We start from the raw sequence: 64,171 nt of genomic DNA on the forward strand, positions 1-64,171 counted from the left end.
TGAGAAACCCACCGGCCCTGAATACTAGGGTAAATGGGACTCTATCTTTATCTATATTGTTTGTCCCGCCCCGGGTTGGGGCGGGGTTGGTAGGGGATCGGAAGGGTAGGGGAGACATCACACATCCGCCATCCTCCTGCAAACATGTTTGTCCGCCTTGTTGGGGGTGTGGTGGGTACGGATTAGAAGGGTAGGAGAGACATGACACATCCATCCTCATGCAAACTTGTTTGTCCACCCTGTTGGGGGTGTGGATAGGGGATCAGGAGGGTAGGGGAGACATAACACATCCAGCCCATGCCTCGTACCCAAATACAAGGAAAAGTCTCTCGTAAAGGGTATCTGAAAAGAAAGGATGACGGTCCCCAAGTCCAGAGAAACCATTCATGGAGAATGCAAAGAGTCGAGGGAAAAGGACAGAGAATTCCTTTGCCCTTCTCCGGCTCCGTGAGTGATCTCTGTCTTTGCAGCCTAATTGGAAGGAACTAAAAAAGAAAAAAAAAACGAAAACTGAGATAGGAGTGTTCGAGCGAATATAGCTTTGGTGGAGAGAGTTGGAGAAATGAAAGAGAGAGGGAGGGTTATATGATCACAAACACAAACACAGACACACACATATAAATATACATACATACATACATACATATATATATATATATATATATATATATATATATATATATATATATATATATGTATATATATATATATATATATATATCATATATATATATATATATATATATATATATATATATATATATGTTGCTGGGTTACTGACAATATTAGATTTTTTCAGTATTTGGCTTCACAACCTGTCACGTCAGTCAATGGAATATGACATACTGCATTCAGGTAAGGACATTTTTTTTTATATAAACACATTACAAATTTGTTTCAAGTGATGCCAAGTCATCTCTCTCTCTCTCTCTCTCTCTCTCTCTCTCTCTCTCTCTCTCTCTCTCTCTCTCGCATGCCTCGCTATCACGATGTCCTCTCGGATGGACTAAACAGGTCTTGAGTTTCCTAATCCTTGCAACTCCCTTGTAATCCTTAGACTCCTTGTATGTTTTCACCTACTTTACACTACTGCTTTCAGTTATATGTCTAATCCTGACATTGGTAGGCATATTCTATAGGGGGCTGAAATTCACCTCCTGTTAGCCAATCACGTCTCATGGGTATCGGGTATTTGGAGATGAAATCATATAATCTTTAATTTTTTATTTCATAGCTGTAACTGGAATACCAGTGTTCGATTGGCTGTTATTGTGTATTGTAATAGTTATATATTTCTTGACATCGAGTGGTGTTCCTAATAGTGGGGAGGTCTCCAGAAAAGAGGCGAAAAAGCGTTCACTGGCACATTGAAGTTTAAATTGCTGAATCGCAGATGAAACCCTCTTGCAAAGAACTTCCAAACATAAAACGGTTCATACACCTTCACATTCATCATGAACAGAGGTCAGTCATACATTGTTTCGGTTGTATTATTCATTTTTTTTTACACGTATTTACTAGTGGCGCTTAATTTCGTTATCTCTCGTAAACGAATGAACGTACTCTTAGGATAGACGGACCATGGAAAAAACTAACTTCATTCCCTGCCCTGTAGGATACAAGCTCCTGGGGAAAGGACCGTTCCTTTGGATCCCCCCCCCAAAAAAAAACCCACCCACCCACCTCCCGACTGGTCCTAGAAATGAAATGGGAACTCTTGAAAGGTGACAGAATTACCCTGACCTGGCGAAGTAATGCCCCGTAAGGGAATGTGTCAGACTCAGGAGAGCCATCTGTTGCCCAGAGCTGCAGTTAGGATATGTTTTCGCTGCTGTTTTATATCCTTTTTTATGGCCTCGTGATTCCGAAGGACGCTACGAAAGGAGAGAGAGAGAGGGCGAACGTTATGTTATTGTGGTTTAGTTGGTCTTTTCCCGATTTTTTATTTTTGTCAGAAAATATAGCAATAAAGTAATACGTATTTTCGCTTGCTTGGGGAGTAAGCCACAAACTACTCTGTTGTTGTTCTTCTTCTTGCTTGGCTGCAAATTGGTACGTTGATCATCCAACCTCCGATCATCAAACATACCAAATCGCAGTCCTTCAAACAACCTCAGTAGTTTTCATTTTATTTAAGACCTAAATTTAGCCATGATCGTGCGTCTGGCATCGCAACAAACACAGACCACCAAGGACGGCTGAGAGTTTCATGAACGTAGCTGAGAGCTTCATACATTATATACAGAAAAACTCGACTGCGCCAAAGACACTTATGAGCATTTTTGACTTGTTTCTATATGCAATCAATGGCAGGTAGCAGTTTTTCCCTCACCACAAATGAATAGAAAAACCTTGCTGATACGGCATGAAGTATACTTTCTTTTACATCACATTTCATTTTCTTACATCCCACAGAAGGCTGCACCTACCTCCTCGTGCTTTGACAGAGAACAGCAGCAGGGAATCACTCTGATGTCATTAAAAAGCGAACCTTCCTAGGTAGTGACACCCTAAAGGGTTCTGACCGGTATACGTAACCACCTTTGCAGAGGCGTGTTTAGTACAACCCCGTTGGGGGTGACCGAAAAGAAAAAAAAAAATACACAAAAGACCATGATAATGACCCCTGGGAATATAAAGTCTAAGATAACGAACCCCCCGAAAACCCTCAAGGGTCACTATCTACGAACGATCTCGCAAATAGTTAAGGATGACCTTTCGTGATAATGACCCGTGACCCCTGAGAATATCAAGTCTAAGATAAACGACCGCCGAAAAACCCTCTGGGGGTGTAGTCACTATCTAAAGAAAGACTCCGCAAACAGTAAGGATGACCTGTCCACATATTAATTAATATCTTCTTGGGCCATCTCCACTTGATCATCTGAATGTCACGCACCGAATGAAAAAAATTTATATATATATATATATATATATATATATATATATATATATATATATATATATATAATATATATCTCGAAATAAAAATGCCAAGGGAAGGGGGAAGGCTACGTGTATTCGTTCTGGAGAATCCAATTATTTTCCTTTCAAAGCTGGACACCTATACAAGACTAGTAGTGTGTGTGTGTGTGTGTGTGTGTGTGTGTGTGTTTGTGTGTTTGTTTGTGAAACAGTGACGAGAGAGAGAGAAGAGAGAGAGAGAGAGAGAGAGAGAGAGAGAGAGAGAGAGAGAGAGAGAGGGTGGGGGCTGGGGTCGATCTTGAGAACAATGTAGATATATGAAACTTGATCATATGAAAAGGCTATGCAACAAAACCGTTATCAACTGTGGTAATTCATTGCAATAAGTGTTGCAAGTATCAGTTCATCTTACAATGATAGCAATTAGCGTGCTTTGATAAAACTGGCACGCAACACTACAATGAGCATATCAGTTGATGGTTCATTATACTGAAACGGATTGAATGTGGAGAATGAGTGCGGTAAATGACCCACGACTGAATTTCACATTTGGCAAATCTCTTTCACAGCGTCTTAAGCAACATCAATATTCTGTGAGAACTGGGCAAATATCGAATGCATTATTTGTACATATGAGAGATTTAGACCATCCTATTAACTGGAGTCAAGCAAGAGCCTTAGTCCCATGTAATGACACAGTTAAAAGGAATATCATTGAATCTTGTTTTATCAAGTCAAATAATAGAAATGTTCTAAATTTAAGTCTTGGTTTATTTAAACTTGATGCTTTCATAATGAAAAAAGTTGTAGATAAATATAAGCAACAAAATTAATATATTCAGTTTTTACATGTTTTGGACTGTAAAGATACTTGTAATTTCGGTTAGGGTCAGAATCTGTTTAAGTTTGTGACCGTGTGATATCCGATAATCCTGGATTATCCCTTTTAATTTTTACCCTTTTGATAATTAACCATCTGGTATTCCTGATCTTGTTTGTACCTGAGGCCTTCCTCTCCGATTGTACTTTAGTAGATCTGACGATGTCTGAATAAAGACGAAAGCGCTTGGATTCCTGTCTATCATTTCCCGTGGTATTCGCTTACTATGTATATGCATATATGTATATAGTTATGTTATATGTATATATGTGTATATTATATATATAATATATATATATATATATTATATATATATATATATATATATATATATATAAAGGTTTTGCCACGAAGGAAAATTAAAAGCGAGATAGGCTATCTCGCTTTTCAATTTTCCTTCGTGGCAAAAACCTTTATTTATACATAGCATCACGTTTTATATACTTCGTGATCAAGTCAAATAAGGGAAATGTTCTACATTTAAGTCTTGGTTTATTTAAACTTGATGCCTTCATAATGAAAAAAGTTGTAGATAAATATAAGCAACAAAATTAATATATTCAGTTTTTACATGTTTTGAAACTGTAGGATACTTCGTAGTTTCTGTTAGGGTTAAATCTATGTTTAGGTTTGTGACCGTGTGATATCCGATAATCCTGGATTATCTCTTTAACTTTTACCCTTTTGACAATTAACCATCTGGTATTTTTGATCTTTTTTTACCTGATAACTTTCTCTCCAATTGTATATATATATATATATATACTATATATATATATATATATATATATATATATATATAGATATACGTATATATATATATATATATATATATATATATATATATATATATATATATGCGAATACCAGGATGGATAGTCAGAAATCCAAGAGCTTTCTCTTTACTAAAACATTGTCAAGGAACGAATGAAATACAATTGGAGAGAAAGTTATCAGGTAACAAGATATAAAAACAAAAAAAATACCAGATGGTTAATTGTCAAAAGGGTAAAAGTTAAAGAGATAATCCAGGATTATCGGATATCACACGGTCACAAACCTAAACAGATTTAACCCAAACAGAAACTACAAAGTATCCTACAGTTCAAAACATGTAAAAACTGAATATATTAATTTTGTTGCTGATATTTATCTACAACTTTTTTTCATTATGAAGGCATCAAGTTTAGATAAACCAAGACTTAAATTTAGAACATTTCCCTTATTGACTTGATGAAACAAGATTCAATTATATTCCTTTTAACTGTGTCATTACATGGGATTAAGGCTCTTGCTTGACTCCACTTAATAGGATGATCTAAATCTCTCATATGTACGAATAATGCATTCGATATTTGCCCAGTTCTCACAGAATATTGGTGCTGTTTGAGACGTTGTGAAAGAGATTTACCGGTCTGTCCATAATAGACTAACCAACTTTTTGCAAGGAATTTCATATATGCAGCCTGGACGATCTTTAGGAGAATTTTTTTATTACTAAACTCTTGACATTAATATTACTGAAAACAGCATTTGTGTTAAGAAGCTTTAAAAATTCTAGGAATATCTAAAAACCTTTCATCATAGGGTAATTTTAAAATGTTATGCTTACTAAATTCAAGTTTGTCATTAGTTAAATAAAATGTTTTTCTAGCTCTTTTCCATGCCACATCTACAAAAGTTCTTGGGTGTTTAAGTTTCAATGCAATTAAATCATTAATAGTTTTAATCTCAGCGTCAATAAACTGCGGGCTACAGACACACAAAGCCCTTAGGAACATCCCAGAAAAAAATGAGAGTTTAACATTTTGATGGTGATTGTAGTAATGAACAAAAGAGGCAATGTTAGTTGATTTCCGAAAGACTGAAAAGGTGAAATTTCTATAAATATAAGCAACAAAATTAATATATTCAGTTTTAATTGTTTTGAAACTGTACGGATACTTTGTAGTTTCTGTTAGGGTTAAATCTATGTTTAGGTTTGTGACCGTGTGATATCCAATAATCCTGGATTATCTCTTTAACTTTTAACCTTTGACAATTAACCATCTGGTATTTTTGATCTTGTTTACCTAACTTTCTCTCCAATTGTATTTCATTCGTTCCTTGACAATGTACTAGTAAAGACGAAGCGCCTGGACTTCTGACTATCATTTTCCTGTACTCGCTTATTTCATGAAGTCATGTGTATCTACTGTGATTATATATATATATAATATATATATATATATATATATATTATATATATTATATATATATATATATATATATATATATATAAACGCACACATGCATAATTTTCCGTGTAAATAACTAAACTCCAGTGCACAGAGATTATGCAAATTAAAATGTAGTCGTTAGCATTTATAATAAATACCACAATAAGAAGGTATACTTGGATAAAGGCTAGGCCTACCTGCTGTCAACAATAGCTTTCATGTAAACAGTTACGACACTTAGTATACATATTCCCAGAATGATCATACAAAGGCGCCAAATATTTTGTAGCTTTGCTAATGTGTCAAGCCAAAATGGCTCTGAAAATTAATCAAAATAATAAATAACAGCTTTTTGTTGTGATAACTAATATGAGAGCTTTTGTTTTTTATAACAAATGAGAGCTTTTGTTAGTGATAACTAATGAAAGCTTTTGGTTGCGTAACTAATGGAAGCTATTGTTTGTGAAGTCTAATTGAAAAGCTTTAGGCTGTACTAACTAACGAAAGCTTTGGGTTCTGATAACTAATAAAAGCTTTTCGTTAAGGTAAATAATAAGTCCTTTAGTTGTGATGACTAATAAAGATTTTGGTTGTGCTGTGACAAGTAATAAAAGCTTTTCGTGGCGATAAAAGGAAAAATGAACCAAAAAGGGAGGAAAAGGAGTGCCGTTGTGAAGGCTTCTTCCTGTAGACTTAAAAGAAGAAGAAACGTAAACAAACATTAGCGTAGCATCAAGGTTGTGGAAATTCCTGTCCCCAGTCTTCCCTGTTTCCTATTTGTGTGTATTTCAAAGTCAAATAAACTTTCTTGTGTAAGAAAGCAATTAACATGGTTCTATTAATGTGAAAATCACTGCGGTTTCTTACGTAAGCCTAATTACTAGGTTTAGGTTAGGTTAGATCGAAGGTGATATTGTCACAGTTACGTTTTCCTTTATGAATTTATCACCTACCTAATATAGGCTAAGAACCTAGGTATTCTGTGTTTCTTTACCTACACGAATCTGGGTAAAACTGTCACCGAAAAAGTCACATTACAAATGTCACGGGGAAAAATGTCTCGAGGAAAAAGGTCACCGAAAAAGGAAAAAAAGTCACAGGAATAGGTCTAAGAAGTTTAGCTACGAGATAAAAATTCCACGGGGAAAAGGTCACCCCCCCCGTGTCAAACAAAAAGTCACGGAGGAGGCTAAGAAGTTAGCTACAGATAAAAATTCCACGGGGAAAAGAACACGTAAAAGTGTCACGAAAAATAAAGTCAGAAAAAAGTCGCAGGCTAATTGCCACGGGAATAAAGTCACAGGAAAAATACAACAGTAAAAAAGTCACCAGAAGAAAAATCAGAGAAGAAAAATCAGAGAAAAAGTCTCAGAAAAAAAGTTACAGAAAAAAATCACAACGCCTAGGTACTAGGCCTAGGGGGAAACACCACAGTGGACCCAACGTCATCGTGTGGATCATCCCTATTCACTCTATATTTAATTGGTGAAACAAGAATACAATTACATCTTTAAGCAAAAGATTGAAGTTTCATCAACATAATATGATATATGAAAGCTGCCATACAAACTAAAATAAGCATGTGAGGTCTTCGTAAAATATGTTTTCAAGGCAGTTTCGAAATCCAATGGCAGCACCCGCGTGAGGTGCCGTTCATAAGCTCAGCGGAGCTACCATCTTTCCCAGCCTTCCAGCACTCATTTGAACAATGTTAGAATATATATGTAACCTTTATTGATCATACTCAAGATTGCAGTTGTAATCAGCAAAATAAAACAACATTTTGTTGCCTATATTAGTGAAAGTATGAAACTTCTTATTCCCAGGGTCATGGCTTGAACTGAAATTCATTTTTACCTTGTAATCAGTGGTTTGTTCATGAAACTTACCTGGCAGATATATATATAGCTGTATTTTCTGACGTCCGACAGAATTTCAAAACTCGCGGCACACGCAGTGGGCGGCCAGGTGGTAGTACCCATTCCCGCCGCTGGGAGGCGGATATCAGGAAACCATTCCCATTTTCTATTCATATTTTTTCTGTCGCCGGTGCTGTAAACAACTGTTTGCAGTACCTCCGTCTAGGATTTTTGGATTATCTCGCTTCTAAGTATCTGGATTGACTTTTGGTTATCGACTCTGGATTGTTGGATTGGCACGCGTAATAGTGGACTGTTTTTTTAATTTGGATTGGCTTTTCTGTGTACATGATGTCAGGATCAAGTACAGGGAGTTTCAGAGTGTGTGTGAGGAGTGAATGTAAGGTGAGGCTTCTTAAACCTTCAGTTGATCCTCACACAGTTTGTATGGAATGCAGGGGGCATGTTTGTTTGGTTGATGATCGGTGCAATGAATGCAAGGATTTGACCGATGATGGATGGAAGATGTATGAGACCTATCGGCGTAAATTGGAGCGTGATAGAGTCAGGAGGGCTTCCTCCAGGAGCAGTTCTACAAAAGGTAAGGAATGTAACATTTCTCCTCCTCTAACACCGGTAGATTTTGTTTCACCTAAACCTGTGATGTTGCCTCCGGGCCCTGTTTCTTTGTCTGGAGAAGGTAATGCCCTTTCTCTGATTCTCGAGTCTCTGCTCACTCTGAATCTAAAGTGTTGGCCTTGGAAACTGGCCCTGTGAAAGTTTGTGATCGTGCCCTAGTGTTTGTGGAGGGGGCGTCAGATCTGCCCCATAATGCCTCTAGGCTGAGACCTCTATTCGGACATCCAGGACTCAGGGAGAGGGTATGTCGAAAGCCGCAGAGGGATTACGGGGGCTCCCCACCGATCTGGCGTCCCTTCTGGCAGGCCTTGTTGCAAAGTCCCAGGCTGTCAAGGAGCGCGCACGGCCGCGCATCCTTAAGGAATTGTTTTTCGTACCTCCGAAGGCGTCATTCCTCCCCGCGCAAGGGGTGGAGCGCTCGGAGAGGACTCTCGTCCAGCTGAAAAGGACGTTTCGTGTTGAGGACGCTTCACGTCCTGCATCGCCGCTTTCTTCGGAGGACGCTTATGACGCTTTTCCTCCTCAGAAGAGAGGTAAGATCTCTTCCGACGAGGACACTGGGTTGCGCGCACAGGCGCGTATCCCTGATAAGCAGGTAGCTGTACCTGTGAGAAGGAAGGAGGCGTCCCCTCGCCCCTCTCCTTCTCGCAGGTTCAGTCCTGCCCCTTCTAGTTCGTCACCTACGAAGAATATTCTTTTGTCCCCTTCAGGACCAGATTTCTACCTTTAAGGCTCAGAGGACTCGCCCCAGCAGCAGTCGAGCCTAAGCGGAGAAAGGACGTCAGGCTGCCCGTCAAGAGGACGAAGCAGTCTCCTTCTCTCTCTCCTCGTTCGTCTCTTTCCCCGCCTTCGGATCATCGCCGATCTCGTTCTCCTAATATAGCTTGCGCTCAGCAGGATGCTTTGCGCTTTCGTCAGGACGCTTTCTACGGGAAGCAGGACGCTTTTGAGGACGCTTTCTACTGGGAAGCAGGACGCTCAGCAGGACGCTTTCCGTTCTAAGCAGGACGCTTTTCGAACAAGGCAGGACGCTTTCGAGGACGCTCAGCAGGACGCTTTCCATGCTAAGCAGGACGCTTTTCACGAGAAGCGGGACGCTTTTGAGGCCTCTCGTCAGGACGCTTGTGTGGACGCTCGAGAGACGTTGGCTCCCCATAAGAGTTCTTAGAAGTATTGCTATCAAGAAAAGCATAAGTTATCTTCAGTTAGAAGTAAGGCAGCCTCCGTCGTTTCACAGGACGCTCGACGCACCCAAGACGTTCTTCCTTCTGCAAGTGTTAAGGATCATCGTAAGGACGAGTCCGTGCCTGAAGCGTCAACTTCTAAGCAGCGGAAGTCTTTGTTTAAGCCTAGACCTGCTGGACGTACTCCCTCTCCAGGATGGACGATCACTGGTTCCTCTTAGAGAAGAAGGGGAACATAGTAGTCCAGCGAGCTCATTGGAAGAGGAACCTCCTTTGGTTTCGTCTGTCTCGGACTATAAGGTTCTTGTGCGGCTGTTACGTTCGTCCTTCGGGGACAAGTTTCAGCCGGCAGCTCCTAGGTCTCCTCCCTCGCAGCTTTCGTCTTCCAAGTCATTCAAGACACCGGAGTTTGTTGAAATGAAGACTTCTCTTTCAACCAAGAGGGCTTTCAAGAAGCTCCAGGACTTCATGACTCGAAGGAAGGATCAGGGCAAGACGACTTTCGCCCTTCCTCCCTCTAGACACGCCGGGAAAGGAGGCGTTTGATATGAGACCAAGGAAGACGTGTGTAAGGTTCCTTCGTCTGCACTTGGGGACTTCTCCAGCTTAGTGGACGCCCAGAGGAGGTCCCTCTTATCAGCTGCAAAGGTGTCCTGGACTCCTTCGGAGACGGACCACCACTTGAAAGGACTGCTGTGCACGCTGGGAGTCTTCAACTTCTTGGACTGGTGCTTGGGAGTTCTGGACCTTCAATCTAGAAGCCCTGACTCTCTCAGTCTGGGGGAGCTGTCCAGTGTGTTGTCATGTATGGACAAGGCCGTCAGGGATGGTTTGGAAGAGCTAGTTTCGCACTTTGGAAACAACGTTTTCCTTAAGAAAAGAGCTCTTCTTTGTAATTTCACCGCAAAGTCGGTTACTCCCGCTCAGAAAGCGGAATTGCTCTTTTCTCCTCTTTCGGACCATCTCTTCCCCCAGACGATGGTAAAAGATCTAGGACTGATTTTGCAGGAGAAGGCGACCCAGGACCTTTTAGCACAGTCCTCGAGGCGTCCAGCAGTTCCTTCTACATCATCGTTTGTGAGACCTCCGAAGAAAGTTAAACCCTTTCGCGGAGCTCCTCCCTCGAGAGCAGCTCCTCGAGGGAGAGGATCTTTCAAGAGGAAGAGCTTCCTTTAAACCTAAGTCAACCAAATGAAGAACATGTCCTTCAAACGCCAGTCGGGGCCAGACTGAAGTTTTTTGCGGATAGCATGGAGACAGAGAGGGGCGTGACCCTTGGACTCTCAAGATCGTAGAGCAAGGGTACAAGATCCCCTTTTTGCATCCTCCTCCTCTAACATCAACTCCCAGAGACATTTCCCCGTCTTATCAGGGAGAGAAGAAACGCATCCTTTTCGATCTTTTAGATCAGATGATCGAAAAAGAGCGGTGGAGCAAGTCGTGGACCTGGGTCACCAGGCTTCTACAACAGGATTTTCCTGGTACCGAAGCAGTCGTCGGAGTTGGCGCCCAGTCCTGGATGTAAGCAGGCTCAATCTTTTTGTAGAAAAAAAGCAAGTTCAAGATGGAGACGTCTCAGTCAGTGCTAGGAGTCCTTGAGACCTGGCGAACTGGATGTGTCCCTAGACCTGCAAGACGCGTACTTTCACGTCCCCGTCCACCCTCTTTCAAGGAAGTACCTGAGATTCGTCTTAGGAAACAGAGTATGGCAATTCAGAGCCCTTTGTTTCGGTCTCAGCTTGGCCCCGATGGTCTTTACCGTAATAATGAAGAATGTAGCGAGGTGGTTACATTCTTCAGGGATCAGAATATCCCTATACCTCGACGATTGGTTTGGTCAGAGCGTCGTCGTCCGAAAGGGAAAAGTCTGAAGGAAACCTTCAGTCAACTTTAGCTTTAGCAAAGTCCCTGGGACTTTTAGTCAACTCCGAAAAGTCACATCTGACCCCGACACAGTCCATCGTGTATCTGGGGATTCAAATGGATTCAGTGGCTTTTCGGGCGTTTCCGTCCCAGGAACGTCAGCGTCTAGGCTTAGAGAAAGTCTCAGCCTTCCTAGGGAGAGAGACTTGCTCGGCGAGGGAATGGATGAGTCTGCTGGGCACCATTTCCTTGCTGGAAAAGTTTGGCTCCTTGGGAAGACTGCACCTCAGGCCTCTTCAATTTTTCCTAGCGGAAGAATGGAAAGCCAAGGAGGATCTGAATGCGATCTTGAAGATTTCAAATACAGTGAAAGGCCACTTAAGATGGTGGCTCGACCTCAGAGGTGCGAGAGGGCTTATCCCTAAATCTTCTGAGCCCCGACCTAGTGTTGTTTACAGACGCTTCCATTTCCGGTTGGGAGCAACACTAGAGGAGGGGAGGAAGTGTCAGGCTCCTGGAGAGGGGAACAGGTTAGCCTGGCACATCAATGTGAAAGAACTAGCAGCGATCTTCCTGTCGCTGCAGTTCTTCGAAGACAAAGTGACAGGCAAGGTCATCCAAGTCAACTCGGACAGCACACCCCCAGCCCTTGCATATCTGAAGAATCAGGGAGGAACTCACTCCCGATCCCTTTTTCACCTGGCAAGGGAAGTTCTGCTATGGGCAGATGTGAAGCAGATCAAGATTCTGACGAGATTCGTCGCAGGGGTACAGAACGTCAGGGCGGACCTTCTCAGTCGACAAGATAAATCCTGCCAACAGAGTGGACCTTACACAACCAAATGTGTCAACAACTATGGAAGTTTGTGGGGACGTCCTCATAGTAGACCTGTTCGCGACGTCGAGGACGAAGAGGCTTCCTCTGTATTGCTCCCTGGTCCTGGATCCAGGAGCAATTGTGGTGGATGCATTGCTCTGGAGTTGGACAGGCTTAGACCTTTACGCTTTTCCTCCATTCAAGATCATGGGGGAAGTCATGAGGAAGTTCGCAGCTTCAGAAGGGACAAGGTTGACCTGATCGCCCCGATGTGGCCAGCAAGAGAATGGTTCACAGAGGTCATGACATTCCTTGTGGACTTCCCAAGGACGTTGCCCTGGAGGAGAGATCTACTCAAACAGCCTCACTTCGAAAAGGTATCACCAAAACCTCTCCGCTCTGGATCTGACTGCGTTCAGACTATCGAAAAGTTGGCCAGAGCGAGAGGTTTTTCGAAAGCAGCTGCGAGAGCAATCGCTAATGCTAGAAGAGCCTCTTCAAGAGCTGTTTACCAATCAAAGTGGGCCTCCTTCAGGGCATGGTGCAGAAAGGAAGGAATTTCCTCTTCCACGACCTCTGTGAACCAGATAGCCGATTTTTTGCCCTTTCCTACGAAATGTGCAAAAATTGGCAGTCCCGACCATTAAGGGATATAAAAGTATGTTGTCTGCCATTTTTCGACACAGAGGACTGGACCTCTCTGACAACAAGGATCTCCACGACCTCTTGAGATCATTTGAAACCACCAAGATTTCCACAAGCGAGACCGCCTTCTTGGAACCTCGATGTGGTACTTAAACATTTAATGTCAAGTCCTTTTGAGCTCTCCACGAAGCGTCTCTACGGAACTTGACGAAGAAAGCGCTTTTTCTAACTTCTCTGGCGACGGCGAGAGAGTTAGTGAAATCCAAGCGTTCAGTAGCCAAGTGGGCTTCAAGGGGGACAACGCTGTCTGCTCGTTAGTCCAACTTTCTTGGCTAAGAATGAGAACCCGTCTAACCCTTGGCCCAAGAGCTTTGAGATCAAAGGTATGTCGAGTCTCGTGGGTCAAGAACCAGAGAGAGCCCTGTTCCCTGTCAGGGCTCTCAAGTTCTATATTCACAGAACTAAAGAGGTAAGAGGTCCCTCAGGTAATCTCTGGTGCTCGGTGAAAAGACCAGAATTGCCTTTGTCAAAGAATGCTGTGGCTTTCTTCTGAAGGACGTCATTAAAGAGGCTCATTCATCTTGCCAGAAGACTGATTTGAGCCTCTTACAAGTGAAAGCTCACAAAGTCAGAAGCCGTCAGCTACCTCTCTTGCCTTCCAAAGGAATATGTCTATCAAGGATATCTTGATAGCACCTTTTGGAGGAGCAATTCCGTATTCGCCTCACATTACCTTCGGGATGTGAGAACGATTTACAAGAACTGTAGTTCTTTGGGGCCATACATTTCTGCGGACACATTTTTGGGGGCTGAAGGTAGCTCTCTCCCTATCCCTTAGCTTAGAATAGGTTAGTTTTATTGTTGTGATTTTGGTTGATGGTGAGATCTTCTGTGAAAATCTCCCATTCTTTAGATTAACTGTCAGGGGTTTTTTGGTTAGTTGGTCAGGTGGTGGTCAGTTGCTTCGTAGCCCTCATATGTTTGGCTCGATGGTCTTGTCACGTTGAGGTCACGTCCCCGTTGACAGAGCATCCAGAGCGCACCAGCACTACAGGTCTCCACCTGGCTGGCAACTCTGATTAAAGCAGAAGCAGGCTTAAGTGACAGTAATCACAGAGTCTACTTTGCTAACAGGTAGGAACCAAGATGTACATCATCTACTTAATTTAAGTTTCCTAAAAATCCTATTCTGTCTCTTCCCACCATCCGAAGGTGGGATTCAGCTATATATATATTGACAGGTAAGTTTCATGAACAAAATGTTATTGTTATAATACAATTAAGTTTGTTCATACTTACCTGGCAGATATATATAATTAGAGTGCCCACCCTCCTCCCCTCAGGAGACAGTGGCATGGATAAAATATGAATAGAAAATGGGAATGGTTCCTGATATCCGCCTCCTAGCGGCGGGAATGGGTACTACCACCTGGCCGCCCACTACGTGTGCCGCGAGTTTTGAAATTCTGTCGGACGTCAGAAAATACAGCTATATATATATCTGCCAGGTAAGTATGAACAAACTTAATTGTATTATCTCCACAGTGCTTATTTGATTGTAATTATACATGTTTTGGTTTTAATTCACTCCAAATTGCACTTGAACTATGTTGAGGTTCCTGGTTCCTAAGCGCTCACTCCACAAACACAGTTGCGGGCAGCACACAAGTACACGGTTTATGAAGTGCAAAGCTTTATTCCTTTAATTGTTTGCTTTACTCATTATTTAGTTTAACTTTACTTTGTTACTTCAAAATGTTTATTTAATTCATGTCTATTAACCCTTTTTTGCAACCAAATTAACCCCGAAAAATTACAGATATTTCTAAAGTAGATACGAGCAGACGGCAAAATGACTCATCATTGCCAATCTAGTGGAGCTTCATACATACGCCGATGCATTTACAAACTGTTTCCATGAATTCTAATTGTCATAGTAATGCAAAAATGATAAAATTACTCTAATATGTATATATACTAAAAAAAAGATACGCTAATTTCACTTATTTCCCTGGTTTTGTGTAAGTCTTATGCCCAGTTTGAAGGGTAAACACATACCAATTGGCAACACTGAACAATAGAAGAGCGCGAAGAATGCCGTAGGTACTGCTCACAAGCAAAACTCTTGATATTTGAGTCAGGAATCTAGTTACTTTTTCAACAATGAATATTTACAAATTAATTATCTTGAATATCTAAATAATTTATGCAATTCATGACCTTATACTGCCGTTTAACTATTTATTTAAATAATTATCTAGTGCACGCTTCTTCTACCAAAAATCGTAGTTCCCTTGGATAAGTCGTAGGTGAAAGTCATTGTTTACGATTTTTGTGAAGAAAGTGCCCCAGCGTCTATGGGTGTGCGGATTTAGCACATGGAATGGCAAGTTTATTGACACAAGCGATTCCGCAAACATTGAGATGGCGTCAATCTTCTAAATATTCGGAGTTGTTAGTAAAAATTTTGAAAGCGTCATGGAGAGTAGAGGTCTCAAGGTGTTGCTCTCACCACCAACAACACATGACTGATGCCCATCTCCAGTGTCAGGACGTGTTAAAGTACTTTTTAGGAGGGTGGCTTCACACACGGTGGAAACTGGATCCGCTAGTCCAGTCGGTTGTTTCCCCTATTCTTTCTTAGATAGTGACCCTCGAGGGTACCGATTAACCCTGTATGTAGTATATCCACCTTTGCGGTGTGTTTAGTACAATCCCATTGGGGTTTTATAGATATAAACAAAAGACTGTACCTAAATATAAAAAAGATAAAGACCCCCAAGAAATATGAATTTTTCCCCGTGACTTTAATATTGGACACCATAAATTAGGGTGACTTGCTTTACTGTGACTTTTTCCTTGCCAAAATTGTAATTTTTCTTTCCAGTGACTTTATTACCAGCCACCACCTACACGTAGGGTCGTCTATAGGCTATACCAAACAATTATGCTTTGGTAGTAGCCTATAGGCTATGGGGACAAAAACATCGTAGAACTAAGCAAGAGCTCTGCATTGCGTATTACTGCGGAAATTGATTTTGTTCCGACACGGCATACAAACCTTAGGTCCTTTTACAATAGGAAGGTTACTAGCGGCAGCTGGATAGGTCGTAAGCTTTCGAACAAGGGGTTTGGTAGTTAACCCTCTTACGCGATTGGACGTATTAAACGTCGAGTCAAAATGTCTCCCTAGTGCCGATTGGACGTATCATACTTCGGCTCGAAAAAAGTTTTTTTAAAAATTCGCGGAAAAATACTTATAGGCCTACCAGCCGAAAACTTTTGTATCACGCGCCTTGGGGATGCTGGAGTTCACGGATCAAGGCGTTGTTTTGTTTACAATCGCTACGCAGGCGCGCAAGCGCGAATTTCTTTCTTATCGCACTAAAAAGTATGTGACACATCTCGGAAATTATTTCGTCACTTTGACATAATTATTGCACCATTTTAAATTATCCTTTACATGAAGTATTATATATGAAAATGTGCGCAATTTCATGCACAATACAACTAAAAATACTCATGATTGTAGCTTTTATCAATTTTGAAATATTTTCATATAAATAACGATAAGTGCAAAAATTTCAACCTTCGGTCAACTTTGACTCTACAGAAAAGGTCGAGAAACGCAATTGTAAGCTAAAATTCTTATATTATAGTAATATTCAATCATTTGCCTTCATTTTGCAACAAATTGGAGTCTCTAGCACAATATTTCGATTTATGGTGAATTTATGAAAAAACTTTTTCCTTACGTTCGTGCGATAACTCTTCCGATAAATTTTTTCGTGCGATTGTCCTAATGTTTGCACCCTTTTAAATTTGCCGTTACATAAAGTTTTATATATGGAAATGTGCGCAATTTCATGCACAATACAACAAAAAAACAACCCATGGTTGTAGCTTTTATCAGTTTTGAAATATTTTCATATAAAATAACGTTAAGTGCAAAAATTTCAACTTTCGGTCAACTTTGACTCTACCGAAATGGTCGAAAAACGCAATTGTAAGCTAAAACTCTTATATTCTAGTAATATTCAATCATTTACCTTTCATTTTGCAACGACTTGGAAGTCTCTAGCACAATATTTCGATTTATGGTGAATTTATGAAAAAAAAAAAAATTACGTTCGCGCGGTAACTCTTCCGAAAAAATCAGAATTTTTTTGTGCGATTGTTGAAATGTTTGCACCATTTAAAATTAGCTGTTACATAAAGTTTTTATATATGAAAATGTGCGCAATTCATGTAGAATACAACTAAAAATGATTGAAGGTTGTAGCTTTCTCTTTTTTCGAAATATTGCATATAAATCACGATAATAGAAAAAAAAAAAACCAAAAAAAAACCCGTTCGGTCAAATTTGACTCTACCGAAATAGTTGAAAAAACGCAATTGTAAGCTAAAACTCTTACGGCCTAGTAATATTCCGTCATTTTTCTTCATTTTGAAACAAATTTGAAATCTCTAAAACAATATTGTGATATATGGTGAATTTTTGAAAATATATTTACCTTCACTCCGCGCGCCGATTCGCGGCCGTCCGCAAGTCTCCGAAATACGTACAAATGGCATTATCCTAATATTTGCTCCTTTCATATTAGCCTTTTTATAGAGTTTCTCATATCAAAATGTGCGCAAATTCATGAAGAATACAATAAAAAAAATAATGAAGGTTGTAGCTTTTTCCATCTTCGAAATATGTGCATATGAAAAAATATATATATTAAAATTTCGACATTCGGTCAAATTTAACTCGTCCGAAATGGTCGAAATCTGCAATTCTAATCTAAAACTCTTACAGTATCGTAATATTCAATCATTTGGTCCTTAATTTTGAAACAAACTCTTCGGAAGTCTCCTAGAACAAATAATTTTGTGTAGTTTACGGTGAATTTTTGAAAAAAACTTATTTTTTTGCGTCAGCGCGTTACGAATTCGTACATCATTTTGTGATAATATTTTTCGGTGTTGCTCTTTTATTGTTTTACAATGTATTATATATCAAAATGATCGCAACAATTTAGTGTACAATACAACGCAAAAAAAAGTAACTCGTTAGCTTTGACCGTTTTCTGTACAGCGTGATTTGAATACAATTATGTATGAATTTTTTTTTCGCTACCATATATCGCATTATTTACATATGATAATGATATTATTTTTCATTTCTGATGGTTGCATTCTAAACTTCAGGCAATGACAAAAAAGGAGTCAAAAATGACTCTTAATCTTCAAAAGTACGCGCGCTGTAATTTTTTGAAAAAATTATTTTTTCCACTTCTGCGCTCACTCCAAACCAGGCCCGGCATACGGGAGACGTTTGATTTTTAGGGCTCCGGCGTAAGAGGGTTAACTGCTTGTCCGACAGGCGCGCGCGCGCGACTGGGAGGTAAACAATCACTTTTGCTTTCAGCCTCACAACGAGTGGACGTGTGTGTTCTACGCTCTCTGCCCGCTTCTCGTCGTTTGCTTTCTTTCGTTTGTATGGTTGTGTTTTCTCTTTCTGTGAAGAATCATTGTAAGTACAATCATTTCTTTATTATTATTCATTATTCAAGTGAATTTCTGATCGATTATGGAGTCTCCACGCCCCGCTACCATCCGGCGATTGTGCCGGGAACCGCAAGGGCGTAAATGCGGAAAAATTCCACTCATTCCCAGAAATCGATCCTCATTCTGTGTGCTCGGTTCTGTGGCGGGGGCGTGAGTGTACCCGCGCCGAGCCCTGTGATGTTTGTGTCATGGTTGGAGGTGCAGTGGGGCTTGTACGAGGGTAGGAAGAAGCGAAGGCCGACAAAGGAGTCGTCGGAGAGCTCTCCCGCGACTCCTTTGGTTACGGACACTTCGTCTTCTTTCCTGCCCCCTGCTCAGCTCCCACGGTTGGCGCCTTCCCCTGCGGGGGGGGTTTCCAGGTCCTTCTCCTCAACCAACCTGTCGAGTGTGGAGGAGGGCGCTAGATACCCTGACGTTGAGTTGTACTCTGGGTCCTCTATCCGTCGTCTACACCGCGCGGACGGGTAGAGGCCCCTGCTAATCACCCGACCTTTGCTTCCTCAGGTTGCTGTTGCTGTGAAGGACGACCTTGGACAGGTGTGGCATCGTTGGGTTTGCAGGGCGTGCCGAGTGTCCAGGGGCTGCTCTACCATCTAGCTGGCTCGGTTGCGGTCACGCATGCCACGGATGACCACCACTACCACGACTCCTTGTCGGACACCCTGGCTATGCATTCGACCCCCTCATATGGTGTATTCCCCGCACGCGGTGCAGGGGCCGATCGCCGTACCACGGGGGGTAGTGTGATGCCGATGCCGCCGCCGCCTGGGGTTTGCCGTGCTGCCTCGACCGCAACTTCGTGTGCCCGAAGAGCTCGCCCCTGGACCTCCCGCCGGTGCCTAGGATGTCGGTGCCGCTGGTCCGTCCTCCTGGCCTGCCTGTACCTCCTGCCGTACCTGCCCAGCCGCTGATGAGTGATGTGATGTTGCCGACCACCGCTGCCGTTCCTGTACCCGTTCCTGCCGTCTCCGTTCCTGCTGTCCTGTGATGGCCTGCACCTGCTGATGTCGTTCTGTTCGTGGCGCCGCTGCTCCCGATGTCGGTCTGTCTGGACAGGTGCGTCCGGGCCCTGTTGCTTCGGCAACAGCAGCCCCGGCTCCGCCCTGGATGGCTGACTTGACATCAGTCCTGAGGAAGCTGACGAAGAAGAAGAGGAAAAGGAGGAAGTCGTCGTCATCTTCGTCGTCTTCTTCGTCGTCGTCGTCTTCTGCCGCCTCTCCCCCTTCATCTTCTAAGGCTTCACAGCCTAAGAAGAAGAAGGTCGCCTCCTCCCCCCCTAAGAAGTCTCCTTCGGGAACTTCTAAGGGCCCGTCTCGCTCCGGTGAGACGGGGGGTTCTTCCGCTGGTCATCCTGCTCCTTCGGGAGCAGGGCCTGTCTCTTCTTCCGAAGGAAGAAGACTACGGGGGCCAGAGGGGTGTCGGCTAACACCGGCACCTCCTCGCCTGCTCGTAAGTGGTTCTGCCACTGCATCAGGGTCTGTCTTGGCCTCTCGTTCGCGGGAGGTACCGAGTGTAAGGTCGCCTACCAGCGACCGTGCGGCCAGGAACCAGACCTCTGAGCCCGCTCGCGTCAGGTTCACGGCACGGAGCCCACCAGACGGTAAACCTGTGGGCCAACCTGGTTCTCCGACGTAGGGACGCTGTCCTTACTCGAGTATCCAGGGCGGCTGGGCGTGAAGCGGCATTGGGGCTTCGTAATGGACCGTTACGGAGTTCCTCATCTCTCTTCCCAGGAGAGATGGTGGACGCTGCGGTGGACAGACGGCGCACTGATGACAGTGACCGTCTGGTACACCAGGCAGTTTCGAAGGCTTCTGGGCAGCCTCGAACTGCGGCCAAGCCAAAGAGCTCGGCTAGCGCTTCCACGGTGGCTAAGACGGTAGTCGCGTCGAAGCCCCGTGGAAAGACTCTGTCTTCTTCGTCTTCTGCAAAGGGGGGCCGTAACCAGCCCTCCTCCCAGCCCTCCTTCTCGCAAGGAGCTCAAAAAGGGAAGAAGTTGAAGAAAGGGGGGAAACGCTAGGGACGGCGTTCCCCCTCACCTGCTGCCGGAAGTGGGGGGGTGCCTGGCCAGCCATTGGGCAACTTGGCAGCGCTACGGCGCCGAGACCTGGATAGTAGATGTCCTTCGGGAGGGATATCTATTACCCTTCGAATCTCAGCCACCCCTCACCTCCAACCCGGTCCAACAGCAGTCGTACGTTCCAGGATCTTCGAAGGACGTAGCATTGAGACAGGAGATCAAGACCATGCTGAGGCAAACGAGCTGTATAGAGATCGTCACGGATCAGTCACCGGGCTTCTACAGTCGACTTTTCCTGGTGGAAAAGTCTACGGGGGGCTGGCGCCCGGTGATAGATCTCTCTCCCCTGAACCGGTTCGTTCGCCAGACCCGGTTCACGATGGAGACGGCACGCTCCGTGCTCGACTCCATCAGGGAGAACGATTTCATGCTTTCAGTGGACTTGAAGGATGCGTATTTCCAAATACCCATTCATCAGTCTTCCAGAAAGTACCTCCGCTTCATCCTCAACGGGACGGTGTACCAATTCAGGGCACATTTTGATTCGGTCTCTCAACCGCCCCACAGGTGTTCACAGCCGAGTGTTCACTCTGGTTGTCTGCTGGGCCCATTCGCACGGGATACGTCTGATGAGGTATCTCGACGATTGGCTAGTCCTGGCGAGCTCCCGCTCGCAGTTGCTGCAGGACAGGGATCGGCTACTCGAGTTCTGTCGCGATCTGGGGATCGTTGTGAACTTCGAGAAGTCCGATCTCGAGCCCAAGCAGAGGATGAAGTACCTGGGTATGCTGATCGACACGGTAGCAGGGCGAGTCTTCCCCGCAGACTCGCGGATCAGCAGATTCAGGGAGGCAGCCGGCCAGTTCCTGTCTCGGCAGGAACAGGCAGCTCAGCGATGGCAAGTCGTGATCGGACACCTGTCGTCACTCGAGAAGTTAGTCCCTCACAGGGCGTCTTCACCTGCGGTCTCTTCAGTGGAGACTAAAGGAGAGTTGGTCACAGGCAACGGATACCCCGAGCTTTCCAGTGTCGCTGACACCGGAGGTAAGGCAGGACCTAGCCTGGTGGGCTGGACGACAGGAACCTCTTAAAGGGAGTGCCTCTACGCACTACCCCCCCGGAGATGGCAGCTGTTCTCAGACACATCGACCGAGGGGTGGGGCGCACACCTGGAGGAGTTGCTGACTTCAGGAGTGTGGGACGAGCACGACAAGCACCTTCACATCAATGTACTGGAACTCAAGGCAGCGTTTCTCGCGCTCCAAGAGTTTCAGGACCGCTTGATGGGACACTCAGTGGTGTTGATGTGCGACAACACGGTGGTGGCTTACGTCAACAAACAGGGGGGCCTAGTGTCTCTCCCGTTGTACCAGTTGACTCGGCAGGTGCACGAGTGGGCCGAGGCTCACTCAATAGAGCTGTCGGCAACGCTACATTTCCAGGGAAGATGAATGTAGTAGCAGACACAAAAGCTCAGCCGTCGGGACAGGTGATAGGGACCGAATGGTCTCTACACCAGGACGTGGTGGAAAGGCTCTTCGACCTGTGGGGGCGACCAGTCGTGGATCTGTTCGCCACCCGGCACAACAGGAAACTTCAGGTTTTCTTTTCAGCCGTGCCGGACCCATGGGCAGCTGCAGAGGACGCTCTTCAACACCCGTGGGACAACCTTTTCGCTTACGCCTTTCCCCCGTTCAGCCTGATTCGCAAGGTGATCAGTCGAGCACTGGTAAACCACCCCGAATCTCAGGATGATCCTGATGGCTCCCAAATGGCCCCAGGCCATTTGGTATCCGGACCTGCTGGCTCTTCTCGCAGGAGAACCAAGAGAGATTCCCCCTTGGCACAACCTTCTCGTCCAGCCACACGTAGAGCGGTACCACCAAACAGTCCCAGTCCTTCGTTTCACGGCTGGCTGTTATCCACCATCTCTTGCGAACGAGAGGCTTTTCTCGTAGCGCAGCAACAGAGATGGCTGGAAACGTCCGTCAGTCCTATGCAGCTGTGTACCAGGGAAAGTGGCCGTCTTCTGTAGTTGGTGTCGTAGACGGGGTATATCCTCTCAGAGCCACTCTTCAGCAGGTAGCGGATTTCCTAGTTTTTCTTCGCCGAGAGAAGCTCCTCTCAGTCCCCACAGTCAAGGATACGAGAGCCGCCCTGGCACTAGTCTTGAAACTGAGGGGATTGGACATCTCGAACTTGTTCGAGATCTCCTTGCTCATGAGGAGCTTCGAAAGGTCTTGCCCACCCACAGGGAACTCAGGCCCATGCGTGGGATGTGGACTCTCGTCCTTAGGAGTTTGACTCAAACAAAACACCCTTTCGAGCCACTCATAGAGTCGTCAGACAGGGATCTGACCCTCAAGACCCTCTTCTTGCTGGCCCTGGCATCGGCGAAGAAAGTAGGGGAACTTCATGGTCTTTCCTTCGATGTACGACACTCCAGGGGATGGGGATCTGTGACGCTCGATTTCGTCCCGAACTTCGTTGCGAAGATCAGAAACCTTCGGTCCCTGACGACAGGTTCGAGTCTTTTCACGATTCCCTCCCAAATGGACTTCACCGATAATGATGCTTTGTCCTGTGAGGGCGCTACGGCGCTATCTGAAGAGAACTCGGCACCTCAGGCCTGAGTGTCGCACTCCTTCGTTTTAGCACCAGGGTAACCAAGAAAGAAGTATCCAAGAACACTCTTTCGTTCTGGCTGCGTGAGGTCATCAGGAGGGCGTATGAGGCTGATGGTAGTGACGACATCGTACGTCCCGTCCGAGAGCTCACGAAGTCAGAAATATTGGCCCCTCGTTGGCGTTTCGTAAGAACGTTCTCCGTGGCGCAGGTCCTGAAGGCAGGGGTCTGGTCTAACCAGACTACCTTCACCTCCTTCTACCTTCGGGATATTGCCCACAGGTCCTTGGATACCTTTTCCTTGGGACCCGTGGTGGCTGCTCAACAAGTTGTGTAGCTAACCAGACCCTCGCAGGCTGAAACAGCATTGAGTCCTGGTGTGACTGTGCGGATGGATGTGTGAATGAGTGAGTGACTGGCTTCTCTTCCCATCTTTTCCTCCTCCTCTACCTGTGGGCAGAGGGTCAACGGTAGTCGCTACGCTGGATGAGGACGAGATGCAGGTGAGCTATATGACAGAGCCCCATTCTATCCCTTTCACTAGGGATAGAAGCAAATATCCACCTTTCCTCCTACAAGGGGGGGGAAGTGGATGCCAACAAGAGACAAACCCATGACTTTATATTTGCTCCTGTACAGAAACAAGTTCTTACATTGCTGGTATGAAGAGACACGCTTGCCTCTCTCTTAGTACTTGGTCCAGAGGTCTGACCATTGATCCTGCGGTGCACACCCCGATCAATCGGACAGAGGCTTGGATCCCTCCCTCGCTCTTACGACCAGGGAGGCATTCCAAGGTTGGGCGAACACCAGTCTGTTCACAAAATACTCAGATTCCTCCCACCAAGAAGTGAGTACTTACCTATTGTAAAAGGACCGAAGGTTTTAGGTAATGCCATTTCGGAACAAATGACAATTTGTCCAAAATTGCATTTTTCCTAACTATACAAACCTGAGGTCCTTTTACACATAGTCCCACCTCATGCCACCCCTCACTCTGCAGTTTTTTGCTTGGGCCAAAAGCAAAAGTGATTGTTTACCTCCCAGTCGCGCGCGCACCTGTCGGACAAGCAGTTAACTACCGAACCCCTTGTTCGAAAGCTTACGACCTATCCAGCTGCCGCTAGTAACCTTCCTATTGTAAAAGGACCTCAGGTTTGTATAGTTAGGAAAAATGCAATTTTGGACAAATTGTCATTTTATACATGCAACTTACCCGGCAGATATATACTTAGCTATAGACTCCGTCGTCCCCGACAGAATTCAAAACTCGCAGCACATGCTACAGGTAGGTCAGGTGATCTACCATTCCCGCCACTGGGTGGCGGTATCCGGAACCATTCCCGTTTTCAGACAGATTTTCTCTGTCGCCGGGAAAGACAACAACTGTTGTGTTTCCCTCCTGCATGGAATTCTGCTCGTTTGCCGAGAATTTGTTGGATTGATTTTGGTGAAGTACTTTTTTTTTTTTTTTTTTTTTTTTTTTTTTTTTTTTTTTTCCCTCTCTGGCTTGGCATACGCTTGTTGTGGACTGTTTTAGGATTGGATTAGGTATTTTCTCTCACGATGGCTGACGTTAAGGTAACACCTAAGTTTAGGGTGTGTGCAAGGGACGAATGTAGAACTAGACTTCTGAAAGCAGAGATAGATCCCCATACAATTTGTGTGAAATGTAGAGGTCTGAATGTTCTTTTGATAAGACTTGTACTGAATGTGAGGGACTGACAGAACAAGAATGGAAGGATTTATCTTATATCAAGAAAAGAGAGAAAGATAGAGCTAGGAAAGCTTCCGCAAGAAGCTCTAGTAGATCTTGTTCATTTGAGCCCAAGTTAGAAACTAACAAGGTAGACGATAACGTTTCTCCCATAACCTCAGCCCCTTCTCCCTGTATTGAATCTAAGGATTCGTTTTCAGAGATGGAAATCATGAGATCCTCGATCAGGGAGCTTCAGGAACAGCTAAAAGCTATGGAGGCAAAAGGTAAGAGTGTCAGTGAGTACAGTGACCCCAGTCTGATCGGCTCCGCATTGCTCCTAGGCCTAGACCTCTTTCAAACTCCCAGGACCAGGGGAGGAGGAATGTCAAAAGCCGCAGGGAGGATGTGGAGCATCCCAACAATCAGGCGTCCCTTCGGCAGATCCTGAAGTAGCGACCCAGGCTGCCCTGGATAACCGTAGAAAAGGCATCCTGGAAGAGTGCTTTTCTGCGTCGGACTCCTCCTCGTCTAGGTGTGGATGGAGCTCTGCCTCGAAGTCTCGTCCTTTGAAGAGATCGTGGGTTTCGCCGAAAGGAGACGCTCTTGATTCGAGCCCCGAGCTCTTCCCTGAGGATTTTCCTTCTGGTAGTAAGAAGTCGAGAGGACCGTCTCCAGCTCCTCAAGATCCTACTAAGCTCTTCCTGCTTAACCTGCAGGAACAGTTGTCCTCCCTGGTAGGCGCTCTCCATAAGGATTCGTCGCGAAGGAAAGACGCCTCCCTTCCAGTGAAGAGATCGAAGTTTTCATCTCCTAGTAAGCGCTCTTCGCCTTGTAGAGGAGACGTATCTCAGTCGAGCAGGCGCTCGTCTCCCGAGAGACTCTCTCGATCTCCCTTTAGGCGCTCCTCACCTCCGTACAAGAATGAGCCGCGCAGACAGCTCGAACCCTGTAGGGGCTCTTCTCTTCGCAGTGTAGTTCCCAGTAGTAGCTGCTCTCAGAGGAGACGCTCAGCTACTTTTTTACGAAGAGAACAGGAGTCGGACTTCTCTCTTGAGGATTATGGCAGGCGTCAAGAGCCTATCAAGAGCCAGAATCTTGTCAGGTGCCGGGAGTTGAGTGAGCCACAGGAGCCTTTAAGGCGTCAAGAACACCTCAGGCGTCAGGAGACTAGTAGGCGCCAGGAACCTAGTAGGCGTCAGGAACCTAGTAGGCGTCAAGAGCCTGCCAGGCGCCAGGAGTCGAGTGAGAGGCGTCAAGAGCTTGTCAGGAGCCAGGAGTCAAGCAGGCGCCAGGAGTCAAGCAAGCGCCAGGAGTCAAGCAGGCGCCAGGAGTCAAACAGGCGTCAGGAGTCAAGCAAGCGCCAGGAACCAGGTTTGAATAGAACCCCTTCGCACTTTATGAGCTCTTCAGAGAGTAGGAGCCCTTCACCTTGTGAGAAACAGGTTATGGAGAAGAGATCTTCTACCTTTAGGAGCTCCCTCGCGCCTTGCAGTAGCAAGCATAGGTCGCATGGAAGGCGATCTCCTTCTTATGACAGAAGTCCCGCTACTAAAAGCCGCTCCCCTTCGAAGGGCTCTCCTGCAGCCGGAGGGTTATAGGAAGTCTCGGATGAGGAATTCCCCGTTGTCGCAGTAGTCTCTGACTATAAGAGACTGTCTTTGCTTTTGTTGAAGGAGTTTGGTGAGACGCTTCAACCAGCTGATCCGCCCTCTCCAGGTTCTTTGCTTTCAAGTACGAAGTCTCCGAAAGCCTCCTCTTTCGTCAAAATGCGTCCTACCTTAAGCATGAAGAAGGCTTTCAAAGGATTTGGAGAGTGGCTTCGCTCTAAAAGAGAAGCAGGCAAGACTGTTTTTTCATGCCCTCCTTCCAGGCTGACGGGAAAACCTGGAAGATGGTATGATACCAAGGAGCCTATGGGCTTAGGGCTTCCTTCGTCTGCAGATGCAGACTACACTTCATTGGTCGATTCGTCAAGGAGGCGCGCTCTTCTCTCAGCTAAAGCTACGTGGGGGATGTGCGAGCTAGATCATCTCCTAAAGGGCCTCTTCAGGACACTGGAGGTGTTCAATTTTATGGACTGGTCTCTGGGAGCCCTTGCGAAGAGAGCCCAAGATCCCGAATTCGTCAGCATGGAGGAGCTCTTTAGCGTTTTAGCTTGTTTAGATAGAGCGGTGATGGACGGTTCGGTTGAAGTTGCTTCCCTTTTTGGCTCGGGAGTATTAAAGAAGAGGTCAGTGTATAGTTCTTTCCTGACCAAGTCAGTCTCTCCTCTTCAGAGGTCGGCCTTGTTATTTTCACCACTCTCTAGCCACCTCTTCCCACAGGATACGGTGAGGGATATAGCGAAATCCTTAGCTGGCAAGGCTACTCAGGGGACTGGATGGTATCCCTGGACCTTCAAGATGCATATTTCCATGTGCCAATTCACCCGGCATCAAGGAAATATCTCAGATTCATGTCACAGGGAAGAGTCTTCCAATTTCGAGTGCTTTGCTTCGGACTGTCGACGGCCCCTCAAGTCTTCACGGGCATCCTAAGGAATGTGGCACATTGGCTGCATTTAAAAGGAATCAGGATCTCGATGTACTTGGACGACTGGCTAATAAGAGCAAAGTCAAAGGATCAGTGTCTGGAGGACCTTTCGGTAACACTAAGAATGACACAATCGCTGGGACTCCTAGTCAACCTTGAGAAATCCCAGCTGGATCCCCAGCAGAGCATATCTGGGGATTCAGAATGATTCTCGGGGTTTTCTAGCGTCTCCATCAATAAAGAGGATAGAACACTGCTTTTCGAAGGTTTCAGTTTTTCTAGGGAAAGAACATTGCTCCGCGAGGGAATGGATGAGCTTGCTGGGAACCATCTCCTCGTTGGAGCAGTTCGTTTCCTTAGGAAGACTGCACCTAAGACCCCTTCAGTATTATCTGAAGGAGAACTGGGATCAGAGTTCCCAGGAACTAGAAGATTCGTTTGTAATCACGGACAAGATCAAGCAAGATCTATGGTGGTGGCTGGACCCGAAGAAACTCAGTCAAGGAGTATCTTTACACGTACAGAGCCCTCTCCGAGAGTTGTATGCAGACGCGTCGGATTCAGGATGGGGAGCAACGTTGGGATCGGAAGAAGTGTCAGGCACCTGGGAAGGAGCGCAGGTGTCCTGGCACATAAACCAAAAGGAGTTGAAAGCCATTCACTTAGCACTCATCCACTTTCAAAAGCAGATCTCAGGGTTGATCATTCAGGTCAATTCGGACAACACGACAGCCTTAGCGTATATCAGAAAACAAGGGGGAACCCATTCATTCTCCCTTTACGAGACAGCAAAGGGAGTTGCTGCTTGTGGGATCAGGAGAAAGAAATCTCTCTCCTCACCATGTTTATTCAGGGAGAGAGAAACGTTTGGGCGGATCTGCTAAGCAGAAAAAAACCAAGTCCTCCACCCCACCGAATGGACCTCAACCCTCAAGTGTGCGAACATTTGTGGGGGTTGTGGGGAAGGTCGAAAATAGACTGGAACAGAAGGTTAGAGAATTATTGCTCCCCGATCGCGGATCCAAGGGCGATAGCAATAGACGGCCTCCTGGATTTTCGGATTGGCATAAGGCATAGGAACGGATACGCTTTTCCCCCCTTCAAACTAGTAGGGGAAGTAATAAGGAAGTTTGCCTCCTCAGAAGGAGCGAAATTGACCTTGATCGCTCCCTTATGGCCAGCCCTAGACTGGGTTACAGAGCTGCTGGAGTGGATGGTGGATCTTCCCAGATCACTCCCACTAAGGAGCGATCTTCTCAAACAGCCCCACTTCGACAGGTATCACAAAAACCTCCCCGCTCTAAGTCTGACTGCCTTCAGACTATCGAAGGACTTGATAGAGCGAGGGGTTTTTCTCGCGAGGCTTCGAAAGCAATCGCAAGAGCCAGGAGACCATCCACGTTGCGAGTGTACCAGTCGAAGTGGGAAGTTTTAGAAGATGGTGCAAGTCGCACAATGTATCCTCTTCCCAGTACCTCTGTAACTGACATTGCTAATTTTCTTCTTTACCTTAGAAGAAGGTGTAACCTAGCTGTCTCAACGATCAAGGGGTACAGAAGCATGCTGGCCTGTTTTCAGGCATAGGGGGCTGGATGTGTCAGACAATAAGGACCTACACGATCTTATTAGGTCTTTCGAGACCGCAAAAAGCCAGAACACCAGGAGTCCCAGTTGGAATTTGGATGTAGTCCTTCATTTTCTTATGTCAGACAAGTTCGTACCTGCTAGTAAGGCCTCCTTTAGAGATTTAACAAGAAAGTCTCTGTTCCTTTTCGCCCTAGCAACGGCAAAAAGGTTAAGTGAACTTCAAGCGTTAGAAGGCAGAGTGGGTTTTAAGAAGAAGGCTGCAATTTGCTCTTTTAAGCCTCTCTTCTTAGCAAAAAATGAAAATCCATCAAAACCATGGCCAAGAAGCTTCGAAGTGAAAGGGCTTTCTTCGCTTACGGGGGAAGAACAAGAGAGGACTTTATGTCCGGTAAGAGCCCTTAAATTTTATTTGCAAAGGAAGTCTCTATTAGGAGGTACGGAAGAAAGTCTTTGGTGCTCGGTCAAAGATCCGACAAGAGCCATTTCGAAAAACGCTCTGACGTTTTTCATAAAAGACGTGATTAAGGAGGTGCACCTTTCTTGTGGTGATGAACAGTTTAAGCTCCTCAGAGTGAAGGCGCACGAAGTGAGAGCCATAGCAACCTCAATGGCGTTTCACAAGACGTGGTCTCTTCAAGCGCTAATAGAGTCCACGTATTGGAAGTGTAACTCGGTATTCGCTTCTCACTACTTAAGAGATGTTAGAGTTACTTATGAGAAGTGCTTCTCTCTTGGAGCTTACGTTTCCGCGGATTCAGTGCTGGGAGGAGGAGCTGAGGTTAATCCTAATTAGTTTAGTTTTGCCTTTTTAGTGTTATGATGTTTGGTTTTTATGGTCCATTGGAAGAGAGTATAGAAAGTAACCCCTTTCAATTCCGAGATCTAACATGGTTAGGAAGGTCAGGTGGTCGGGATTAACTTGTGGTTTCCTCGTTGTGTATTGTGTAAAACCTAAAGCTCTGTCATGTAAGAGGGCTAGCCCCCATTGATACGATACAGGTCAGGCTCTGTCATGTAAGTGGGTAAGCCCCCATTGGCACGATCCAGATAGGCTCTGTCGCGTAAGCGGGCTAGCCCCCATTGACATGATCCAGAAGGGCTATTCGGTTATAGGTCTTTACCTCGCTGAAGCTCTTGAGGCATGCAGGCTCAATGACAGTAATCATGAAGTCTTCTGCCCAAACAGGTGAGAACCAAGGATTGATATCCTACAACAATTGTTGTTTCCCGTTATTATTTTTAATTTTTTTTTTTTGTGTGTGTGTATTTAGCTGTCTCTTACCCTCCACCAAGGGTGCCAATTAGCTAAGTATATATCTGCCGGGTAAGTTGCATGTATAAAAATGATATTGTTAAGATACAATGAAGTTTTATACATACTTACCTGGCAGATATATACGATTAATGGCCCACCCAGCCTCCCCTCAGGAGACAGGTGGAAGAGAAAATCTGTCTGAAAACGGGAATGGTTCCGGATACCGCCACCCAGCAGTGGGAATGGTAGATCACCTGACCTACCTGTAGCGTGTGCCGCGAGTTTTGAATTCTGTCGGGGACGACGGAGTCTATAGCTAAGTATATATCTGCCAGGTAAGAAGTATGTATAAAACTTCATTGTATCTTAACAATATCATTTTTCATACATTATTTTGGTTGCTTACCTTGTTACCTAGGCCTAGTCAAAGTGCAATTGTAGACCTGATCTTTGACTCTGTTAACCCCTTATTTTATCATTTACTAACTTCTGCATAGCCTAAGGTACCATATGTGCATCATGTAGGGTGTTTTGTAGTTTTCATTTTTTGTGCATAAAATTTTCTAACAAAAAAATATTACTGTTGCAGGGGGCTTTGCATTTGTTAGGTGATGTTTTAAGGAAAGAAATTATGGATGTTGATAATGCAAAGAACTCGTCTGAATCTGGAAATGGATTATCTGAATTACAGGTAGGTTGCATGAAGGTTGGGAAATAGTATTACTGTAATCTGTTTTAAATTATACAGTAAGTAAATTCTTAGGTAATATGCCAGAAAGTTATTGGAAAATACTGCAGTTTCCATGCATCTGTGGTATGCTTCAACTTGAAACATTTCATTATTCAAACCATAAAAAAGCAACAATATCCTCATTTACATTTAACAGTTGTATTTCTATCATTTAAATGCTGGTTTGTTAGTTCTGATTTATATATATGCCTATTGTTTTGTATTTTGAAATAATGCATATCCTGAATTAAAAGTTTCACTACCCAAAATCATATCGTGACTTTGTTTTTGAAGCAGATACATATAGTTGCTGAGAACTTTTATTTAATTATTTTTGCAGGAAACTGAACAAGATAGTGATGGTATATGGAGCACAGCTTCAGAATACAAAAGTGATGCAGAGAGTGACATGATATCAACTGATTCCGTTTCACATGAGCTGCTGACTGTTAGAGATAAGACTGGTAAGATTTCTGATGGTGGTGGCTATATACCACAGCTGTGATTTTTTCACGTCCTTGCAAAAAATAAATCTTGTAATTTACACTTTCTTGGTAAACAACATTAACTGAGAAGTCAATACCCCCACTTAAGTTTCTCACTCAATAATGAAACCCTTAACCTACCAGCTTTACCTAAGACTTCCAGTGCTGACTAAGGACACTTAAATATTAGATCAAGTACGTACTCTGTTTATATTCATTGTATTAATTTGGTCAATTATTCATAGCAAAAAGAGGTATTTTGTTTAACAGAATTTGGGGTCTAGCCTACATGTCGTAGCAGTATTTACTCAACCTGTCTGCTCTGTTAAATAGAGAAGTTCCTTCTCTAAGTTTTGTTTAAGGATGAACAGAGAGGTCACCAGTATACTGCAGTAGTTGAAAACTTTCAAATATATTTGCTTCTGTGATAGTATATTTTATTGCTTAACAGTAACCTCTTTAACAGCCAAAACTTTCTTTTAGAAGGGTCTTTCCTTTTTCTTAGAATGGGATGATGATGGTTATAATATTATAGTGCCTAATGTGTAAGTATGGTTGTTTTATTAAGAAATACACCTTCATCTTGACCCCTTATCTTTATGATTGCAAGGACAGTTCAATTGAAAAATAGTCTTGTGAGAGGCCTAACTATATAACCAAAATGTTACAAACTGTGACCAAAGTCTTTCACAAGATAACAAGTGTAAATGCTTTTATTTACTATGTAAAATTAAATGCAATATACTGTACAGGAAAATTTAAAATTCATGTTGATTTTTACTGTTGAAAGTATTTGTTCTTGTTCACCACAGTAAATTTGCTTTTAAAGATTACTGTATTTTATAACCATACTACTTCATATAACCAACAGATTTGCCTATTGGTATTTAAAAATTAAATTTTGTAGGGCTGCTCAGAATGTCTCATTTGAAAGTTTTGCATTTTTGGGTCAAATTTTTACTGTTGGCTTTTACCACCCTCTTAATTTCCTATTTTCTTTCAAGTTTTTCATTTGTTCATACTTAAGTCAACTAAATACTTTGGTTTCTTTGAGGTGCTTTTGTAAATTTATAGTTTATGTTATTTATGATTACATATTAAGCAGAGAATTTGTAATAGTTTCAGTGACAATCTCTGTATTTTCATTTTGGCCATTTATAACTAAAATAAATGTCTAATTTCTTTGCATCATCAGCGCTCCATCAAGAAGAGGACCTAAATGAAATTCACCAGCTAATATCAGATGCAGAATCCTTAGCCTTAGAAAGAAGTCAGAGTATATCTAGTGGCAGTCCAGTGGCAGACAACATGAATCACTTTGGACAAAGTGCCCAAAATGTGACCAACAGTCCTATAGAGAAAAAGCTCTGCCCCAGTCAACAAACAAGTTTTGAAACTGATGATTCAGGGTACTATGGCAAGGGTGATGTTGCTGATGGGCCTCAAAGTGCTTCAATGCAAAGTAAATGTTTTAAAGACCAAGGTAGTATGCCTCATTCCAGAGAACCAAATCAAGGGCTGCAAAATGTTGAGGCTGGACAAGTGAGGGACGGAACGAGATTTGATCCACGTTTGTACGGATCAGCACAAGCCCCCTTTAAAAGTGGTTATCTAATCAGTAATTCTTGTGAGAAGGCAAATCTTTATCAGGAAAGATTTGTTCCTAAGCAGAAAACATTTGCCAAGCATGACCATGAAGAAAAGCATTCAGTTACCAAGGATGTAAAAGAGGTTTGTAACTCGTCCATTAAGGAGTGTCGAGAAACATTAGAAGGCGATTCACCACCAAGGCGCTCGGAAGGTACTACCTCTGCTCTGCCATCCAGTAACACACAATACCAAAGGTAAGAGTTCAAGTTTCCATATAAAAAAAGATTTTTCCAATTAACATTTGAAACCAGTGATGAAAATTTTAAACGAAAGGAAGAGATATTAATAAAATGACTATATAGAGAAGAATCTAGCATTGCATAAGCTTTATTTATGTTTTAATTGCAGAACAAAAATGAAAGCAGATTTCAGGTAGTGAATACATTTTTGTAAATTAAATAGTTTTATGAAGTTTGGAAGTTATGAATTTTTGTAAATTGCTCATTCCTAGTAAATGATATTGGAAAATTAGTATTTTTTTTGTATCATCTGATTGTGTTTCTGCTTTTCTCATCATCCTCTAATTTTCACTGGAAAAGCCCAGGATGCCATCAGGTAGATAATATACGTATATGAACAGCGCTTATGCTTTAAATGACACTTCAACCAGGAAGGTTTGAAGTTTAGTCAGTTTTTTTATTACTTAATGTTTTGTGGTAAGATTTCATAGTGCACATGTCCTTTTTAGATTACAGAGGAATAATGCAGCTGAAATGCCATTAATTTTTATAGGTATAGAGATAGCTTATTTATATTTATAATTAAACTAGTTTCAATTTAATTTTTCATGGTATTCTTTTACAGTTAAGTTTTATGTTTTTGATGTGAGCTTCAAAATAGATGCATGTGCAGTTTCCTTAATATAAATGTGTCCATGCAAACTTCAAAGCTCTTTATTTATATTTATTCCTGTAGCCAAGAAGGGCAGATATTATCTTATTGAATAGCTGATTAAATCAGGGAAGTGATGGTTAGTGATTTGAACTTCGTCCTTACTAGGGAAAGTGCTTGTTTCACAAGTAAAATTACTTTACTTGCACTTCTTTACATTGAGATGTTTAAGTATCCAGCAACTTTTTTTATATTTTGTAATCTTCAGGTTTTTACTCAAGTGTGGTATGATTGAGGTGTGATGTATGTATTAGCAGCATATTTGCTGAGAGTATGTGTTGGTGTACCTAGAGTAACACAGCCATCTAATTTGCAACAGCAGCATTGTATATTTTGTTCATGAAACTTACCTGTCAGATATATATATAGCTGTAATTTCCGACGACCGACAGAATTTAAAACTTACGACACACGTAGTGGGAGTCAGATGGTTAATACCCATTCCCGCCGCTGGGAGGCGGGTATCAGGAACCATTCCCATTTTCTATTCATAATTTTTCTGTCGCCGGTCTGTGAAACATCTGTTTTACAGCACCTCCGTCTGGATTTGGAAACTTTTGGCTACTTGAGTATCCATTTTGGTTTTTTTTTTGGATTAATTGACTTGGATCGGTGGCTAGGCACATGTTATTAGTGGTTTGAATTGATTTTGGCTTGGATTTCTCTTTGGATAAAATGTCAGGGTCTAGTTCAGCTAGCGCTAGATTTTGTTCTAAGACTGATTGTAGAGGTAGGCTATTGAAAGCTTCAGTAGACCCCCATACTGTATGTAAAGGTTGCCGGGAGCATGAATGTGGGTATGAAAGCCGTTGCAAGGAGTGTAAAAGGTTAACAGATTCTGAGTGAAACTTGAGAAGGATAGGTTAAGGAGGTCTTCCTCTAGGAGTGTTTCGGGTATGCAAGAAATTAATGTTTCTCCTGTTAACCCTCCTTCTGTTAATTCTCCTAACCCTGTAGTGTTGCCTTCGGGCCCTGAAACAGTCTCGGTAGAAGGTAATACTTGTCCTTAATTTTGGAGTCGATTCGCAATTTAGAATCGAAGTGTTGGCTCTTGAGAGCAAAAGTGAAGTGCAGAAGTGCAGTGATACCCCTTGTGTAGTGGAGGGTGCGCCAGATCGGCCTTATTTCGCCTCTAGGCCGGGACCTCTGCTTGACTCCCAGGACCCGGGGAGAGAGCATGTCGAAAGCCGAAGGAGGGTTACAAGGAACCCCCACCGATCTGGCGTGCCTTCGGCAGTTTCTGATGAAAATCCCCAGACTGCCAAGGAGCGTGCACGTCTCCTCAAGGAGTGTTTCTCGTCTTCGGAGGCTTCATCCCCACGTAAAGGGTGGAGTTCTCATGGTGCTTCTCGTCCGTTGAAAAGGACTGTGCGTGTTCGTGACGCTTCACGTCCAAGTTCTCCGGAACTTCGCTCTTCTCCGGATAGTGCGTTCGCCGCTTTCCCGCCGCAGAAAAGGCGTAGGGATTCTTCGGACGTGGATTCGGGTAACTCGTTCGAGCGATACAGTCGCTCCAGAGTTCGGGAAGAGGCCGTTCCTGGGAGGAGAAGGGAGGCGTCCCCTCGCCACTCTCCTGCTCACAGGATCAGTCCCTCCCCAGAACAGGAGGATTCACCAACCAAGAAGATGCTTCAGTCACTGCAGCAGCAACTTCAGGACGTTCTTGCTTCCAGAGAGTCTCTTCCGCGTCGTCGTAGGAAGGATGATAGGCTTCCTGTGAAGAAGTCAAGACCTTCTCCCTCTCCTTCTCCTCGCTCGCCTCTCTCTCCGTTTGAGTCTCCCTCTAGAGTTCGTTCTGCTCCCCAGCGGCTCTCTAGAGGAGGTGAGAAATTCGTTTCTCGCTCTCGCGAACGGTACCGCTCTGCGAACCGTTTTTACTCTCACGATATCTGATGTTCGGAAGCGAGCGGCGGACGCTGAGCGCGCTTCTGTGCAAGTGGAGCGTGCTTCAGTTGCCGCCAAGCGCGCACCTGTTGATGACAAACGCACGCCAGTGGACGCCAAGCGCGCGCTGGCGGACGCTCAGCGCGCGCCAGTGGACGCCAAGCGCGCACTAGTGGACGCTCAGTGTGCGCCAGTGGACGCCAGGCGTGCACTAGTAGATGCCGAGCGCGCACCAGTCGGCGCCAAACGTGTGGCTTCGGACGCCAAGCGCGCGCCTGTGGACGCCAGTTCCTCACCAACGCAAGCACAGGTGGAAGAGGGAACCCTACCTGTTCATCGAGTTTCTTCAGTACTCCCTCCAACTTCTCCAGTTTCTGAAGAGGGAGTTAGTGACGATTTCGTCGAAGCAAGAGGAAGAGCAGCAGTTGGCTCTGTCTCATCGGACTACAAGGTTTTGAAGGCGTCTTCTCCAGCCGGAGTTTGGAGAAACGTTTCAACCTGAAGCCCCTCGTACTCCTCCTTCTCAATTTTCTTCATTCAAAGCGTCGAAAGCATCAGGATTTGTCAAGATGAAGAAGTCGCTTTCCACAAAGCAAGCGTTCCGCAAAATCCACGATTGAATGGAGAAGAGGAAAGCGTCAGGCAAGACCTCTTTCGCTTTGCCGCCTTCAAGACTCTGCGGGAAAGGGGGCATGTGGTACGAGACGGGAGAGAATGTTGGCGTTAAACTTCCAGCCTCTGCGTCAGGGTGATTTTGGGAGCATTGTGGATGCCTCCAGAAGAGCCCTCCTGTCATCATCGAAAGTCTCTTGGACTCATAACGAGTTTGGACTTCCATCTAAAAGGACTCTTCAGGACTCTAGAGGTCTTTAACTTTCTCGACTGGTGTCTAGGAGTTTTTGGATGCCAGGTCCAGGAGTTCTGATACATAGTCTGGGGGAGCTGTCCAGTGTATTGTCTTGCATGGACAAGGTCATCAGGATGGTTCTGAGGAGTTGACTACTCACTTTAGCACGGGGCTTCTCGATAAAAGAGCACTCTTCTGTAACTTTACAGCCAAATCTGTCTCTCCAGCGCAAAAGGCGGATTTGCTCTTCGCTCCGTTTTCAGACCATCTCTTCCCCCAGACTATGGTTAAGGATATAGCCTCGAGTCTTCAGGAGAAAGCTACGCAAGATCTTCTAGCTCAGTCTTCAAGGAGACCAGCAGGTACTTCTTCTTCTGGGGTTTCTTCTACCAAGAAACCGAAGCCCTTTCGAGTTGGATCTTCCTCGAAACCAGCCTCTCGAGGAAGAGGCTCTTCCAGAGGCAAAACCCCCGCTCCTTCTAAGAGTAGGAAGTGATATGGAAGTCCTTCAGCCGCCGGTAGGAGCCAGACTTCTTCTTTTCGCGAAAGCCTCGGAAGAGAGAGATGCCGACCCTTGGTCGCTAGATATTGTGAGGAAGGGATACAGAATTCCGTTCATGAATTGCCCCCGCTGTCCTCGACACCAAAGGATTTGTCTCCTTCGTATCGAGGAGAAAAACAGAAACTGCTTTTCGATCTGCTAGATCAAATGCTCGAGAAGCAAGACGTGGAACAGGTCTTCGACCTGGATTCTCCAGGTTTTTACAATCGTCTGTTCCTAGTGCCGAAGCAGTCGGGGCGGTGGCGACCCGTCCTCGATGTCAGCAGCCTAAATCTCTTCGTCACAAAGCAAAAATTCAAGATGGAGACACCTCAATCTGTGCTGGCAGCTTTAAGACCGGGGGATTGGATGGTCTCACTAGACTTCCAGGACGCGTATTTTCACGTCCCCATCCATCCCCAATCAAGGAAATACCTGCGGTTTGTCCTGAAGGGGACAGAATTCCAGTTCAGGGCACTCTGCTTCGGTCTGAGCACAGCGCCGATGGTTTTCACCATTCTGATGAAGAACGTGGCGAGGTGGCTTCATCTTGCGAAGATAAGGATCTCTCTCTATCTCGACGACTGGCTTATTCGAGCCTCATCGCGAGACCGGTGTCTGGAGGACCTGCACACGACCTTGTCGTTAGCGAAGTCCCTGGGGCTTCTGGTAAACCTTGAAAAGTCGCATCTGACTCCTTCTCAATCCTTAGTCTATCTGGGGATTCAGATGGACTCAGTGGCTTTTCGGGCTTTTCCAACCCAGGGGCGACAACTTCAATGCTTAGAAAAAGTGTCGACCTTTCTGGGGAAGGAAACATGCTCGGTGAGGGAATGGATGAGTCTGCTGGGGACCATTTCCTCACTGGAGAAGTTTGTTTCTCTGGGAAGGTTGCACCTCAGACCTCTTCAATTCTTCCTATCCAACAATTGGAAGCGCAAACAAGATCTGGAGGCGATCTTGTGGTTGACGGAAGAGGTGAAAGAACACCTAAATTGGTGGTCAGATCCACGGAAGCTTGCAGAAGGGCTTTCTCTCAAGCTTCGGAACCCCGACCTAGTGTTGTTTTCCGACGCGTCGTCCACGGGTTGGGGAGCAACACTAGGAGGGAGAGAAGTGTCAGGCACCTGGAGAGGGGAACAGGTGTCCTGGCACATCAGTCTAAAAGAGCTATCAGCGATTTACCTGGCGCTAAGGTTCTTCCAGGAAGAAATCTCCAACAAAGTCATTCAGATCAACTCGGACAAACACACAGCCCTGGCATACCTAAGGAATCAAGGGGGAACCCACTCTCCTTCTCTGTTTGCCATCGCGAAGGAACTCCTGTTATGGGCGAAGTCGCAAGACGTCACTATCCTGACAAGGTTCGTGTCAGGAGTAGAGAACGTTCGAGCGGACCTTCTCAGTCGGCAGAGGACAGCTTCTGCCGACGGAGTGGACCCTTCACCAGGAGGTTTGCCAGTCGCTGTGGAACCTGTGGGGTTGTCCTCATGTGGACGTGTTCGCAACTTCCAGGACGAAAAGACTTCCGCTGTATTGCTCTCCAGTTCTGGACCCGGGAGCAGTGGCAGTAGACGCCCTACTTTGGAGTTGGTCGGGTCTAGACCTTTACGCTTTTCCCCCGTTCAAGATCCTCGGGGAAGTAATGAGGAAGTTCGCGGCATCGGAAGGAGCGAGGATGACCCTCACCCAGCCCCCTTCTGGCCAGCAGCTGACTGGTTCACAGAGGTGGGATGTCCTTCTTGGTAGGCTTTCCGAGGACTTCTGCCCTTAGGAAAGATCTACTCAGACAGCCCCACTTCGAGAGGTACCACAAAAACCTCCCCGCTCTGAGTCTGACTGCGTTCAGACTATCAAGAAGTTGGCCAGAGCGAGGGGTTTTTCAAGACCTGTGGCTAAGGCGATTGCCACCGCAAGGAGGCCCTCCTCAATCGCTCTGTACCAATCGAAGTGGGCTGTCTTCAGATGCTGGTGCAAGAAGAAGGGCATTTCCTCCACCACAACCTCTGTGAGCCAGATAGCTGATTTCCTTCTTTATCTGAGAGAGGAAGTGAAGTTAGCTGTTCCCACAATTAAAGGCTACAGGAGCGTGCTTTCTGTAGTCTTCAGGCACAGAGGACTCGACTTGACAAATAATAGAGACCTACATAATCTCATTAGATCTTTCGAGACTACGAAGGTCATTCAACCTAAAGTACCCTCGTTGAATTTAGATGTGGGGCTTAAGTTCCTGATGTCAGGTCAGTTCGAAACCGCTTCATTCAGCTTCACTGAGGAATCTGACGAGAAAATCTATCTGGGGGGTGGTGGCGACGGCGAAGAGGGTTAGCGGAAATCCAGGTTATCAGCAAGCAGAGATTGGGTTCTCGGATCATAATGTGGTTTGTTCTTAAGTCCTACGTTCTTAGCAAAGAACGAGAATCCGTCCAACCCTTGGCCGAGGACGTTTGAAATCAAAGGGTTGTCAGAAATAGTGGGAAATGAATGTGAGAGGCCTGTGTCCTGTCAGGGCTCTAAAATTCTATCTGCAGAGAGAACTAAAGCCTGCAGAGGCTCTTCTGACAATTTGTGGTGCTCAGTGAAAAAACCTGATCTTCCCATGTCGAAGAACACACTGGCGTTCTTTCTAAGAAGTACGATTAAAGAAGCTCATGATAAGTGCAGTGATAGTGATATGAAGCTTCTAAAAGTGAAAGCCCACGAGGTGAGAGCTATCGCTACCTCGGTAGCTTTTCATAAAAATATGGCGCTCAAGGACATTTTGAATGCCACATTTTGAGAAGCAATTCGGTGTTCGCTTCACACTACCTGCGGGAGGTGAAGTGACATACGAAAATTGCTTCTCTCCCTTGGACGCAATACGTTGCTGCAGACACTGTTTTGGGGGCAGGAGGTAACACTCATCCTATCCTTTAGGGATTAGGTGGGTTTTTAACTTGTGTTTTATGGTTGTGGGGGCGGGGTGACCGCCTGGGGCGGATCTCCCTTCCATTAGCTTAGTTTAAGTGGGATACCTTTGGTAAGCTAAGCCAGGTGGTTGTATTTTTACCTCGTTGCCCTCATCGGTATGGTTCATGGTCTAGTCACGTCGTGGTCTCGCCCCTGTTGACAGATCATCTGGAGTGCACCAGCTATATAGGTCTCTGACCTTGCTGGCAACTCTAGTAGACACAAGCGGAACTTACGTGGTCAGTAATCACGAAGCCAGCTATGCTAACAGGTAAGGAACCAAGATATCAATTATCTGCATATATGTGTTTCCTAAATCTTCTATTCTGTCTCTCCCACCACTTAAGGTTGGGTATTCATTCTATATCTACAATATCTGACCAGGTAAGTTTTCATGAAACAAAATGATATTGTAATTAATTACAATTAAGTTTGTTCATACTTACCTGGCAGATATAGATAATTAAGTAGCCACCCACTCCCCTCAGGAGACAGTGGAAATAAAAATTATGAATAGAAAATGGGAATGGTTCCTGATACCCACCTCCCAGCGGCGGAATGGGTACTAACCATCTGCCCTCCCAACTACTTGTGTTGTAAGTTTTAAATTATGTCGGTCGTCGGAAATTACAGCTATATATATATCTGCCAGGTAAGTATGAACAAACTTAATTGTATCATTACAATATCATTTTTGTACACAAATGGAGGATAACTCTTTGTTGACAAGAAACATTTGGTGGGATGTCTAAACTTAAGAAAATATCCCCAAGAAATTTGAATCTTTGCTTACATAGGATCATATTAGTCCCCAATAGGAATTTTTTATGTAGGTTTCTACTGTGCATCCTGGTGTAATGTTTGGGAGTGGCTTCCATGTTTGTGAGGCTCATCAGATTCTTTTTTAGGAAAGGTGATGCCAATCTGCATATATTAGTCAATAAATCAGTCAAATCTATTGGAAGCACATGGCAATTTCTTCTCACTCGTCCACTTTTGTAGTGGACTGAGTATCGTGTTTTGTTTTGTTTTCAAATACACCTAACTGCCTTTAAGGGTTAGGACCATTTATTGGTTAATAGATGATGAATGGAGTCTAGCCCCATGCTAAAATATCTAATTACTGCAGTTGGTAAATGCCTGTGAAGGTGTACACATCTAAATACTTGAAGATTTCACAGAATTTTCCTTTTGTAAGTCAAGTATTTCTTACATGTGTGGTCATGAAGTATTGTGAAATCAGGAATTATACTATGTTGGAGTATGTGAATTCAGAACTAAAGCCATCTCAGAATACAGATACTATACTAGAATTATGAAGCTTCTGATCCTTTAAGATAAAGGTGAGATTAAATGCATGGCATGAGGTAGCTCAATCAAAAAAGTTCTTTTACCCTGATGCTTAAAGCTTTGCATTAATGGTAAAATGAAATGACAACCAGAAATGCATCATGGTGACCACTGGACATGTACTACATCATTTGTTCTCAATTATTATCCAGAGAAATGGTCAGAAGTTTGCACATAGTAAGAACAATGGTTGCAAGTTGTGTTATATTTTAATTGGTATAATTTATAATTTAACAGAAATTTTTAAAACAATTTTAACAATAGTACATTAAAATGGAAGATGAGTGAAACCATTATCAAGGTCGTTCCGTATACCATTGCATGCTTTACTGTTGTTGGACAGGGTTTGCAAGTGATCTTGTTTGCACCTGCAAACTGAACTTATGTCATTGCATGCATTTTTTATAGTTTTTACTCATTATTTTTTACATTATAGGCCTAGAATTTTTAACTAATAATTAGATGAGCACAAATTACCCTTTTATCACTTCAGTTATTGAAAGGGATTGGGTATTCAGTCATATCTAGATCATGTTTGCCACATTTACATTGAATTGCAAAGCAAATTATATATCATATGTTATTAAGCTTAAATATTTTGAACTTGTATTGATACCTGTTTTGAGCGCTAGATCATTAGGTTCTCTGCAACTTAGTAATTAAGAAATGCATTATTAATATAAGTCACATTTACATTTTGTGATTGCATGGTTTAATATTGCTTATTATAGGTGAAATGGCACACATGTCTGTTTAGAGGTAACTTGGTCATTCATTTTGATCTTTTGTAATAAATCGTACATATAGTACGTACATATACTGCTTTCAGTCTTCTACCTTATTGCAGTTCCATTCTGTCTTTTAGGAAGGAAACTGTTTACATAAACATTTCTTTATCTAATATGTTGATAATCACAATTTTTCACATTTGCTTTAAGCTAATCTCAGACTTCCTTGACAGGTTTGCAGCAAAAGAGGTATCATCATTAGTGCATGATGAATGTAGTAACCTTCTTCGTTTGGCTTTGACCTCCACAAGTAACCTTGGAAGGATCACAAGGTATGAATTTTAGAGTTGTACTTTTTAAAAATGGTTTTAAGTTGTGTTAAAATACACTGATCTGTATTACTCTTTCCATGGCAGTTTCACAGTTTAACATGTCACTTTGATAAGGTGCAGATAACAGAGCACTCCAGTATTCCTTAAAGGAAAGATTAGTAACAAATGAAGATGGTACTTTGGTTTAATATCGAATTCTAGGCATTACTGGAGTAAGTTACACATCTCTGGGAAGACAAACTGGATGCCTGAAAAGCAGTAGGAAAATTTTGTATGGTACAGTGCTTGGTCTCGACTGAAACTTTGCAGATTACTTGTTAAACTTGCTTGTAGGAAACAGGGGCCCATCATGAAGCTCATGTAGGAAACAGGGGCCCATCATGAAGCTCTTGTAGGAAACAGGGGCCCATCATGAAGCTCTTGTAGGAAACAGGGGCCCATCATGAAGCTCAAGGGAGAAAAGGGAAAAAAAAAGACTGCTCCAAGCAGCCCAGTGGAGATTGTATACAGAAAACTTGGGAAACTTATAATGCATACCTTTGGAACTGTGGCTCTCCATGAGGGATGTAGGAAGCTCTTAAGTCATTTCCTCCTCCCCCCCAAAGTATATTCCCAATATTGCTAAGTACTCCCTAGGCCTATGAACCAGAAAAAATAAATATTTGCAATTTTGGGCACCCAGTTTATTAGATGGTGAAGAACATGGATATGGAAGAAGTTTTCACAAGTTAACTAGGTTACTACCAAAGAAGCTTTGCAACCCTTAAGATAATGGAATGGAGACTAATTAGCTGTTAGGCTCCCTTCTGGAAATAGTAAGAGGTGTTAGTAAGGAAGTTCATATGTGTAAGACTCCATGAAATAATTGTGCATGATAGAAAATGCAATTTCTTTCAACTTTACGATGTTTATCATTTATAGGTTACTGCGCCAAGTAATGACCCTCCAGTTTGGTGTGGACACCCCTAGAGTTGCAGAAAGTGTACAGAAGGAATTAGAAGATTTTGAAAGACAACATTTAACCCTGCAGTCACAGTTACACTCTGAACCACCAAAGCTGCAAACAACACTTAGCCAGGTATATGATAGTTTTGTGTTATAATTCTTTTAATAGTTGTTAAATTTAGTAGTGCCAAGCAGAACAGACTTGTGGAGTTTCTGCTAGTACGTTTAGGAAGTTTCAAGAACTGTCATGGGTCAGGGTTTTACTGGCACTTAATTCCACAAGCAAATTGAAGCACAATATGAACCAATTAGTTAAGAGGAAAACATATACATATATAAACTATTCTTTATTCTTGAAAAAAAAAGTTTATTTTTCATGTATACTGAATTAGAGTTGATAAAAGAGACTGTAGTTAATGGTACTGTAATAACCTTGTACAATGTACTATTATCATTGTTATAGTTTTATGCTAGGGTTTTCTTCTATGGGATTTATGGTTCAACTTTTGTTTTATCCTGTGCACTCTTTTAGGTTGTTGAAGCACTCTGCATCCCATCTTGTGTGTTGCTTTGCTTAAGTAATTGGAATTATTATTAATGAGACCAGCGAGTTATATTTTTATACTACCATAGGTTTTTTCACCTGAAGGATATATCCTGATATGAGAGTTTAAAATAGGAGCAAGGTAAAGTTAAAGATGTTGGACAGCTGAGTAGGATGAGACCAAAGGGAATGCATGAAAAGTAAAAAGGCACTGAGCAACACAACTGGGACCAAAGTGTGTCTCTCTCAAGGCACACTGTTGTAAGTTGTACCCTCCTACAGGGTAAATTGATTGGATTATTTGTGCTATTTGTGGTTAGCTAGTAAATGTGTAGTTACCCATTGTTATCAAACTCTTGGGTATACCATAGTCTACATATACCATGGACTTCCAAAGTCATTGGTATGCTTATGCTTGCTTGAAGGTGTGCTTCAAATATACCTTTTCTCTTATATATTTATTTCTCTTATGTTTAATGTTATTGATTGTGCATATTCACTTTTACGCATTGTTATTTGTTATTACTGTAATCAAATACATTCAATAACATCTGTTGTTGTTCGTAGTCAGTTCTATAAATTTAGATCTATTTGTTGCTATTTAATTTGTATTTATATTTTTTGCAAATATTGTAGATCATTTATATCATTCCTTGCCTTTTTAAAGATAATCTTCATGGCTGTCATACGAATACAATTTTTTATAGGTGCAAGCAATAGAATCCACTCTCATGGAACTGCAAAATGAAAGTGCAGCAGTTGAAAAAACTGCATCCTCTATTTTACAAGTAGTAGAAGAAACTTTGTCTTCATGTGGTCTTCATCACATGATTGCTGTTACATCCCCTAGAAGGTATACTATTTACTTTGTATATGTTTTATGGTGTATATAACATGGTAGAGATGGGGCTCATGGTGGAGATGGGGCTCACCAGATGTCGTAAACCACTATTATATTCTGTCTTGAATCTTATATTTTCTTTGGAATCTGTAAATGACTATTATTAAATAAGTTTATTATACTTTACGTTTCTAGACTCTTCTCATAGTATTTTACTTTCCTGTTTCATATTATATTATTTAACAGTAAATTTTTTTTTTCCACTTCATTTTAACTTATACCAAAGTAACTGGCATGTTATACCTACTCCAAGGTGTGACTTTCTACCATCTTTTACAACCTTTTTATATTTCATCTTGCATGTGCTTTTTAATTATTGGATCCATCATGAGTTCAAAACTGAAAAGTGCACAGAGAGCATGAGAGATGACTTATGAAATTTCCAATTCTGATTCTTCAAGTTCAGTTTTAGTGGAAGTACTGTAAGGTCATTTATTCAAATCATCAGCAGTATCTTGTGAAGTTGTATATAATGTGTTGATTACTTATAGGCGGAGTGTAGGGCGGACACTAGAAGATGCCGAGTCAGCTTTAGCATTGCTGCTGGGAGAATTGAGTAGAAAAGTGGCATATTGTAAAACCCTCGAGCATGAATTGCAGTGTCAAGAACAAGAAAGAGAGGCTTTACAGAAATTAGTGACTGATAAAGAAACAAGGTTAGAATGTATACAATATTTACTGTACCTTGTATGTTGTTTTGTGAACATTGTTATATGCTATTCATTCCATTTCTCTTATACAGTGATTGAATTACTCAGTTGTGATGATTTACTCAGGAGTTTAATCCTTCTCACATTTTCCAGACTGTTAACTCTGCAGAGAGACCTTGAAATTACAAAAGAATGGGGCAGCTCTGAAATATCAACCCTAAAGCTTTGTCTGGCTCAGGCTGAAGCAAATGCAGCAGAGACACGGTACCATAAATTAATGTACTAGGAGTTTTCCTTGTAACATTAGATTAGGCCTTTGCAAACTTTTTATGCATAAAATCAATATGTATTACAATGGAATTTAAGGCAAAGAAAAGATTAAGTGAACTTATATTTTACCATATGTAATTCACAACTATGCCGTTAAGGTTAAACAGCACCACTGAAGAGTTGGATTTATATGATTCTCTGTGGTGGTTGTTGAAGGTGATGTTGTAAACATAAAACCACTTATTGCACATATAATAAGGCTTCCTGCTCTAGTCATGGCTTTTTATATTTCTTAATCCCTGAATTGCTGTGGTCATGGAAAAGGAAACAAGATATTCATGCCGAGACAAGTGCTGTTGGAGAAACTCAAAAACTAATTTCTTTATATATTTTGAAACATGAAAAACATTGTTTCACCACTATCTCTTGACTTCAAGTTGACAAGTATCTCAGGCTAATGAAGGTGTAGCTCTCGAGCTATTACCTTAACCACCTTGCAAAAGTATAATGGCCAGAATTCCCGCACACATAAAGTTAATCCCATATGTGAAGACTGAGGTTTTGTATGTTAGGGAAAATACAATTACTTAAAAAAAATTTCATATTACATTACATGACAAGTTATTACAATTCTTAAGAGGTGTGTTTAGTCATATAGAAAGAATTTATAGATTTTTCAAAGACTGGTTTTAAGCATGATGTTGACCGGTTTAAACAAAATAGTATATTTAAATTGAATGCTGTGCTTGAACCAAAAATTATAGTCCTTTTTATTGAATGGTATATATAATTTAACAAATGATATTCCAGGATGGATAAAGAAAGGTCTTCAGAAATGTTGAAGAGGCAGAATCACGAGGATAAGACAGCAATAAAGAAACTTCAAAAGCAGCTAGTAGATGTTCAGCATTCATCTGATTCAAGGTAAATTTTTCTTCATATCCAAATTCTTTATATTCTGAATTTATACAGGCAGTCCCTGGTTTTTGGCAGACTCGGTTAACGGTGATCCGGTTTTATGGCACTCGTCTAGCGCCATAAAGTCAGCGATTTATGGTGCCATAATGGGCTGAGCTTTGGTGGTGCTGATAATAGGGTTATGGGGCCATAACATACTTAACAGAGGCGCCATTAACTGGAACTCGGTGCCAGAAGCACCATAGATCGCTAAGTTTCGGTTAATGGTGGTTTTCGGTTATCAGCACCCTGCCGAGAATGGAACTCCCACCGATAACTGGGGAATGCCTATAATGTTATATTGGTTAAGTGCAGTTGTGTTAGAATCTGTAACTAAATACTACTTGTACGTAAATCTTAAAGTAGATAGTTTTTAAATGGCAATGTATGCAAGAACTGTGAATTTATATTTGAAAGATTGATTCTTGATGTAAACTTTGCCTATAGAAAGCAATTGTGAAGGTATGAGAAAGTTTTAATGGCAGTTCAGGTTTCCTTGGCCTCACTTTAGGAAAAAGTTTTACAGAACACAGATTCCTTGCTATACAATCTTTGATTGTTTTTAACTGGTTTCCAGCTGGCGCTCGGAGATTTATCCTATTGTTAAGACCGAAGGTTTGATAGTTATGAAAAATACAAATTTAATACAAATTTGTCATTTATTGTTGTTAGATTTTAAGTGGTAAATTATTATTGAATTATTAATGGGTTGCTTTCATCTATGCTGTATATGCCAGATGCCTTTTTCTAGCCAAGATGTGAAGAATAAAAGAAGAAAGAGGAGGTAGAGGACCAATAACTGACTCACTGTAGATAACACTACTTTGTTTTGTATGACTGAACCTGAATTATCACTCTAGTCATAACTCTAGTTATAAGACTAAGGGGACTCCCTAAAAGAATTATGGAAATCAGAAAAAATGGGAAGTTCTTTATCGTCGCGCATGGCATTTGACAACCTGAATATGGAATTTCCTTTCAAAGTTCATCATATTTTTGTAGTTATTATACATTTCCCACCCAATCTCAACATACTGGGCCTATGATGCATATCTGGTACATACAAGATAGTTTTTTTTACATTACTGTATTATGATGACCATTTCTGAAAAAGAATTCTGTTATATTTCTTTTTTTGTTTTTTGGCAGAGTTTCTCAGTTAGAGGGTTGCTTGCAGGAATTGACAAAAGAAAAGACAAATTTAGAGTCATCATTGCAAGAAATCAGAAATAATTACAGCATTCAAGAAGAGCAGATGAATCTAATGAATGCAAGTACCTGAACTGTTTGTTTTCTTGGTAATGTAGTGTCACCACTAACAGGAAGCCAGCTTTCTGTATATATCCTAAAGTGTATCATTTTATGAAGGTATGAAAATATGCTAAATGGAATGTTTTATGAAAATAATTTCTGATGTGATGGGTCACACCTTCCCACCTAATGTATATATTGCAATACACCCCCTGAACACCTGAATAAGCCCTGGTCACTTACCAGCCCGAACCCTCATTTATTAAAAATTTACCAAATCTTTGGTTAACCCTTAACGCCGAAGCGGTAAAAAAAAAATGTCTCCCGTGTGCCGGAGTGTTTCAGAGTGAGCGCAGAAGCGGAAAAAATATTTTTTTCAAAAAATCACAGCGCGCTTAGTTTTCAAGATTAAGAGTTCATTTTTGGCTCCTTTTTTTTCACTGGCTGAAGTTTAGTATGCAACCATCAGAAATGAAAAAAATTATCATTATCATATATAAATAATGCGATATAGATAGCGCAAAAACGAAATTTCATATATAATTGTATTCAAATCGCGCTGTGTGCGAAACGGTTAAAGGTAACAAGTTACTTTTTTTTTCGTTGTAATGTACACTGAATTGCGATCATTTTGGTATATAACACATTGTAAAATGATTAAAGCAACACAGAGAAAATATTATCACAAAATAATGCATGAATCGTAACGCGCTGACGTAAACAAATATTTTTTTCAAAATTCACCATAATTCTAAATATTGTCCTAGAGACTTCCAATTACTTTCAAAATGAAGAAAAATGATTGAATATTACTATACTGTAAGAGTATTAGCTTAAAATTGCAGTTTTCAACCATATCTGACGAGTTTAAAATTGACCGAATGTCGAATTTTTATATATATATATTTTTATATGCAATTATTTCGAAATAAGAAAAGCTACAACCTTCAAATATTTTTCGTTTTATTCTACATGAAATTGCGCACATTTTCATATATAAAACTCTATGAAATGACTATATGAAATGGAGCAAATATTCCGAGATTGGTACGTACGTATTTCGGAGATTTGTGGCGGAGAATCCGCGCGCGAAGGGAAGGAAAGATTTTTTTAAAATTCACCATAAATCTAAATATTTTGCTAGAGACTTCAAATTTTTTTCAAGATGAAGATAAATGACTGAATATTACTAGACTGTAAGAGTTTTAGCTTACAATTGCGTTTTCGACCATTTCGGTAGAGTCAAGTTTGACCGAACGTGGTTTTTTTTTCTATTTATCGTGATTTATTACGCAAATATTTTTTGTGGTATTCTACATGGAATTGCGCACATTTTTTTTTCATATATAAAACTTTATGTAACGGCTAATTTAAAATGGTGCAAACATTACCACAATCGCACGTATGATTTTTTCGGAAGAGTTACCGCGCGGACGTAAAGAAAATGTTATTTTTTTCATAAATTCACCATAATCGAAATATTGTGCTAGAGACTTCCAATTTATTGCAAAATGAAGGTAAATGCTTGATATTACTAGAATATAAGCGTTTTAGCTTACAATTGCGTTTTCGACCATTCGTAGAGTCAAGTTGACCAAAGGTTGAAATTTTGGCAAAATTATCGTTATTTATATGAAAATATCTCAAAACTGATAAAAGCTACAACCATGGGTTGTTTTTTAGTGTATTGTGCATGAAATTTCCATATATAAAAACTTTATATAACGGCTAATTTTAAAATGGTTGCAAACATTACCACAATAGCATGTATGATTTTTTTCGGAAGAGTTACCGCGCGGGGTACGTAAGGAAAAAAAAAAAGTTTTTTTCAAAAAATTCACCATAAATCGAAATATTGTGCTAGAGAACTTCCAATTAGTTGCAAAATTAAGGTAAATGATTGAATATTACTAGAATATGAGCGTTTTAGCTTACAATTGCGTTTTTCGACCATTTCGGTAGAGTCAAAGTTGACGAAGGTTGAAATTTTGGCAATTATCACTATTTATATAAAAATATCTCAAAAACTGATAAAAGCTACAATCATGAGTATTTTATTGTTGTGTTCTACATAAAAATGCGCACATTTTTATATATAATACTTCATGTAACGGCTAATTTACAATGGTACAAAAATTATGTCAAAGTGACGACAAATAATTTCCGAGATATGTCACAGATACTTTTTAGTGCGGCAAGAAAGAAATTCGCGCTTGCGCGCCTGCGTATCATTGTAACAAAAAAACAACCCCTTGATCCGTGAACTCCCAGCATCCCCCAAGGCGCGTGATTCAAGAGTTTTTGGCTGGTAGGCCTAGAAGTATTTATCCGCGAATTTTTTAAAAAAACTTTTGTATGTCGACGCAAAATACGTCCAGTCGGCACCCAAGAGACAAAAAAATGTCGACGTAAAATACGTCCAGTCGGCGTTTAAGGGTTAATAAATAACGATCAGTGTTGCCAATCTCCTGGCAAACACCCTCGTTACCTAGTTACCAGCCCACCGCTGGTAGCCCTGCCTCACGGGATGGTCACCCCTGCCCTCTCATGTCCAATCACTTATCGTTCTCGGTGGAGTACAGATGTATCCACAGCGAACTCCTTTTTGGTTTTGCCCGGCCTTCATTTGCAACTTTGATTTGATTGATTTTGGTGACGAATTACCGCCATCCCTTGGATTACGGTTGGATTGCTCTTAATACTTTGTCATTAGACATTGATTCTGCAAAGGAAGAAACAACAACAGGCTACGACAACGACTATGTACTGCATTCTCGGCCACGACATCACAGAAAACGACGAGTGGAAGTTCAACAACGTATCGTCTTTGCCAACAATGCAAGAAAAGGATGAGTACCCTAAGACACGATAATCATTCCTTATGCGTAAATTGTAGGCCTGTTCAATGTAATGTAAAGACCAGATGTGTGGAATGTCAGGAGTGGTCTTTTGACTGGATGTTAGGGTATCTCAAACATAGGAAAGGTCTCGTATTAAGAAGTAAGCGTAGGCAGGAAGAGACTAACGTAGACCAAGATAGAGACTTAGAGACAGCGCTCTTTAAGAGACTCGAGAGTAGGCTGACATCGAGTATGACGTCTCTGTTTACCGATTTTATGTCAAGATTAAGTGAGGATAGATCGAGCAATAGGGGTACTGAAATTACTAATCGTTCTTTTCCAGCCCCCCTGCCTGTTCCAGAGACAGCCCTAACCGGTGCTGGGGGTTATGGGGATCCGCAAGCCCACAGGGCAGGATCCGCCGTCCCCCCTGGCGCGGAGCAGGCAGTGTTGGCAGCAGATTCCCCTTCCCTCGATGTGTAAGTTCTCAGGATGATAAAAAATTAGGTCAGATACAGACGAGTAGGGATAATAGGCTACATAGTTTTTAGGAAGAGAAGTGCAGGTTTCTTCGGATCGGTTTTCTATTAAAAGTAGTAGTTTATAGAGGGACAGTGTCCTTAGAGCCTCTTTGGGCTTTTTCCTGCTTCGAGTTCCTTGCATCAGAAGCTTTTAGGCCATGGTTGGTCTTTCAGATCTGGTTTCGGGTCTGTCGGGTTCTGAAGGGTTGAGTACTGCTCCTTCGTCTTTAAGGTTACTTTCCTCTACTTATACGATACAATAATTGTTAATATCAACTAATTCTCCGTTCAATGCATATTGACTTACGATATTCAGTATGGAGAGAAATCGAATAAAATTAACTACGGCTAGCCTAGTGTTCACGATGATATATCGTATGCATATTCAGTAGCCTAGCCTAGCCTAAAGTATTCGCTGTACTACATATCGGTAGTTATTTTTTAGTGGCTAACGCTGTAGGCTCAAGGCATTCTGACTTAGGATAATTCAGTACAGGTGTAATTGAAAACGAACGAGAATCCGATCTGAGGATAATTCAATGTGAATGTAATCGAACAGAATGAAGATCGGATTCTGTCCGACTAAAACATTATAATTGTATTACAGTGGTCCCCCCGTATTTGCGGGGGATGTGTACCAGACCCCCCCGCGAATAGTTAGAATCCGCGAATGTTTAGAACCCCTATAAAAACGCTAAAAACAGCCTATTTTGTTAGTTAAAACTTAAGAAAAACCACTAAAATTTTTCATACTCGGTTTTTTTAATAGTTTTATCACAAAAAGTGCATTTTCTGATGAAATTGATAACAAAAACCAGGAATTTGTGGATATTTCTCATAGAAAAATACCGCGAATGCGCGAATTTTCCGCGAATAATGCAGGGAAACGTTCCCGAGAGAAATCCGCGAATGTGTGAGTCCGCGAATCCGGAGAACGCGAATACGGGGGTCCACTGTATATGTATCATCATATTAGCGTAGTATAAACACTAACTCGGCAGTCATTCACGCTGTAATCAGTGGATGACGAATACGGGTTTGCGTCGCTGTATCCATCTCATTCTGTCCAGATTGGCTAGCATGACTAACGTAACAACTCTTCCTCACTTAGGCCAGGTTTGTACAAACGTCTTGAAGAAGACGTGTGTTCAACTATGTTGACATTTAACATAGTCAATAAGGTATCTATCTTGTGGCATATAATCAGATGTCAGATATAAGGAATTCGTATGTATGACGTCTTCATACGTTTAACAGACTAATTGCTGTCAGTAATTACATTGCGCTTATGTAAATTACAGTTACAAATTATTACCAGTCGTATTATCAAATTACAGTGATAACTGAAATTAATATTAGGCCTAATAAAGTAAATTTAATTACCTTAAAATATTAATTTATTACTTTTCAATTAAATTACAATTACACTAGCTTGTCGTCAAACAGCACTATTGTAAGGAGGTGTGGCTTAGACAGACAAGGATGCCAGTTAGTCTGTTTTTTCCTTGGCTCCAGATTCAACCATATCACTTGGTCTCGGCTAATGTTTTTGTCCCCTAGTTAGCATATTAATGAATATCTGGATACTTAACTTATGGAACGAAGTCATACTGTTCGTCTTACAATGTAATTTAAGGCCAAAATTTGACTAATACGTTTCATTGGAAGCTAGTTTTTCTCTCGGGTTAGATGGCGTTAAATTTAGGATTCCGTTCGTTTTCACTCGTTTTCATATGTATTACGAATCTTACACTTTATATACTTTATTAATCCTTTGTCGGTGTGAAAACAACGGTAATGAGCTCTTTCATGCTATTAGTTTCTTTTCCACGGCTACGTTTGAATTCATACAGAAGCTTGGGACTTCTGTCCAGGTTGCTGATGCACGTAAGTTTGCCTTATTAGCTTCAGCTACATTTATAACATGAATACAGTAATTACCGTCGCACGCGGATGAATACAATAACGGATGTTGCTATCGGATTCGATTACTGTCGCACACGGATCAATACAATAAAGTGATGTTGTTATAGGAGTCGATCGCATTAGCAACAAGTTCTCGTTCGGTTGTTCATAGCTGTACGCAGTTATGCGAGTATATTATCGTAAAGATAATACCTCTCTCTCTCTCTCTCTCATCTCTCTTCTCTCTCTCTCTCTCTCTCTCTCTCTCTCTCTCTCTACTCCTCTCTCTCTCTCTCTCTCCTCTCTCTCCTTTTTTCCACACTCTCCTAACACTGGACTCATTGTGCAACAGAGAGGTTTTTCTTCCTGTTACACCTTTTCAAACTTTTCTGTCAATTTCCCTTCAGCGCTGACTGACCTCATAGGTTCCTATACTTGGCCTTTGGTCTAAATGCTATTTTTAAACCCAACAATCTCGCTATCTGAGTTAGTATTAGAGTAGGGAGCGAATATTAGGGATATGTAGAAGGTATTCATGATATGATATATCGTGAGAAGATTTTAAGTATTAGGACAGATAGGAAAGAACATGTCTGGGTCTATCTTAGGGTATTCTTCCAAGTGCCAACCAGGCAGAGAACAGACAGGCAGGTACAACACTACAGGAGAGGACATCATTACGAACGACGACACCGTCGCAGACGCACCGATGGACATGGTTTTCTCCTCCGTACATGAGAGGCCTAAGGCCACATGGGAGGTCTTCAGTTTCCCTCCATACATGAGAGGCCGAGAGCCACATGGGAGGTCTTCAGATTCCCTCTATACATGAGAGGCCGAGAGCCACATGGGAGGTCTTCAGTTTTTTCCTCTACTCAGGTGATGCACATAGCCAGCTGAGAGGAAACAGGTTTGTATCCCTCCCGCACTCAATGAGTTTTGACCTTAGGGTAGAGGTGCAGAGAGTTTTTCCCTCCACATATGGGAGGCCTAGAAGGCCACACATAGGAGATTAGTTTGGAGAGTGGCAAGTGAACTTGAGACTGACTCGCGTACTCAATTATATTGACTGACAACTGGTACAGTGGAGGGCCGGGCAGATTTGATTCCCCACCTCCAAATTAATGTTGTTAATCGGGCTTATTCAGGTGTTCAGGGGGTGTATTGCAATATGAAGTTTTTATTGTAAAACTAATATTGTAATACTTACCTGAACACCTGAATGATTCCCACCCTCCTCCCCTCTCATACGGAGTTATTGAGTTATGATTGACGTGAGAGGGCAGGTGTGACCGGCCCGTGAGGCAGGGCTACCAGCGGTGGGCTGGTAACTAGGTAACGAGGGTGTTTGCCAGGAGATTGGCAACACTGATCGTTTATTTAACCAAAGATTTGGTAAATTTTTAATAAATGAGGGTTCGGGCTGGTAAGTGACCAGGGCTTATTCAGGTGTTCAGGTAGGTATTACAATATTAGTTTTACAATAAAAACTTCATTTCCCTTCTATAACAGGAAGAACATATGATGCTGGTGGCTGGGCTGAGATCCACAATCAAACACCAGCAGGTGGACATTGAAAAGTTTCGCCAGCAAACAGAAGAGACCTTACTTGAAATGAGGAATTCAGTTCATCATTATAAGGATTTGTAAGTTTTAGTTCAGGAGGACAGTCTTCATTGCCTTCTTCTTAATTATTTAGTGTGAGATCTTTCATAACTATCTCCTCTAGATAGTTACTTCAGACTGTTTATATTTAGAACTCTCTTAATTTGGTAAAATCTTAGGAGTACAACCACATGCAAATTGCTGCATAGCAAGATCAAAGCAGCAATGCAACGAATAAAACAACTCGTTCTAGTGGTAGCCAATGTCTCATATATCAGAAGATTATACAGGGAGTCCCCGGTTTACAGCGGGGTTTCGTACCAGGTGGCGTGCCATAAGCCGAAAATCATCATAACCCAAAGCATCATAAATGTAATGGGAATAAATAGCACTTACAGCACTGTTAATGACGCCGTAAATCTACCTATGGCATTGAAACATTGGGGTTAACAGTGCAGTCAGGCAAGCGCCGTAAGTCCAGAACGACGTAACCCCAACCTGACATAACCCAGGGACTGCCTGTACTTTTAACTTCTTTGCAATTATTACTCACTTGTGATAAGTGATGGTAGACTTGTTATAATTGCTTTTCATTTGATCATAATTTTTCACTTCTTATACTATTCACATCAGTAGTAGATATGTATATACATTGCACTTGGTAGATGTGTACTTTGCACTGGTTAGATACTGTATTACTTTGTTGATCCTCTTAAATCTTCCTCTTCTGTTTCACTGGTGAATTTTTCTTCAAGTATCAGATTCTCTCACATACTAGGAGTTGCATGTGTAAACTGTTATTTGTGGGAATTGTTGCAAAACTTACAGTAGCCAATTTTCCTGGTATGCACTAGTCCTTTAGCTTTTCAGGAAGGTCAGTAAGCTTTGGTAACAGTGAAACAGAAGGTAGAATAGAAGGTAAGTTTGTTAACTTTCATCCTTTGCTTATTTCTGCAGAAGTGATCTGACCATTGGGTTCTTTCTGTGAGGCTCCTCATGCTAAGGATATCCAGAAGTAAGCTTTGTTATCCTAATTTATACTTAAATAATACAAAGGAGCTTCTCTATTGTAAATAATACGAAGGAGCTTCTCTATTGTCTTGCTGTTAATTCCCTAAACACCTTCAATTATTTCATGGTGAACTTGGTATGTGTTGACATGTATTAATCTTGAATGCTGATACGGACAAGGTTTATTTGTTCTTGTTTTGTTGTAAATGTATATCCTGACATGACAAGGATTACATATTTTGGTTTTTCGACTGCTAGTTGAGATTAAAAAGTCGGTTAGCATTTCCAGACTGAATGACATTACATGAGAGAAAACTCAACATTTCTGACTGCTCAATACATAACAAGTTTTCCTGTTTTGCCTTGGGTATGATTACTTTTATATTTCTTTTCAAAATACTTCCTGTTCTTCAAGGAGTGGCAGACACTTGTATTATGCAGAAGAATTATGGCAAATAGCTATACTTTAGTGCTCCTTCTTTATCCAAGAGGGCTAAATGTCTCGCAGATATGAGAGTAAACAAACGTCTTGTAAATTTGTTTTTATCTTCCCTTCCATAACTTGCACGTTATGCTTGTTTTCTAATGTTCATTTAATGCTTTCTGGCAGTGTTACTGCATTTACTAATACTATGTATACTGCAAATTATATAAATTAGCAACTGAGTTCTTTTATCACAACTAATGCTATGTAAACTATTTGTAGGATATTGTAGGTTGCTATAAAGCATGTTTTGATAAAGTGTGACTTTGAGAATGTTAACCAATCTGCATACATTTTTATGCCTCACAAAAACTTGTTTGCTTAATTTTAAATAAACGTCATTTTAGAATGAGAGTACGTTCTGGTAAATGATTGAAAATGTTAAATTCATGACCATAAAAAAAAGTCTTGTTCATCTGTATAAAAATAGATATAAATTAATAAAATCAATTTTCTTCTTGACAGAGAGAATGAAAAATCAAGTTTGCAGGAGGCACATGACAAACTTCAAGCAGATACTTCACACTTGATGGATAGGCTCAGGGATCTGGAGCAAGAACGTAAAGAATGTGAACTGTCACTGCAGAGTAAGGTATGGTAAAGTTCTTTTAGATGGAATAGAGCTACAACACATTGTTCATATGAAAATTACATTACTTAATTACCTTAACTTCTAAAAATTCTTTTACAGAGGTTTTCAGTAACATGAAAACAAATGAATTGCTTTAAATATTTAAACGATTTCCTTGCCAACCAAGAATCCCAAGTTTTAGTTTTCTGTAAAAGAAAACTATTGAGATGGTTTTGTCTGTCCAAACATACTTTTTCTGTCCACCCTAAGATCTTAAAAACTGCTGAGGCTGTAAATTGGTATGTTGATCATCCACCCTCCAATCATCAAACATAACAAATTGCAGCCCTCTAGCCTTAATAGCTTTTATTTTATCTAAGGGTAAAGTTAGCCATGATTGCGTATCTAGCATTGCTTTAGGTACCAACAACACAGGCCACCATTGGGCCAAAGCTGAAAGTTACATGGGCCATGGCTGAGAGTTTCAAAGAGCATTATACACTACAGAAAACTCAATTGTGCCAAAAAACCTTTGGCATGTTTTTTAAAGTAGGTATGACTATCAAAATACGTAAATTTCACGGTATTTGATTACACAATTTTTCAAGAGCTAAGTACTAAAGTTTAAGGTGGTGATACTCCTCAGCTGATAAGTTGAGATTAGTCAAGTCATGGGATTTTCTTCCTAGTTTGCAAGTGATAAAGAGAGTGGAGTAATGTTTAGATTACTTCTTGTGTAAAGTTTACTAGTAAACACTCCTTATAAAATCTTGTACTAAATAATATCAGAATGATTACTACATTGATTATCTTGTGGCATATTTTGTCAAGGTTTCAGTATTGGAAATAAGCCACTGTCAAATTTGTAATTGTATGAGCAACAAGGATTTAATTTGTTAGTAAAATTATTCATTTTAAAATTTAAAAATGTTTTACCATAGATTCTCATATGGTTGAGTTCTCATTTCATTGTTTGTACACAGTATTTGCCGTAACCTATTAAAAGGTTAAAAAAGGTCCTTCTTTGGCTCTGTATATTTATTGCAATTTAGTTTTTGACAAACAAAAGAGAAAAATCTTCATTCTTTCAGATTAATGCATTAGCTGAAGTTCGCCGTGACTTGGAACGCCAAGTACGAGCCAAAGACCTGCGTATCCTCCAGTTACAAACTGAGCTAAGATTAGATGGAACTCAAATTAATGCACTTACAGATGACAATAGTAATTTACAGCAAAAGGTAAGTGCAGTGCATGAAGATAAGGGTGATTTTTACAGCCATTACAATTAATTACTCATTAAGGACTTTAGTGAATTAGGAACTAAATGGGAATTAATTTTTCACTAGTACACGGTGTTCTTATGCTTTCTGACTGCTTTTCAATTAGTATTAGAAAGACATCACCCATTTGCATTAAGAATTTGTTGTAGTTTGTATTGGTGTTCAAGAACTTGTAACAAATATATTCTTGCAGGTTATGAGCTAACAATTGTTACATCATTTCACATTTTCCAAGTGAACTGCCATTGGTCATTTTATGGAAGGTGATAGAAAAATAAACTTTTAATTTCTGGCCTTTGCTTTGAACAGTGTCAAAAATAGTCAACCTTTAATGAATGATTGTTTTCATATTTAGTGTAACTTGTGCTTTGTAAATATCATCCTCTCCATATGCACAAGTATACACTGCGAGATGAGATATATCCCTTGTCAGGCTAGCACCCCATCATTAGTAGGCTTATCATTGTTTAAAGTTGGTAAAAATAAATAAGACAAATTTAAGTTATGGTAATACTTGAACTGTAGGAATTTTTTTCTAAAATATTTTAGCGTCTTACTTCTTGTTTTAAGATCATAGATGTATTGATATAGTATGTAGCATAACAGAATATGGTGTGGTACCACTCAGTTGATGGATTGAAAAAATTTACAGGTTCAAAATTTACAAGAACGACTGTGGGAGGCTACTAGGTCACGGCGTCGTCATGGCAGTAATAACAGCAGCAGAAGTAGTGATGATAGTCATGGCTTGTATGGCAACTCTTTTGGAAAGAGACCTGCATCAGAGAGTGGAAGTGTTCTGAACCTGTTAAGATCATCTGAAGAGGGATGTCAGAGTGGTCTAAAACTTAAGGTTTGTAGTGAATGTTCTTCCACTTTGTATATACTTACAGTATTAACTGTATATTTTTAATTATAATTATAGAACTGAATAAGCATTGGTTTAAACAGTTTTGTGTTTTGTTTGCCCTTACATTGCAAAAGCATAGGTAAGGTACATAGAAGGAAATTAAAGAAAATTACAAAAAGATTGTCTCACAAGTCAAGAAGTGGCAAAGAGATATGCTGTTGAGAAATTGGAAAGTAGATTGAAATAGTTTGGAAATCTAATGAGAAGAAAGAAGCAATTAATGAAATAATTAGGTATGAAAGGGGCTGAATGCCAACCATTATTAGAAAGGGAATAAACAAGAACTGGCCCCTCTTCAATAAAACATGAAATAGGTAATAAAACAGGATATGTAGAGATGCTGGTAATAGATACGGGTTTAAGTAAGATTCCTTAAGGTGAAGGAGAAGCAAGTTAATGATATATTTCCATCTCATGTTTCTTTAATAAAATTTTTTACTTTTCTATTACCTTTGTAAAACCTCATCTCGGATTTCAGCCATAACAACAGGTGAACACCATGACTAGTTGTATTTCTAGTCTTGAAATTTATCAAAGCTTGTAGTTGGATATAGTTTCAGTCTAACTTGTGGTTCAGTTTTGTTTTGTTTGTAAAACATTCAGGGTTACGGCAATGCTTACCAAACGAAATGCCTAGTCTTGATTTTAAAAGTTGAACATTAACTTGAAAGACTGAACTGTAGGTTATAGAAACTTAGAGAGTTCAGTAACTATACTTTTCCCATTTGGTGCACTTTGTTGTGTAGTCCCCTACATGTAATGCTACTTGTACTTTGCAAAGTGCATTTGACCCTCGGCAATATTTCATATCATTATTTTAATAACCTCCTCATCCCTGCTTTCACATTTCTCAAGGTTGCCTTTCTCCATTTTTCATCTCATTTAGGAACAAGTCTGTTGGGACAGTGCTAAGAGCATGAATAAATTGGACAAAGTGGTTTGATTACATTGCTTTATAATAAATTGATATGGTAGCTGTACTTTATATGTGGATTTTTGCTACTAATACACTTGTAAGCTGATGGTAATTTGAGATATTTCCATCTATCTTATTTAGCTGTAATGTTTCACAGTTGTTTTTAATTTGAGCTACTTTGTTATTATATTATAATCATATTGGTAAGATTTGTAACATAAGCTTAAAAATGATAACATCTAAGCCATCTTTTTCCACATTTTGCATTGCAGAGTTTGGAGAAAGACATCTGTGATGGTCAGTCAAGGGAGGAACAGCTTCACAAGCTGATCATTGAGAAAGATGGTGCAATCAAGAATTTACAGAATTCTCTTTCCAAGGAACTGGCTGCTAAAGATAAAGGTATATTTTGATTTTGTTAATCTGGCATTTTACGTATACAACTTACCTGGTAGTTACATATAGCTATAGTCTCTGACGTCATGGCAGAATTTCAAAACTTGCGGTAGCGCTAGTTAATAGGTCAGGTGATCCCCTCCCCCCCCCTCCTTTGCTCCCTACCGGGGTACTAGGAACTATTCTACCTAAGCTCAGAATTTGCTCTGCCGCGGAGCTGGTAACTCCTGCTCCGTTTCAGCTGAATTTCATCGTCTGTCATACGATCTTCGTCAGGATTTTTGGTGAAGTACTCTGTGTGATTTTGCGGCTTAACGGTGTTGATATACAGCTAGTTATACATTTTCGCTAGGAATATGTCGGATTTTAGTTTAGTTCATTATAGGTTTCGCAGCAAGGGCTGCAAAACAAGGTTGTGTAAGGCCAGTGTGGATCCTCATACCATTTGTGTCTTGTAGGGGTCAATCTTGCTGTGCAACCTTAACCTGTGATGAATGCAAGGAGCTAACTGAGAAGGAGTGGAAGGCATTTAACAAGTATGTTAGGTTACTGGAAAGAAACAGAATTTGGAGAGCGTCAGCTAGGACTTCTTCTTTGGTGTCTCAGGAATTAATTACTCAGGAAGAACCTGTCACTAACATTCCGATTTCTAACAATTCCCCAACCCAGACTGTAATTCCCGAACCCGACACTTGCCGATCTTAAAGTCCAAATGGACTCTAAATTTAGTGTAATTCTCACTACCATGGAGAAGACGAGCGAGACAGTTAAGTCATTGTTGGAAAAGGTGTTGAGTGCAGTGCCTAGTGTTAGTGTTGTGGAGGAGGTGACTGTTCGGCCCTCTCGTTCTCCTAGACCTAAGCCTCTGCCAGACTCCTGGGAGGAGGCATGCTGACAGTCCAAGGGAGGCGAGCAGGACTTGCTCCCGAGCATTTGCCCCCTCAAGCAGTTTTGTTGCTATTTCCCAAACTGCTGCTGAGCGCCACCAAAAAAGCGACTCAGGGAAGTGTCTTTCCTCCGTATCTAGTTTGGAGGACTCTCTGCGGAGGGGATGGCGCTTTCCGGACGAGTCTAGCCTGTTGGCGACAACACGCAAGCTTTCTCCGGGACAAGTACCCAAGAAGAAACCTTCTATCAGGCATCAGGAAGGTCCTTCGTGTAGTTTTTGGGAATCTCCAGAGAGGTTTTTGTCTTCGCAGGAAGAATTTTCCAAGCGCAAGTCTCCTGCGCTCAAGGCAAAGCGTAAGAGAGGTTCTAGACTCACTTTGTCTTCGATTGCCAAGCGTCATGATTCACGCTCGGATTCTCCCAATTCGTCTTCTCCTGCTGCTTCTCGTTGAGAATCAGCACCTCGAGAGGTGTTTAAGGTGGCGCCAGTTGATGCTCCTGCGTGTGTACCTGCCGCTCCTGTTTCTGCCAAGTCGGATGCCGCCGCTTTTGCGTCTGCCCCTCCTGTTTTCCTTTAAGATATGCAGTCTAAGTTAGACAACATCTTAAGGCTGCTAGGTCAATCGCAAGCATTGACGCGTACTGAAGCTCTGCTCGCTTTGGCGCCAGACACTCCGCTCGCGCTCACTCGAGTTGGCGTACACTCGTGCGTGACAGCTCGTGCTCCCCGACGTCCAACCGCCCCACCCACCCTGCCGCCTACCCTGCCGCCTGCCGTGCAGCCGGGTACTCAGCAGATGCAACTGCAAGTTTCTTTGTTGCCGAATACGGATCCAGTTCATGCTCCCCTTGCTGGAGCAGTGGATAGCAGGTTGGATTTTTTGTCAGAGGAGGAAGAACTGGGAGGACATTGTTCTGTCGGCCTTTCCCCAGTCTCTTCTAAGGAGAATCTCTGCAAAGAAGACTTTCTGGAAGCAGAGAATGAGTCCGTACAGTCTAATTACAAACTCCTACTGAAATTTTTTGCCGACAACTTCTCAGAAGATTTCGCTCCTGCCGCCCCTCCTTCTCCAGAATCGCAGTATGCGAGGGACACCAGGACGAGTTCCTCGACTTTCATGAAGCTGGTGCTTTCGATTTCAGCCAGAAAAGCACTAAAGAAGGTGGATGATTGGCTTAATGTTAAAAGGGATCAAGGGAGGACAGTTTTCCTCCCTCCAAACTCTCTTCCAAGAGTAAAGTTTGGTATGAAACTGGGGAAGCCTTCTCTCTGGGAGTCGCTGCCTCCTCCCAAGGGGACTTCTCCAGTCTAGTTGACGCAGCTCGGAGATCCGCCCTTAATTCCACCAAGATCTTTTTTACGTCGTCTGAAATGGATCATCTCTCCAAGAATGTTTTCAGGGTACTGGAAGTGATCAGCTTCCTTGATTGGTCCATTGGTGCTCTCGGGAGGAAGGTCAAGAGCTTTGGCCTGTCGGAGCAACAAATGTCGGAATTTGCGGGAGTGATGTCCTGTATTGATAAAGCCATCAGGGACAGTGCGTCGGAACTGGCTTCGGTATTTGCGATTGGAGTGCTGAAGAAGCAACAGGTGTGGTACTCCTTCACTGCGAGAGGAGTATCACGTTCTCAGAAGTCGGCGTTACTGTTCACTCCTTTAGATAAGCGCTTTCTGTTTCCGCAACCCTTGGTAGCGGAGATTGCAGAGTCACTAGCACAGAAAGCCACTCAAGACCTTCTGGCGCAATCAACTAAGAAGCCAAGGACAGTACAAACTACGGTTTCGCGTCCTGCAACGAATCCTGAACCCGAGAAGCCCTTTCGGAGCAGATCTTCCTCACGCCCTTTCTCCAAGACTCGAGGAAGGACGAGATTCGTACCCAAAGCAATCAGACCTTCAACAACCAAAAAGTGAGTGTGTGTACCTCTGCACGCCAGTAGGAGCAGACCGCAAGAGTTTTGGCAAGTCTGGAAGGAGAAGGGGATGGAAACGTGGACAATTTCCGTCATCAAAGAGGGATACAGGATCCCGTTCGAAGAGATCCCTTCCCTGTCGATGCTCCTGATCCCGTTTCCTTCCTACTCGCAAAATTCAGGAAAATGCTCTATCCTCGAGGAGGAGATAGTATCCCTTTTAGAAAAGAAAGCCATAGAGATGGTCTCTCTTCCACCTTCCCCAGGCTTTTACAACCACCTCTTTGTAGTCCCCAAGTCATCAGGGGGTTGGAGACCAGTGCTAGACGTAAGTGCCCTGAACAAATTCATACGCAAGACGAAGTTCTCTATGGAGACCACCCAATCGGTGTTAGCCGCTCTTCAACGGGGATTGGATGGTCTCCATAGACTTGCAGGACACATACTTCCACATCCCCATACATCATCCAGCTTCAAGGAAGTATCTGCGTTTCATGTTCAACGGAAGAGTGTTCCAGTTCTGGGCGATGTGCTTCGGTCTCTCGACACCACTGCAGGTGTTTACAAGAGCTCTCACAGCTGTGGCCAAATGGCTTCATTTGAGAGGAATCAGGATTTCTCTATACCTTGACGACTGGCTTCTTCATTCACAGTCGAAGGAGAAGTGTGCGGAGGATCTTCAAGTCATGCTTCAGTTAGCAAAGGAATTAGTCTGATCGT

General features: G+C 42.2%; 1 protein-coding gene across 1 annotated transcript; it reads left to right on the plus strand.

Annotated features, from left to right (window-relative positions):
• The first annotated feature begins 6,716 nt into the window (after window positions 1-6,716).
• Window positions 6,717-60,666, plus strand: LOC135223924 (uncharacterized). The gene is made up of 16 exons (XM_064262846.1): window positions 6,717-6,761; window positions 30,895-30,996; window positions 31,376-31,499; window positions 32,716-33,364; window positions 42,594-42,692; window positions 43,614-43,770; window positions 44,889-45,034; window positions 45,574-45,738; window positions 45,886-45,996; window positions 46,813-46,926; window positions 48,109-48,233; window positions 54,993-55,122; window positions 57,042-57,168; window positions 58,239-58,385; window positions 59,080-59,280; window positions 60,526-60,666. The coding sequence occupies exons 2-16, from the start codon at window positions 30,937-30,939 to the stop codon at window positions 60,664-60,666; spliced, it is 2,496 nt and encodes an 831-aa protein (XP_064118916.1). The 5' UTR covers window positions 6,717-6,761; window positions 30,895-30,936.
• Window positions 60,667-64,171: the final 3,505 nt, after the last annotated feature.

The sequence above is a fragment of the Macrobrachium nipponense genome, chromosome 10 (genome assembly GCF_015104395.2).
Source record: "Macrobrachium nipponense isolate FS-2020 chromosome 10, ASM1510439v2, whole genome shotgun sequence".
NCBI classification, from domain to species: domain Eukaryota; kingdom Metazoa; phylum Arthropoda; class Malacostraca; order Decapoda; family Palaemonidae; genus Macrobrachium; species Macrobrachium nipponense.

Coding starts and splice junctions, on each gene's coding strand:
- LOC135223924 (XM_064262846.1), top strand. CDS start 30,937: ATGGATGTTGATAATGCAAAGAACTCGTCTGAATCTGGAAATGGATTA. Junction 31,500..32,715: donor GACTGTTAGAGATAAGACTG/GTAAGATTTCTG, acceptor TTGCATCATCAG/CGCTCCATCAAGAAGAGGAC. Junction 57,169..58,238: donor AACTGTCACTGCAGAGTAAG/GTATGGTAAAGT, acceptor TCATTCTTTCAG/ATTAATGCATTAGCTGAAGT.